The sequence below is a fragment of the Rousettus aegyptiacus genome, unplaced genomic scaffold (assembly GCF_014176215.1).
Source record: "Rousettus aegyptiacus isolate mRouAeg1 unplaced genomic scaffold, mRouAeg1.p scaffold_m13_p_20, whole genome shotgun sequence".
Classification (NCBI taxonomy): Eukaryota; Metazoa; Chordata; class Mammalia; order Chiroptera; family Pteropodidae; genus Rousettus; species Rousettus aegyptiacus.
The window spans coordinates 888,388-956,179 of record NW_023416296.1 but is presented as its reverse complement, the minus strand read 5'-3'; the positions used below and the strand labels follow the sequence as shown (position 1 = coordinate 956,179).

General features: G+C 64.8%; 3 protein-coding genes and 1 pseudogene across 3 annotated transcripts in view; 2 read left to right on the top strand and 2 right to left on the bottom strand.

Moving 5' to 3' along the window:
* The window catches only part of LOC107510211 (PTTG1 interacting protein), a 16,152-nt gene extending 10,459 nt beyond the window's left edge, over window positions 1-5,693 (bottom strand). Inside the window, exon 1 of the mRNA XM_016143527.2 lies at window positions 5,503-5,693. Coding sequence (XP_015999013.1) covers window positions 5,503-5,617 — 115 coding nt within the window. The 5' untranslated portion in view covers window positions 5,618-5,693. The remainder of the gene's footprint in view (window positions 1-5,502) is intronic.
* Window positions 5,694-7,866: 2,173 nt separating this feature from the next.
* On the bottom strand, window positions 7,867-29,483 carry ITGB2 (integrin subunit beta 2). Its single transcript, XM_036238128.1, is given in 18 exon segments — window positions 7,867-8,386; window positions 8,505-8,671; window positions 9,790-10,019; window positions 10,396-10,615; window positions 10,886-11,130; window positions 11,222-11,409; window positions 12,656-12,796; window positions 13,569-13,658; window positions 15,638-15,733; window positions 16,613-16,768; window positions 17,704-17,945; window positions 18,595-18,765; window positions 18,930-19,113; window positions 19,447-19,535; window positions 19,780-19,840; window positions 28,563-28,715; window positions 29,014-29,057; window positions 29,060-29,483. Coding segments are annotated over 18 exon segments (2,949 nt in total). The 5' UTR covers window positions 29,469-29,483; the 3' UTR covers window positions 7,867-8,323.
* Window positions 29,484-37,540: 8,057 nt separating this feature from the next.
* Window positions 37,541-57,643, top strand: FAM207A (family with sequence similarity 207 member A). The gene is made up of 6 exons (XM_016143534.2): window positions 37,541-37,793; window positions 40,926-41,034; window positions 47,310-47,378; window positions 52,683-52,833; window positions 56,259-56,324; window positions 57,395-57,643. Exons 1-6 carry the CDS (start codon window positions 37,656-37,658, stop codon window positions 57,516-57,518), a joined length of 657 nt encoding a protein of 218 aa, XP_015999020.2. The 5' UTR covers window positions 37,541-37,655; the 3' UTR covers window positions 57,519-57,643.
* On the top strand, window positions 52,851-55,881 carry LOC107510213 (annotated as a pseudogene).
* Window positions 57,644-67,792: the final 10,149 nt, after the last annotated feature.

Sequence of the window (67,792 nt, the reverse complement as noted above, 5' to 3'; positions counted from 1 at the left end):
GAACGTCATGACCTCTGGCTCCACGGGCCTTTTTTTAGGCTGGAAGGCCTCGGACCGCGTCCAACGTCACACTAGGATTCCTGTGTTCCATCGTGAGTACAACCTTCCTCAAGAAAGGACGGACGTGGAACTCGAGTCCCCAACACGTCCAGTGAAGTCACGCGACTCTGTCACTCACGTCTGAGGCGGGGGTGGCAGGCCGCAGCTGGGCGCCCGGGCAGACGCCGGGGGCGGGGCGGGCCCCACGCTGCTGTCAGCTCTGCTGGGTTTTCATGATAAAACGCAGGGGGAAAGCTTTAGCTTCAAGGTACGGCTTTCTGGTCACTGTGTGATTAAGAGGGACGTGATCTGAAACAGTTTTGCACAGTCCAGTTCTTCTACATTCCGTTTCTCTAAACAAACCCCGTTTCATTCAGAATGGAGTGAAAGCCCACCCTGTCACATGTCACTCTGCAGCAGTTGTCCCCAGAGAGACGGTTTTAGGCATCTCCAGCGGCGTGCTACCAGGTTTCTGTTGCAGCTTCTTTTCAACCACTGTAAGTCCTCAAAACAACAGATTTAGCCCCAAGAAAGCGAAGAAAACCAACACCCCCAGAAGGCCTCGGTTCCTCCAGCACTAAGGCAGGCAGGGCGGCAGCGCCTGCCCCGTCAGAGGCAACGCTGGAGGCTGACGGGAACCCCTGTGGCGTGGGGTGACGGACTCTGAAAGCCCGACCCTGGCTCTGCCACCGGAGGGCCCAGCGAGGACGACACCGGCAGCAGGGAGGCACGTGTGGTGCCCAGGCCTCGGTTTCCAGACGCTGCTCCCCAAAAAGGCACCCGCGCTCCCTGGAGAAATGGCTGACTCCAGAACTGGGGCAGGGGAAGGACAGAGCCCTGGGCAGCCTGCGGTGCCAGAAGGCGGCACGAGCCGACGGGCACAGGGACCCCCAAGCCCGCTCGGAGAGGGTCCTCTGCGTCACAGCAGGGCAATCGAAACCCAAAGTCAATGACAGTAAGGGACTCTGACCCCTTGAGCAGTCCGTGATCTCCCACTGACTCAAAGTGACTGAGCCCAGGCAAGGCAACTGGCGAAGGGAGACAAGCTTCCACTTTGCGACCGTTACAGTGAACGGGGACGCCCAGACCACGGTGCCCGCTCACAGCGCCACCCACTTCGACCACCACCTCTGACAAGACAATGCCACCTGAGAAGTGATCACAGCGTCACGAGCATAACCTGTGGCCACACGACAAAGTGACAGCGGGTGCCTCCTTGGGGGAGGGGAGAAAGACAGTCACCGAGCGGTGGAGTCGAAATGCATCTGAGGCGGAGGAAACCAGACACGGCCAGGTGGCCGGGCGGAGGGCCTGAGGGGCAGAGACGGTCACTGAGTGCACCCAGAGCGCGGGGCGGGGATGCAGGCGGGACGGGGGCCGGGGGCCCCACCAGGACCCTGGGTAAACCAGACTGTGTGTGCAGACTGCACGTCACATCACGTCCTCGGGCAGCGTGTGTGCCGGTAACCGGCCAGGTTCTGGTCGTCCCAGAGCCATTACGTAACGAGTCCTTGGCCCAGGAGAGACACCCCGCAGAACTGAGGGGTAGACGGCCACATGGCGACTTACTCTCCAACGGTGCGGTTAAAACAAACCAGCAGACACGGCAACGCGCCGCCGCGGCGACAGGGAGGGATTCGGGAGGGCCTCGTTCCGGTCACTCCTCCGGCTTCTTGGCGGCTCCCCCGGTTTCCTAAGTACTGAGTCGGGTGAGGGTGGCTGCCTCACACACCCGGCTGCTAGTCATTTCCGAAAACGTCCAGGGAGGGGTGCACGTCCTCCTTGTCCTTCCCAACGTAGTGGCCACGGGCGGCGGGGCCACGAGCTACATGGAGTTTCTCATGGGAGCTTCCACTCTTAAAGCCTTTTTGATAACTGGTCTTCCGTGAACTGAGAGCACTCGGCTCCAAGGCACACGCGATAAACCTCGTCCAGGGCCTCCGATGACGGGCCAGCATGAGTCACCAGGGAGGCATGGAGGTGAGGTGAAGGCCAAGGGGGTGACCTGGGCGTCTCCCGCACCAGCACGGCCGAACGGGGCGGAGACAGCCAGAGAAGCAGGCTCAGGGCTGGAAGGGCAGTCTGTCCTCCCAAAACACCCGAGCAGGAAGGACAGGGCCTTAACCACCTGCCACTGGTCCAGACGGGAGTGCCCTGTCTGTCAGGTGGCTCTGCCCCCTCGCCACGGGACACAGAACACCAGGTGCTCAGAGCCGCAGAAGGCACAGGACGCCTGGCGAGCAGGCCTAACGCCACGCGAGAATGTCCTGACCCCTGAAGCCTGACGATGTCTCCGACTCAGGTTCTGCTTAACCATTAGACAACGTTAAGCCTCGTTCACTTCAGAAATTAAAAGACAGAGGAAGGGTCTTCTGCGGGAGGCACTGACCCAGGCCCACTTTCGAGTTCCTTCAGAGTTCCTTCCTAGCTTCAAGCGGGTCAACTGGCTAAGCTCAAAAGCTCACACTGGCACGTGGGAAGAGACGTTTTCCACATAAGGAAATGAGTAAGGATGTTGTCCGTGACGCACGTGTCACACAACGGGCCAAGGGCTGCAGTGGCCGAGCCCCTCGGTGGCAGGACAAGCCCATTGGGGCAGGGCGCCCACCGTCCCCTCCACGTGAGAAGCCAGGTGGGCACCCCCTAGCTCCACGAAGAGCAGTGAGAGAGGCGTGGGGCACATAAAGCCGTGGCATAGTCTCCGGAGGACCGACCACCCGTGCCACCGTGGGAAAGCCGGGCTCCTCCGCAGGGGGCAACCCCTCCACCCAGCGCCCACTGCCAGCAGCAGGTGGGACCCCCATGAAGCTCCTCTGGGTCCCTTCAGGCTGAGGTCCCTTGTGGGGTCGTCTTCCCCAAGGTGTGAAGATGGCTCTGGGCCGAGTCCAAAACCAGCCACAACAGAATTGGGTCCAAAAGCCCACGCAGGCCCCTCCAGGGTGACGAAGGTCGCCCTCAAGATCATCAGAGCCGCGGGAGTCCGCAGCACCCCCCCCCCCGCACCAAAGCACACGAGAAGACCCTGGACAGCGCTGGCGTGGCCCCGGTGCGATGCTGCCTTAGAAGGCACACCTGGGACGGCTGACCTGATGTGTCACCTTGACTGGGCGAAGGCCGCCCACGCGGCCAGTAAACACGACTTCCGGGTGTGTGCGTGCGCGTGCTTCAGCAGCCCGGCGTCTGAGCCGGCGGGCAGGGCACCACGGCTTGTACTGCCCTATCCGCTGAGGGCCCAGTGGAGAGGCCGGGCACAGGGGCGGACTCGCTCTCTTCTGGTGAGCAGGACGGCCCCCTCCTCCAGCCCTGGGCCACCGGCTCCCTGGTTCTACGCCACCCGCCCTCCACTAACTGTCCCCAGCCCCCAGCTTGCACATGGCAGGTCATGGGACTTCTTGGACTCTGTAATCACGTAAGCCAGTCCATCGTAATTTTTTTTGGGAGCAGCAGCAGTAAAGAGAAACTTGGTTATAAGGGAAAGCACACTTCCGACGTGGAGCGGGCCTGAGCAAGAGAAGCGTGGCTCAGAAGGCCCCTCAGGACTCCGCATAGCTCTGCCGGTTCCGCTTCTCTGCAGAACCCTGGCTAAGAGCCTTACAAGGAGGGCACGACGTCTCAAACGGCGTAGTCACATCCCCGCAGGATGACAACCCGTAAAAACTCACACTGAGCCCGTGCTCTGCGGGAAGGGGGGACCTCACTGCCCCCACTCGTTAAAGGTGAATGTGGACCCCGAGGGCACCTGGGCAGCAACCGCCATCACAGCCTGATGCCAATCCTGCCATCTGAAAGTGTTGCTGACGAGAACAACAGCCCAGCCACCACCCACCCAGGACTGGGGCTGCCACCAGGAGACAAAGAGAAGCGTCGCTCTGAGCCAAAGCGAGCGAGAGCAGCTTCCAACTGGAAGGGAGTGCTGCCTTGTGGCCGCGGAGCTGCCTTCCACGGGACACTGGGATGGCGGCTCGGTTCCAGCCCCGGCCCGGGAAGGGCACGCCCGGGCATGGCACACGGGCTTGGCAGCCGCAGCGGTCCAGGGCAGCGTGAAAGGCAGAGCGGCCAAACCACTCCAGGGCACTTCCTGACATGCTCTCATGCCACGACCACACACCCCGCAGCCACCGAGAGAGTCCCGGGGCACACAGCTGTGCTGCTTGGGAAGGAGTACTCCCCCCGCCCCCACCACGTCTGCTCAGAATTTGATTTAGACTGAAAGTTCCCTTTACAGTGTAGCTGCTTTGTTAACAAACAGCATAAGCACATCCAGGTGAGTACACCTGGAAGTGGATGGAAAGACACACGCAGTCCTGCACTGGGAAGAACACGCAGCAAGCGCACGGGGAAGGCGCTCGGCTGCGCGCACCGGCCGGCTGAGCCAGGGCGGGCGCCCGGGCTGGCCCGGGGCCGCTCTACCTGGAAAGGCATGAAATTGAGATTAAGTGGCCTGCCCTGGCTCTACTTCCCACAGCGAGGGGTCACAGGGGACCTCCACTCACATCATGAAACATTTGAGAACCAGAACCACAGCCACTGCAGCCCCCAGCTCGAACCCTTCTCCGCTTTCTGCCAGGCGGTGAGGCTGTGTCTCCCCCCATGAACCCATCCTCCAGCAAGAGAGTACTTGGGGGTTTCGGCCATCCTCTGGCCCTCAGGTCGCGCAGTCACCCCCGCCCCAGCACCGCCCTCGCCCACCCACCCGGCACTAGGACTGCTGGTTCCCTGGTCAGCCCCACCGGAACTCAGCTCCTCAGGGACAGACAGGAATTCTGTCTGCCAGCCACCACCGCGGTCCCAGCACAGGCGGTTAATCAGTCCAGGTAGAATAAGCGGATGAAAAACGCCCATGGCAGGTCTGGAGTGGAGGAACTGAATCGGCCTGCGTCGGAGTGGCAGGTGCCACGGCACTGTGCTTTCTTGCCTCGACCCGAGGCGCCAAACTCCGGGTACCCCTCCTCGAGAGCAGTGGCCGGGGACACTGGCTCCGGGTTTCCGGACCCTCGAGGGCCTGGCACCGGGGCCTGGCACAGGCCACCGACCAGTGCTGGACTCGAGCAGGTCCTTAAGCTCTACTTCCCGACTCTGCATCTAAGCCGGAGAGCTGTCTTCGAGAGGGTCGAGGATCGCGCTGAGGGCCCAGCGAGGGCAGTGTGCTAAGCCAGGCCCACCCCGCGGGGCCCGCGGGCCTGGACCACCTCCCACAGCCGCGCTGCGCGGCCGCAGAGGCCAGGCCAAGACAAAGGGCCGGCCTGGCCCTCCAGGGGCCCCCGCTGCGGCCGGACCGCGGGACGGACACCCGGGTAACCCCGCTGGCCGCCCCGCAGACCGTGGCCCGGGGCGGGCTGGGGCGGCGACCCCGCGTAGTGACGACCTCGCGACGCGGCGCCCCGTCCCCCGCCTCGCCCCACCGCGGCCTCCGCGCCCCCCCCCCCGCCTCCTCAGGGCCCGAGCGCCCGCCGCGGTCCTCACCCGCTCCGGGCGACTGCTGCGCCGTGGCTGCCGGCAGGAGCAGCAGGAGCAGCGCTGCGCCACTAAGGGACAGTCCCTTGCGCATCGTCGGCCCGCGAGCCCCGCCGGACCCCATGATGGGTGCGGCCCAGCTGGTCGGCCGGTCGGTCAGTGCTGGGCCAGGCAGCCTCTGCCCGGAAAAGCCGCCCGCCGGAAGTGGGCGGGGCGGACGGCGCTGGCCAGTGCGCAGCCGCGGGCCCCGGCGCCCCGCCCGCAGCCCCGCCCCCTGCGGCGCGCGGCTCAGCGCGCCTGCGCGGCTGGAAGCCCGACCGAAGTGGGGCTCCTGCCTGCCGCTTAGGACGCCGGCACGACCGCGAGGGCTGTTCGGAGGGCTCGCGTGTGCCATGGCCTTACCCCTGGGCAGGCTGCCGTGGGCAGTCACGCCCCAGGCCCGGAACTTCTGTAGGCTAAGGCTTACCTTTGCTGCCTGCATCAAAGCTAACACTTTGAAACGCCAGAGTAACCCTCTTTGGAGGCCCCTCGGAGGCGAGCGCCCGCCAAAGGAGCTCATGATCTCGTTACCTATCCTATAATTGCATCGGAGATGCCCCCGCCTGGCTTTCTCCCACCTTCATGTGAACGTCTTTACATTCCTTCCTTAATTCCAAATGTGTAAGAGGAACAGCAAAACTGCCATTCGGCAGAGCGTTTCAGATCTTGCTTCCCTGGCAAGTCGTCAGTTAGGCTCAAATAATCTCAATAAAGAAATCCTCTACAGGTTTGGACGTTCCTACATTAACACCTGGTAAAACCCTTACCCCTCCGAGGGGATCCAGAGGAAGGAGAGCAGTTTGGGGAAAGACGCCGAAGTCCCCTGGATGCGCCTGTGCCACGCCGGGTGGGGGCACCTGCACGGGGTTGGCATCAGTCCAGGGCGGGCCCGGCAACGTGCAGCCCACGTGGCAGGACAGGCTCCCCTGCGAGGGGGTGACCACGGGAAGGGTTTCGACCGGATGGTAGAGCCACCAGCATTTCAGGGGGGCCTGGCCCTGTCTGAAAGCGACCACGTCATGTTCAGTTGAGTCGGAACAATTTAGGTGTGGAAAATAAAGCCCGATTGTCCCCCGGCCGTGGGACTGTGTGGTGCCGCTGATACGGGACAGGGTCAGTCTTTGGCTAGTCCGTTTCAAATACGCTTGTTTATGAGGAGGGCCAATCCCCAGAGTGGGGCACGAGTGATGCCGGGTGACAGCTAGAATGATGGGGACCGAGGTGGGAGCATGGGCACGGCCCTTGTCACCCTGTGGAGGGAGAGGTGTGAGGCCCGGGAGGGCTGAGGAAACACGCCCAGCCCCTTGAGACCCCAGGAGGCAGGAGAGGATGTGGAAGTCAGAGCTCTGAGCTGGGCAGGTGGGAGCTCCACACAGCCGGTCGGCCCAGGTGGAAACGAGGGAGCTTCCTCTGTGGAAGGGGGAGGTCAGCAGGACAGCCGGCGGTGAGAGTCACGAGCAGTTCAGTGGGCCAGGGGCTTAGTTCCACGTCTCTCGGTCTCGCTCTAGTCCCTGTCATGTGCTATCCGGCACGTGTCATTTGCAACTTTATGCTGGCTGTGTGGATCCACGTGCCTCCAGGACACAGGATGTAGCCGTGTTTGCCGGGCTCTGTTAGTGTGTTTAGAATGAATGGACGTTTTTAAATGGAGAGTTATGCCGAGCATGTAATAAGAACTGAATATTTCCAGGGGAAAAGGTCAAGGCTTACATCGTTCGAACCCGTGCTGTGCACAAGAACGTAGACTCACCACGTGCACCTCACAGCCACACCCCTCGTGCGTCCGTGCAGCAAAGAGACGGGAGACAGCAAGCACCACCGCGGGGCGGAGGGCGGCAAAGTCTTGCGCTCCGGCCATTTCCCGGGGGATCCTAGGACGCCCCCACCCTGACGGGCTCTCATGGGCCACACTCAGACCCTGGCTCCGCGAAGCCTGCTAACATGGTACCGGTGTCACTGGGTCAGCCATGGCGCCCAAGCCCCCCCATGAGACGGCCCGTGAGAAACAACTCACTATACATTAAGGGCTTGGCTCCCACTGCCCATTCCTCAGGAGCAGGTGTGCAGCCAGGCACGGGGTGGCAGACACCGTTTCCCGCCTCGCTCTGCCCTCATCAGGAGCCCAGGGACCCCCTTTGGCAGGGCTGTCCCCGGCCCTCTGCAAGCTGCTTACATGTGGGGCAGGGCCTGGGACCCACAGGGGCCTCGCGTGCACAGCCAACAGGTGAGGGAGGAGACGAACAACAGAGCCCCGCACAGACCAGAGTCCGCCCGGCCCCTCTACCCCCCGAGTGTGGTCCGGGCAGGGGTGGGGGGTGCAGGAGGACACAGCGTGCAGAGCCCGGCCTCCATGGACAGCCGCGACGGAATTTATTCACCTTTCCACACACATGGCCGGGGACCAGTGTAATCAGTGGGTGTGACATCTACCATGATTAGGGTGCAGGAACAAACATGGGTTCACCGCCCCGAACAAACGCCCGTTCTCGTCTCTACACGGGAAGGCGTGCACCTAACCTCGTCAGGCCCAGAGAGCCCTTCTTCTTCTCTAAGGTCAGGGGCGGGGGGGCCGCTTCTCCTGGTGAGTCTGTGGAGTCACCCGGCCATAGCTGTCACTTTGAGGGCAGAAGAAACTGGATTTTTGGTTAATGGATGAAATGGTCAGGCGTCGGGAGCTGCGTGCATGGGAGCTGCGTGCATGGGCGAGGTCGTGGTCCGCCTGGCGGAGGAGATGTGGTCGGGGGTGCTTCCTTCTGGTCGGTTCAGATGGCCTCGTCTTCGCCAAGCGCCCCTAACTCTCAGCAAACTTAGGGTTCATGACCGTCGTGGTGGCGCTCTTAAAAAGGGGGTTTTCCTGTGTGGAAAAGCAGAGGGGGCTTGTGGGTGCCGCCGGGGCAGGGGCGGGGGCAGGTGGGCGTCCACGCGTGGGGGTCACGCCGGGGCACCCTGTCCCCCCGGGGACAGCCACTCACGTTGTTCCACTGAGACTTGAGCTTCTCCTTCTCGAAGCGCTTGTACTCCCTGAGGTCACTCAGGTGCGTCAGCGCTTTCCAGATGACCAGCAGGAGGACCCCGATCAGCACGACTCCCGCCACGGTGCCCCCCACAATGGCAGCAACGTTGGGGCCCTCTGGACACTCTAAGGTGAGGAGGAAGCACGTGCACCCCCAGCATCAGCATCCCCTCTGGCTAGGGGCCCAGGGTGTGCCCGGGCCCCAGGTCGCTGCACAGTGCTCAGGTGGACAGCTCTCAGCCACCGGTAGGTGGGAAACCGCCCAGCCAGGCCCCTAGCCAGGGAGGGGGCAGGGCCACGGACAAGGCCCCGCCCCGCAGTTCCAAGTGAAGCTGCAGAGCCTCTCGTTCACAGAGGAGGGGGCCCAAGTTGCCCACTAACCAGGGTGGCGCCCCCTGGCCCCTCGCAGTCTACGTCTACCCAGGCCCTCAGCGGTCTGTGTCTGGATTTTGAAAGTACTTCCGGTGTGCCACCTGCTCTCCTGGGACCCTGCCAAGGCCTCCCGCTATGTGTGCAGAGACACCCATCTGCTCCCCAGATTCACAGGGCCCCGGGCGACCAGTGCCCGGCGCCTCCGACCGCATGCCCCCTGTCCCCTCTGTCTGGAGCGTCATCCTCTGGTCTCAGCTCTCCTCGTCGTCCTCCTCCTCCTTCCGGCCTCTGACCTCAGAAAGCACCCCCGACATGGTCTTTGCATCCTGTGTCCCCAGCTGCAGCCCCCTGCCCTCTCGGCTGGTGTCCTGACACGTTGGCAGAGGGGGTCCCACACCGCTTCACGTGGCTCCGTGAAGACCGGGTTGGTGTCTCCACATCCTCAACGAAAGCTGGGCCGGCAGGGACCCGGAGCCGCACGCGCAGACAGCCCGCAGGTCTTGGGAAAGGCGGAGCGGGGCTCCCGGGCCCCTGGCTCCCCCAGGGCCAAGCTCTGAGTACGTGAATTGCCCGCAGCCCACGCAGCTGTCCCTGGGCCAGCATGGGGCGTGTGGCTCTGGGACACGGGGCTTCAGGCCCTGTTGGCCTTTGTGGGCAATTACCAGCCCAGGCTGTGTGGTCAGCCCGGTCAGCTTCTGTCCCCTTGAGCAAGGGGACAGGCTGTCCACTGGTTGTCACGCACTTCGAGGTGACGTCAGAGATAGCGCGGAGGGGCCAGGTGGCAGGACCACGGTGCTGGACGCTCGCCCGACCCCGCCAGGCCCCCCTCCCGCCAGGGCAGGGCCCCCCCGCCCCGGGCCGCCGGGCCTCACCTCGCTGCTCGTCCACCAGCATGCTGTACTTGTCCATGCCGTCCTGCTGCCACAGGGTGTAGTTCAGCCAGCAGCCCTCCGAGTCCCGCTCCCTGCACCGCCGCGTCAGCCCCGGGTGGGCGAGCCGCCCAGGCTCGGGCGCGCTGCTCAGCAGCGTCAGGTTCGCGCAGGCCCGGCTGCAGTTCTTCTCCAAGGGGCCCTTGTCGAACTTCAGGCATTCGGCACAGGAGCTGCGGGCGAGCGACAGTGTGAGCGCGTGTGCGAGGGAGCGCGCCGGCGCGACAGGGCTGGAGGGTGCGAGGGTGCGTGGGGGGGCGGCAGGGAATGTGCAAGGTCAGGAGGGGGCGCCCGTATCGGGGAACGGGGCAGCTCGGTGGCAGGTCCCGGGGGCTCTGGGTGCCTGTGAGGCCGAGGTCGGAGGGGGTGGTCCTGGGGAGCGGGGCGGGCGTGCCCGCTGGGACCGGGAAGGTGGACCTGTGCCGCCCGTAGCTGGAGGCGGGCAGCCCGCAGGGGCCCCCTGTCCCCTCCCGGGGCCTCAGCCAGGCGAAGGGCGTGTGCGTGGGCTCGTAGAGACACCAGGCCCGGCCCCGCGGAGGGGACACTCACACGAGCTTGCCGCAGGGCGAGTGGCAGCCAGGGCAGTCCTCGCAGAAGGGCAGCTGGTAGCCCGTGTTGCACATGCACGCATTGCACAGGCACTGGCCGCGGCCGCTGCACACGGCGCCCCGCACGTTCCGGCAGCCGTGGCTGGACTTCTCGCACTGGCAGGCCGAGCCCCCGAACCCCTCTTTGCAGAGGCACTTGCCGCAGGAGCACTCCCCGCGACCTGGGTGACAGCGGGGCCAGCGCAGAGTCACAGCTGCTCAACGCCAGACCCACCGGCCTGGCCCCTGCTCCCCAGAGCCCAGGCCAGGCCCTGCTTTTCCTTCAGGTCTGTCCGCCTGTCTGTGCTCAGTGTCCGCACGCCCCCGCCACCCGGTCCGCCCGCCGGCCCCGCCGGCCCCGCCTGCTCCGCCGGCCCCGCCTGCACGCACCGGTCCGCATGCCCCCGCCACCCGGTCCGCCCGCCGGCCCCGCCGGCCCCGCCTGCACGCACCGGGGCCGCCGCACACGTGGCCGCCGTAGCGCTCACAGTTGAAGTTGTCGCACTCGCAGAACTGCCCGAAGACCTTCCTGCCGGGCACGTCGCTCGCGTGGCACACGCACTGCCCGCAGATGCAGTCCCCCAGCCCCGAGCAGATGACGGACACGTTGTCCTTGCGGCAGTTGCCCTCCAGCTCCTGGCTGCTGCGGCCCTGCGTCTGGCACTCGCAGTTCTTGCCGGTGTAGCCGGCGTCGCACCTGGGCGAGAGGGCCGGGTCAGGCCTCCTCCAGGCCCCCGGCCCTGGGGTCACCGTGCGCAGCCGCCGCGGGGGGGGGGGGGGCGCCTCACCTGCAGATGCCGCACTCCACAGAGCCCTTGTTGAGGCACAGGCCGCGGTCCCGGCCCACGTCGCGGCAGTGGCATGCGCACTGGGGAAGGGCCTGCACGGTCACCGTGTCCGAGAAGCCCAGCGCCCGGATGACGAACGACGTCTCCGGGATGCACTCCGCGGCCGTGACCTTCACCTGGAAGGTGACCTGCGGGGCACGGCAGGGCTCAGGTGAGGCTGGGACAGCGCGGCCGCGAGGCCGCCCCCAGGTGTGTGTGGGGGTGCCGGCCCCTCAGGGGTCCTGGGAAGGGCGCCCAGCAGTGGGCGGAGGGCAAGAACGTGGGACACTCTGGGTTTCTCTGGAATTTGGGTCTTGAGATGGGAGAAGAGAGAAGGAGGAGCCGGCCCGGCGGTGGCAGGTGCGCAACACCACGACCCGCCACCTCTGGCTTGGGCTTAGCTCGCGGGATGGTCTTTGGAACACTTTCTGCTGCACGTGCGTTAGCGAGGATTGACAGGGGACTTTGCAGAGAACGTATTCTTTGTCCCCCATCCCCAAACATCGAAGCGCCCAAACCCCACAGGAGGTCGGTCCTCCATGCCGACGGCACAGCTCTGTTCTGACCTGAATGAGCAGTCAAGGCCGTGGGACAGAGCACAGACCCCGCTGGCCACCCGCACACCAGGAGGGGGCATCAGCGCTGAGCCTTGGCCAGTTTAAATGCAGCCGCTGCCACAGCAGAGTGAGGCTGGGAAAGGTGGGGGGGGGGGAAGCCATCGCCAGTCGCGAGACTGAATGATCCCCGGGGGCTCACCCAGTGCGAGGAGAGCATTCGGTAAAAATGCATGGGCAACACTGAGTCTGAAGAAATGCCATGTTTGAAGAAATGCCAATGTCATATTTAAAAATGACCTAACAGCAAGTATTTCATAGCCAGGAAAAAGAAAAACGTAATTGTCATGGTTGCCAGGAGCTTGAAACAGGACAGTAACTCAGCGTTTACCTCTGAGCATCTGCTCGGCCTGTGCGTTAATGTCTTTGTCCATAAACAGCAGAAGCAGGACCGTCAGGAAAACCGCCCCGCCCCAGACCAGCAGCGAGGGGAAGGGCGCCCCGCCCTCCTTCGCCAGACGCCCTGTTCCAGCGTCCGCGCCCAGGGGGCGCTGTCACCCGTGCGGTCATGCCGGCTGCCCCCGGCGTCCTCGGTGCTGGGCAGGCTGCCCCGTGCCAGTGCGAAGTGCACCCCCTGCTGCTCTCCGTCCACCTGAGCTGGACAGTCCCAGGAGGGTCGTCTGGCCTCAGAGGATTTGAAGGACCAGGACCTGCCTGCTGCTGCTGGACCTTGGCTCCTGCCCCTCCCTGACTTGTTTCTGAGTGGAACCTTTTCCCCAGGGGCACTTCCTCTAGCTGTCGCTGGGACAGAACCTTCCAGAACGCTGGGATGGAGGCTCACCGGGTTGTTGATCTGGACGCCGTCACAGTCCCCTCTGGGCTGGTTCACCTGCGATACTCCGTTACTGCAGAAGGAGTCGTAGGTGACTTTCAGGGTGTCGGGGAGGGTGTTGTGCTCCAGAAAGACGCGGGAGGACAGTTTCTGTGGGAGAAGAGTGGCCCCTTTCACGGAGGGTCGTCCCGCGGGCCCCGGCCTCTCCGGGGCATGGCCCTTGCACGCCTCCCTGTTCCTCGTCCCCCACCCTCTCCCCAGAGGCCCGCGGAGACCTGGGTAGGTGCCTGGTCTGCGTCCCGGGGGGGTGAGGGCTGCTTCCCAACACCGGGGCCCTGCCGTCCCATTCACCACTGAGCCCCCGGCGCCTTGCACAGGCAGGAGCCAGAGGCTGTTTAAGTGAATGAGAGACACAGAGAGAGGACAGAGAGAGAGACAGACAGACAGAGACAGACAGAGACAGAGATGGCGACAGAGAGCAGGAGGGAGGGGGCCAGAGATCCGCGGCACCGTCCTTGTGAAGACAGGATGCCACCCGCAGCGGGGGCTCGAGGAGGGCCCAGTTTGGGGTCTAGGCCTCCAAGTAAGTACAAGACGCCCTCAGAATCGCCCCGTTAGGGCTCTAACTTAATCTAGGGGCACCAGCGTCTATCGGGTGCTCCCGGGGAGCTGTGCCGGGTGAGGCCACGGGGACCGCGGGCCAGAAGAGGCCCTGACTCGTGTTTCAGAGAGGGCATGGGTGAGGCCCTGGCGTGGCACTGACCACACCATCAACGAGAGAGGACACGGCGGCCCCATGGGAAGTCCAGGGCCAGCTTGCCCGGAGGGCCGAGGGTGGCCCACGCGAGACAGGCCTCGGCTGTCCAGCCTGCCCTCCTGACGGCCGCGGCGGTGGCGTCTGCACCGGGCACCGGGCACTCACGTTGTAGGCATTCTTGATGAGCTGGACCACGTTGCTGGAGTCCTCGGACAGCTCCCCGACCGCCGACTTGGGGATGATCTCGGTGAGCTTCTGTCAGGCAAGGAGGGCAGGCGGGTCACAGGGGCACCCTGGGGGCCACAGGACCCCACGTCCAAGAGTCCTAAGACCCAGAGGGCCCCTTCTGTGTTGCTGAGTGGTGCAGACACCCTCCTCCCAATTTTGCAGAGTATTTAGTTGGCAGCTCGAGGTTGGGGAGCGCTGGCCAACGGCCCACCACATGCTCTCCAGGAAAAGCCCCGAAGCGTCCCATCTGCCAACTCTGCTGGTGTGAACACCCCACCCCCGGGCCGACTTGCACTGGGGAGCAATGCGCCTCGCCACAGGCCAAGTTTCACACAGGCACCGATGGCCAGGCGTGGGGAGTCGAAAACTGAGCATTTCTGGGGGTTAACATCATCGAATCTTAACAACGACCCTGCTAAGAAAACCTGACAGCCGGCTCTGGCAGGCCAGGTTCAGCTGGTCCAGCAGCACCCTGGGGTCGCAGGCCCAAGCACTTGCGATGCAGACAGGTCTGGTGCCCCCCGCCCGCCCCCGCACCCCCTGCCCACACCTGCCTTGGCTCAGCTCAGGGCTCGCACCATCTTTCACAGAACATGGCACCACTTTATCCTACAGACGTGACCACTGGGTCATTCTCCTGCCTCGGAGCCTTCCATGACTCCCCAGAATGCACAAGCCCCCTCTGCCTCCAGCGCCTGCCCCCTCCCGCCCTGGCGGTGGGGCTCCACTGTGGCCTCTCCCTCCCGCGCATGGGGACTGGGGCCGCAGATGAGCCAGCGCACGCTGTCCGTACAGGCCAGGGGGCGTCTGGACGCCCATTCGTCAGAAGCATGGTGAATGGGAACACTGCCCAGCGCCTTGTCTATGCTGTCGGGGGCAGCGTTTGGGGCTCATGTCTCCCCCTAGCTTCTGCCCCATCACCGCTCCTGCTCCTGCTGCTCATAGCAGTACTGGGGCCAGGTCCGACCTGCCGAGAAGGGGCCGCCACCTCCCGTAACACAGTCAAGGTCTCGACCCGCCGGCGCTGGGGCCGCTGATGCGGGCAGTCTTTGGACCTGCCGCTTCCGGCCATCAGCCCTGCAGGGAGTTAAGCCAGTGCCCCTGTGGCTTGGCCAGCACCCACCACCTGCCCCCTCCGCCTTCCTTGTGTCCCTGGAGAGGTCCCGTCCTTGCTCCAGAGTCTGGGAGGAGTGACGGCAGCAACTGCTGGTCTCGCCGCTGGCCACGGGCAAGTGCCCTGCGCCCCACAGGCCGAGGCCACAGCAGGCCGTCGGCAGCAGCGGAGGGTCGAGCCGAGTGGAGGGACGGTGAGGGCCCAGGAGAGCAAGGCCATCTGTGCGAGGGCGTACCCCGCCCAACTGCGGCAAGCCGAAGCGCAGCAAACACAACGGTGACACGAGAGGGAGGCGAGGAAGGACAGGGAAGCCGGTCCAGGGACAGGAGACCAGCCGCGCGAGCGCCTCCCGCAACGGAAGACTGTGGGAGGCACAGTGATTCGGGGTAGGGCCAGGAGGAAGTGATCTCAGGATGCGGATGGTTTCTGCGGGCGGGGCCCAGGCAGGGGTGAGGGGTTATGTGCCAAAGCCCGCTGGCAGGCCCAGGTTGGTGAACTTTCCTGTTGTATCTTACACTTCTGGAAATTGCCCACATTCAGGTGAATGTGGATACAAAACAGGAGAGCTTTCCCTGCAGATTCCAACACTTGCTACATTGTTGCAAAAGCAGAAACCTCGTGACTAACACCAACCCGAGGCCAATGTGCTGAATGTTGCAGACCGGGAAATACCCCTCTTTCATCCCCACGGAAATGTCACGTGACCGAAAGAGGCCTCCGGCTCCCCGGCAGCAGTGATCACATCCCCCCAACCGTGGTCCCAGCGAGGCCGCCTTCCCACGCGCCCGGCCCGCGGAAGCAGAACAAGACCTGTGGTGACACTGGACTTTGTCATTGTTCTGCTGACATGGCCGCGTCCCACCCTGTTGCTCAAGACCTCGAGCCCACGTACCTCGTAGGTTTTCACCATCCTCTTGGTCACGGCGAAGATGGGCTGGATGTTGCTCTCGGCCAGTTTGTGCGCCAGCTGGCCGACCGACGGGTAGTCCTGGATGGGAGACGCCCGGTCACTCTGGCCCCAGGCTGGAACCAGCCGTCCTGCCCGCCCGTGTGCAGCACCCGGTGCCAGGAGCGACCATCCAGGGCCCAGAGGCTGAGCCCTTCCATGCGCCACCGCCAGGGCCCTTCTGACTGACGTTGACAAGTAACAGGATTATCAGGGAGACTGACGATACTGCCCCTGCCCCGCGGCCTGGGACGTGCTTGTGATCCGGGCACTAATGAAACTGACAGTCGCAGCCCAGGCATTCAGAGCGGAGACGGGAGTAGGCATAATGCTGAGGTGCCCACGCTGTGGGGTGCCAGGGGACTCCTCTGCTGTCTGCTGGGCAGGTCTCGGACACCGCCCCCAGCACGGGGCCTTAACCTTCACAGTTGAAGGACAGGCTCAGTTTCAGGCAGAGGCGCCCCAGAGCCTCAGCTGTCATGCTGGTCCTGTCCGAGTTGTGGGCCCCTGAAAGCGACCGGCAGCATCCACCCAGGAGGGCGTAGGCTCCAGGCAGGTGCCCTGACTCACAGCATCCCTCATTCCTTTCAACATCCAGCGCCGGTTTTGGGGTGCAGATGTCACTGCGCGGCAGGCCATGCGGACGCCCACGAGGGGCGGTGGGGCGGGCCCTGGCTGCGTCCGCAGAGCAGAGGATGTGCGATCTCTCCTGGCCGTTGACGCTCCCCCACCTGGCCCTCCTCCCCGTCCCTTCCTGCCCCGCTGGTCCCAGCCGTGCACTCTCGGTGGGCCTGGGGTGACCCTGGCCTCCGGTCCCCCAGGCTGCGCCACGGATGCCTCTGGCCCAGTGCTCCCTCCCCTGTCGCTGTGCTGTGTACCCCCCCCCGCCCCCCGCCCAGCACCCCGGGAGGGGACACTCACAAACTCATTGCTTCTCTTGTACATATTGTCCTCCAAGTGGCAGCGGCCGTCATTGGGGGTCAGGATGGCGCCCAGTTTCCCGTCCCCCGCAATGTGGAAGCCGTCGTCCGTGGCAAACACCAGCAGGCGCGTGACGTTGCGCCAGCCAATTTCCTTCTGAGAACCAGACGGCAAGAGCGCCGGCCTCAGTCTCCGCCTGCGGGCCCTCGCAGACGAGAGGGAACCAGGCGCTGTGCCCGCCCCCGAAAACCCGGGGGGGGGGGCATCCACAGACAGGACCCAGGCCGTGCCCCCGCGTCTTGACTCAAGGAGCCGTGTCTGGTCCAGATTCTAGCACCCGGGGGGTGGGGATCAGGCTGAGCACCTTCTGTAGGGGGACAACTTCCCAGTGCCCGGGTACACGCGGCGGACCCGAGGCACCGACATGTGTGTTTACGGTAAGCTACATGCGTCCCCCGAGGCCCAACTAGTGCGGACCTGGGACCACAGCCCGCGGAACAGCCCCAGCGGAGAAGAGACGCCACCGTGGACATGACGGCGAGACTGTAAACACGCGGCCGACGCCGCAGGGAGGGGCCGAGGGGCCCCGCGATGGGCGGAGGCGGCGGCCCGCGCCTGCGCCCTGAGCGCCGCGTGTCTGAGGTGCGGTTCCCGCGGGGCAGCCGCAGGGGTGCAGGCCGGTGCGTGAGGGGTCAGGGCTGCACCGGTCCAGACACCCGGCTGGGGGCTCTGAGCCAGGGCAGGGCAGGGCCACTGCGCGGGGGTCTGGCCAGCACGGCCGACCACGCCACGTGACCCGGGCGGCTTGGCCAGGACGCCCCCTTCCCGAGGGGCCCGGGGTCGGGGCGGCCCTGCTCCAGGGACCACCGGGATCGGCCCCTTGGCGGCGTCACTTGCCGAGGTGGCTTGCTCAAATCGAGGCTTCGAGGATTTGCCCCGCGTCCCAAGCGGACAGCGACACCTGTGGGTGGCCGACGGCGCCCGGGGGGGAGGCACCCAGAGCACCTGTAGCCGGCGAAGTCGGCCCGTGTCTGCGGGACCGGAGCCCCACACTAGAGCCACCTGGAGCCGAAGCCGCGACAGGGCCTCACCGGGCACGCGGCCACCTGCATCATGGCGTCCAGCCCGCCCTCGGGGGCGTCCAGGTTCCCGGAGATCAGCTGCTTGCCGACCTCCGTCTGGAACTGGTTGGAGTTGTCGGTGAGCTTCAGCACGTGCCGGAAGGCGAACGGGGGCTGGCACTGCTTCTCCTTGTTGGGGCACGGGTTCTTCAGCTTCTCGGGGTGCGTGTTGACGAAGGGGAGCACCGTCTTGTCCACGAAGGACCCGAAGCCTGGGGTGGGGCGTGCGTGGGGAGGCGAAGGCGACGCTAAGCCGTGAGACGGCAGGACCACAAGCCCTCGGTCCCCCCACCTGGCACAGGGCGGCGGAGAAAGCAAGACTGTGCGGGGCGTGTGAGTGCACAGGGGTGTCAAGTGTGTGCGCACGTGCGATCGTGTACGTGTGCGAGCGTGCGTGTCCCGCGCACCGAGACAGCGCTTGGAGGCGGCAGGCGCGGGGGTGGCACCTCCTCCTCTGCCCCGCGCGCTCTGCGCCCGCGGCTGCGCACTGCGAGCGAGCGAGTCCCTGCCCGTCCGGCTCAGTTAGGGCCGCGCCGCTGGCGCGGTTATTCCGCAGTCCACGTGCTTTCGGGGTCTTTAATTTTCCCCGTAACTAGCACCGTGGGATTATTCTCCTCCAATGTAACCAAGAACAAAAACGAGGAGACAGGAGGGGAGGAGGGGGCTGGGCGGTGTCGCAAGTGCCAGGGTAGCAGGCACAGGGGAGTCCTCGGGGAGACGCCCCGGGGCCCTGTGCGGGTGCCCCCAACGCCGTGCCCTCCCACCCCTGCATGGGTGCGGGGGAGGGGGTCGCAGGGTGGGAGTGAGGGGCGGGATGGGGGTGGGGGGTGGAGTTGGGGGTGGGCGGGGCTCGGGGCTCACCGATGCGGCCAGACTCCGTGATCTCGTTGAGGGCCTGGAGCAGGTCGCCCCCCAGCTTTTTGACGTTGATGAGGTCGTCCAGCATGGAGTAGGAGAGGTCCATCAGGTAGTACAGGTCGATGGGGTAGCCCTTAGCGCGGCGGAAGGTCACATTGAATACCGCCGCCTGGCCTGCGCGGAGATGGGGGGCACGTGGGGCGTCAGAGCCTGGCTCTGCCCGGGGCGCCCGGCCTTCTGAGAGGGCCATGGCGCAGAATGAGCTCCCTTTTACAAAGAACACAGAACACGGGGCTGGAAGAGACCCGGGCCCCTGGCACAGCGCGGGGCAAGCCCACCTGGTCTCAGGTAGACCCTCACTCTCTGTGGGGACAGCTGCTGCTTCCTGCCCCTGTCCTCGTCCTTCTGGGGCTGGGCCAGGCTCCTGGGGTCCATGATATCGTCAGCGGCACAGCCCTTAGACAGCAGCTGCTCCCGTGTGTCACAGCGAACGGAGTCGGGCTCGCTGGGTCCTGTGAAATTCTGGTGCGGGGAGAGAGTCAGTAGTTAGGAACGGGGACGAGAAAACACGGGGAGCTGTGCGGGCTGCACCCCGCGTCATGTGAGGCGGCCGGCCTCCCTCATTTCCCCCAGGTCTGATAGTGCCCCGTGGCATGGGGACACGGCGAGGGGCTGGACAGCCCCCAGGGCGACACCCGCCCCCAGACGGCCTCTCCATGAGTCGGCCTCCAGGCTGCCCTAGGGCCGGCGGGGTCTGTCTGTCAGACGCCCCTGCGTCCTGTCTGCTGCTGCCCCGCGAGCGAAGGGCCAGGTGATGGCCCTGGGCACCCGGCCGGGCGGGGGGAGGGCTCTTACCAGCTTCTGACACCAGGCGCAGCCGGGCCCCGACTGGATGCAGTCCTGGCAGGTGCCGACCTTGTACTTGGGGCACTCCTGGGAGAGCACTGTGGGCGAGATGAGACAGGCCCCGTGAGCGGAGAGCCGGCAGCCACGGGGGCCTGCAGCGGTGCGTGGTGGCGGGCAGGCGACCAGGCCACGCGCGGGGGTGGGCGGGGAGGGGCGGTCAGCGGGAGGACCCGGATGGTGGGATGAACCAGAGGCGTGTGTGCCAGGCCCCAGGGAGGGGGTCTCCAGGGGGCGTTAGGGTGGGCCCATCCTTCCTGACCCGGAATGTTCTGCAGGACTCACCAGACCCGAGGGACAGCAGACCCGCCAGGGCCAGCAGCGGGAAGCGTTGACACGGCATGTCCTGTGGAGGGAAGGGTCTTGGCGACAGCGCCCGGGCCCCCAGGCTGGGTGACCCCGTGCAGCCCTCCACCCCAGCCGGCGGAGGAGGAGCCCGGAGACGCGCCCCTGCTGCGGGGGGCCTGGAGCACGGGGCGAGGCCGAGCCCCGCCAGGCTCCCTGGCCGCCCTGCGGGGCTGCACGCCAGGGGACCGCGGCCTGGCGGGCCGTGGCGGCCGCACCGATGGGTGCCGGGAGGCCTGCCAGTGACACACGTGAACAGACTGCACACGCACAAGCACACGTGTGCACGCACGTCATGCACACGTGCACACATACGCTGCCACACCCCGAGCCCACTGGACCTCTCAGGATGAGCAGAGGGGGACTCCCGCCAGCAGCACATACGGCCACACGAACACCCACAGACTCACGTCGCACATGGCACACACATGCACATGTGCACACAGCACACATGCACACACGTACACCCACGTACCCTCACACCTTGCACACGTGCACACACCACGCATAAACAGATGCGTACCCTGTCCACACACACACACACGCCCACACACACACAGTGCTGCCCCTTCTGGGTCAGGGCCATGGGCGGCCTCCACACACCCTGAGCCCTCAGCGAATTGAATGCTGAGCCCAGAGCAGAGACTCGGGCGCCCGGAGCCCTGGCGGGTGGCAGAACAGCCTCCCCTGACGCCTGGACCGCCCGGACCGCGCCCGCCGCCTGCTGGGCACCAGCACACGGCGTGCCGAGCTGTGCAGAGCCACCGCTGCCCGCCCGAGGCCCCAGCCGTGGGGCACGGTGGATTTGTCCTCCGTCCGCACGGCCATCCTTACCCAGGGCCGGGGACACGACACAGACACGGCATCTGGCCAAGCGGCTCATCCGGGCGCCCGGCTGCTGGCGCCCCCTGAGGCTCCCTCAGGGGCACCGTGTTGGAAGCCCGGCGTTCTGGTCTCGGTTCCCGGAGGCAGAGGAAGGACCTCTAACCCCTGCCCATGCGGCGGGGCCGGCGGCGGCGGCGTGGTGCAGGCCCGGGCTGGGCACAGAGCAGCTGCGCCCCTCTAGCAGGCCGGGGAGGGTGGCAGGCCTTCCGGGGGCACGGGGGGGCCCCAAGGTCTGAGCAGTCTAGCTGGCTGGGGCCTTTTATCTGACACCAAGAAAGCAGAGGTGCTGAGAAGCCCGCAGCCGGGAGCTCGTGGGCAGGAAGGGGCTGCGCTTTATCAGCAACGGCGATCGGCAGGACGCCCCGGAAGGTCAGGCAGGTGCCAGCTGCTCTGCCGAGCACCGGGGGGCCCCGCGTCGGGGCACGTCTGTCCCAGTGGGCAGAGGCCCCGGCCGGGACCGCCCGCCCGCGAACTGCGTGGTCCCGCCGTGGGCTCTGGGTGTGCCCGTCGGGGGCTCCTGCCTTCTCCTCTGCTCTCCTGCCCAGCCCCAAGTTCCTGCCTCTGTGGAGGTGACCCTGTCCCTGCTCCCCACACGATTATACCCAGGACCCAGAAGTGTCAAAACAGAACCTTCGGTCCTTCCCACTCGGGCGGGAAGCAGGGCTCCTGCCTGCGCTGGCCTCCTGGGCCGCGGCGGCGGGCAGCGAGGGGGCAGTTTGGGTTCCCTCCAGGTCAGAGTTCCCTTGTCTCCCCACCGTGGGGTCACGGGCCTCCATTCAAGGCCGCCTCAGCTCGCCATCTGGGTCAAAGTTCAGCAGCTGGACTGGTGCCCCAAGTGTACCCAGCGAACCCTCAGCTGACCAGCAATGCCCTGGGGCACAAGGTCCAGTCGGCCTCAGGGTAGCACCCCCATCTTTGAGGCTGGAGCTGCTCCAAGCAGAGGGCAGGGAGCCCCATCCCCAAGCACCCCAACCATGCTTGTGGTCTGAGCAGGTGAGCAGGTCCCCCTTTCCTGGGGAAGGACCCACAAGTAGAGCTGGCCCTCTCTCCCGCGGCCGCAGACCAGACCCCTGGAACAGTGGTGACAAGCAGCTTGTAAACAACTCGGTCCTCGCAGGGGGAAACTGAGGTGTGAGCAGCAGCGGGGTGTGGGCCTGGGGACGGTGACCCTGGTGCACTTCCTCCCACAGATAAGGGAGTGCACCTTGGTCAGGGCAAGACCCACAGGCGGCAAGGCCCTGACCCTGACCACAGGAAGCCAGGCGGGGAAGGGGCGGAGCTGCTGCTTCCCCGACTGTTACTTCACTTCACGGGTTCCACCCTCTGGCCACTGTGGAAGCCCCCCCGCCCCTGGCTGAGTGGGGGCCGGACACCTGGACACCTGGGGGCTCAGAAGTGGACCAAGGGAAGGAGGCGGAGTGCGGATCCTGCCAGTCAGCCCTCCCCTCCGCCTGGGTCCTGCAGGATAGGGGCAGGAAGCTCCTCACTGGGCCCAGGGTGGGGTCCACAGTGGGCGTGCCCGGCAGCCAGGCTGGCCCCCGGGGTGCGGGGGGCCCAGGGCTTGAATGTAGTCCCACACCCTCTGGGCGGGATCCCGGTGGTCACTGGGTCAGCCCTTGGCAGTGCCCGAGCCTAGGAGGAGGCCCACCTCAGCGGCTCACTCTGCCTCAGTTTTCCTGTGTGGCCGGGGCTTGCTAGGCCCGCCCCCTGCCCTGGGGAGGACAGCCTTGCATGGCAGCTGTGTGTGGAGTGACCTGAGTACCTGGCGCTCACACTCGTGGTCCCTGCACTCTGTAAGGACGGCGGGCACGAGAGCACGCAGGCAGCCGGGAGGCCCTGGGCTGAGCGGAGGAGAGAGGCGAGGGCAGGAGGGGAAGGCCGTGGGCACGCGCCAGGCCGCCTGGGCCCTGCCCTGCGAGCTCCGGCCAGAGGCTGCCCCGACGGCCCCCCGCCCCCCGCCGCCCCCAGCGCTGGGTACCCTCCCCGCCAGCTAGGCCACCATCTCCCCGGAACTGAGACACCCCGCTCGTCAAGACGCAAGATGCAAAACCCTAAGCCAGGCAGCTGGAGAAAGGCCAGGCCCCAGGGACCTGCGAGAACCCCGGCCCCGCCCAGTGGGGGAGGGATGGTGCAACCCAGGGCAACTGGGGGAGCAGCCCCCCAAGTCCCCTGCACCGGCCCCCTTCCCGAGACCCTCAACAAACGCCGCCAGGGAGGGCCCACCGCACCGCGGACGAAGCGCTAAGACCTCAGGTTCCAGACGCCGAAGGAAAATGGAAGATGTCTCAGATCACATCCTCTCTCGAAAATGTCCCCATTTGGCAAAAGACGAGAAAGGGGAACCGTTGGTGGAGAAACAGGACTTCGAGTGAGAAGCGGAGGAGGCGCAGCATCTGGGGGGGGCGGGGAGGAGGCTGGGGTTGGACCAGGCTCCCACCGAGGCGCAGACCCCCAGAGGAGGCCACTCGGCGTCTGTGGCCTCACTGCCCCTCGGCCCTCCCCTCGGGGGAGCCCGCCCTTGACCGCCCATCAGGGCCAGAGAATTAACCCGGCTGGGCGGCTCGTGAGAGGCACCGGATCGCGTGATGGACGGAGAGCGGGGAGCGCAGGTGAGGGGTGTTCTCCTGAGAAGCGCAGAGGAAGGGAAGGCAGGGGCCCCTCCTCCTCCTGGAGTGGACGTGCCAAGGCTGCTTCACGGAGAGAGGAGTGAATGCGAACTACGGACTCCACAGAGGCCCTGGCCTTTTCAGGCCAGACGTGGCGTCAGCGCGTGATCTTTCTCCGCGAGGGGCCCCGGGAGGACGCAGCCTCCCGCTCTCCAGCCCTCCAGCCCCGCAGAGGCTCCAAGTGCCTGTGGACAGAGTCGCAGCTGTGAACTTCACCGTCGCTGAACCCCGAGAACAGAAATTTGACTAAATGGAATAAAGCGAGACCTCCGGCCATACGCACGTGAATTAGAAATTTTAAAAGGCTGCCGAATATCTCTTAAAGAGGAAATCAAACTCACGCTCACAGACATTTTGGAAAAGAGGGTGACGCAAACGTCCTCCGAGCAGCGCGGTGGGACCTCTGTCCCCTCGGGGCTGTGAAGCCGGTGCCCTAGATGCTTCCCCGCCCGGCGGAAGGACAGTGCGCTCGGCGGGGTCCGGAGTGAGGGCGGCGGCGGCAGAACTTCCCCGAGGGAGGCGGGAGACACACGGATTGGGGCAGAAGTCGGCGAATCAGAAAACCAACGAAAAAGCCAAAATCGGTAAGGGCATCGACACCCATTTCCTGGGAAAAAGCAATTAAATGGATCGCCTGGAAGAGGAAATGCGTGAGGATCGGTGGGGAGCCTGGAGAGGAGGGCGCAGGGTCGCGAGCGCCCTCGGAAGCTTCGGGCCCACAGCCCAGTCTGGTCGGAGGCCCAGCCAGCGGGCGCGAGCGGGTTCGACGCCGACCGCGGCGGGCGCACCTCGCTCAGCCCAGCGCCGGGTGGCGGTCAGGGACACGCCGGCTCAGTGCCCGTTCGAGCCACGGCCACGTAAACTCGGTTTCAGGCGGTAACGTGATGAAAGGCGTAGACGAGTGTCCACAGGAAGGACGCCCTCGGCGTGAACCCTCGGGGCACAGGAGGCCCAGCGGACAGACGGCGCTGAAGCAGCGGTCGGTCCACGAACACCGAGTTACGGCGCTGCCGAAGGAGAGCGGCGATCTGCAGCCCCAGGGGTCGGCAGGAAGGCCAACGCCGCCCGGAGGCCCGGCCGGAGCAGATGCCGCCGCCGAGCCAGCGTCTGCGAAAGTCCCCGGGCGCGCGGTCAGCGGTGACGACGGAAGCAGCTAGGGTTCTCGCTGTCCGGGGCGAACGTCCTGAAGGCGTAGAATGTGCCCCCCCCCACCCCCGGGGCCTGCACGGGCCGAGCCGGCCACCCGGTTTCGGGGTGGGGAGTGACTGGGGAGGCCGGTAAAAGCGGAGTCGCCCGGCGCGTCCGGCGTCTCTGCGTGGGGCCGGCGTAAGTTTTTCATACTTTCTTCGCTATTTTTGTCTGTATTTTCCAAATGTTCTACAATAACCATATAGACTTGTTTGGTTTTTTTTTAATTCATACATCTAAAAAAATCTGGGCCGCGTGATGGGCGACAACGAACGGCCCTGAAGGGTGTCCTCCCGGCTCCGGACGCGGTCGGCGTTCTGCTCCCGCTGCCAACACCTCTGGGGACCTCGCTGTCCCGTGGAGGGAGGGGCAGGGGATGGCTGCGCGTGGTCCATTCACTCGTCACCCACCACTCCAGGTGCCCGTCTCCCGGATGCTGCGGTCCAGGAGGCACCGCCCCCAGGGGACCCCTAAAGCTGCCAGTGAGTGGAGTCATGCTGCGTGGCCACAGAGGACTCTGCACCTCAGACCCTCAGACCGGCTTGATCTCGGCACCCAAGACGCCCGGCCTCCACCGCAGCCCCGCACCTCCCGCCAAGGAGAAGGAGGCCGGCCGCCTTCTGCCGGGCGGAGGCACTGGCTGTGGGGTTCCGGGGTGCGGGGTGGGGCCCCATCATGGCAGACATGGCCAATCTCCATAGGGAGCTTCCACCAGCGGGCCGTGGTCCTTGCCTGGATGGCCACTCAGGGCTGGCCCCATAGGAACCGGACTGCGCACTGCCCACAGCGCCCACCCTGCTGGGCACCTGTGCCCCCGGCCTTACCCCAGCCGCACCCACCGGGGGATGCGGGGCCTGCTCCCCATTCCACCAACGGCTTCGAGAGATTCAGTGCCTTCCCCAAGCCACACAGCCAGGACAGGCGCCACGGCAGGAGCCCCATCGGCCTGACCGCGGGGCTGGCACTCCTGAAGCTATGCCCAGCAGCTGGGCGGCTGCAAACAGGCCATCACGGCCCTCTGAGCCTCAGTTTCCTCTCCTGTCCCAGAGCGCCAAGGATGGCAGGACAGTGAAGGGCATGCGCCAGCTTGGCCAGCACCATAGGCCACGGCGGCCGGCTCCGTGTGCACACACTGGTCCAGACGGCGCTGAGAGGGGATTTCCTAGGCGGCGGGAAGGTTAACTAGGAAGGCCTGTGAGCGCAGCGTGGGTGGGCCTTGCCCGATCAGTCGAAGGCCTTAAGAGCAAAGACTGCGGTCCCCTGAGGCGGAAGGCAGGTCCACGTCCACACAGCTGTCCAGCTCCAGTTGCAGCTCCAACGCCTCCCTGGGTCTCAGGCCTGCCCTGCAGAGTTCGGAGCTGCCGGCTCCTCCCCTCCCCTGCAATCGCGTGAGGCAGCCAGCTAGGCAAAATGAATCCGTCTCCGCATGCACATGCACACACACACACGTGCACACATGCACACAGACTCGCACATGCACACACACGTGCACACATGCACACACTCGCACATGCACACACATGTGCACGCAGACACATGCACACATGCACGCAGACATGTGCATACGCGCACACAGACACGCACATGCACACACACATGTACACACGTGCACACATGCATGCAGACATGCACATGCACACATGCACGCACATGTACACGCAGACACGTGCACACATGCATGCAGACACGCACATGCACACACACATGCACACATACACACATGCATGCGCACACGCACACTCAGGCACACACATGTGTGCACACATGCATGCACATATGTACACAGACGTGTGCACATAAACACACGTACATGCACACACACACACACACACACTCACACTCACTCACACCACGTGTCCTGTCTGTCTGTTTCTCGGGAGGACCCTGACTGCCCGGAGCCAGGCTCGGGCTCGGGGAAACTGGCTGGAGGTGTTTGCCACGGACTGGGAGAGGAGGGGGTGGCCGCACCGCAGCTTCCTGCTCGTGGCTCCAGAGGCCGTGAGGGCGATGCCGCACGCCCCCCGCCCCCGTGAGAGCCCCGGGTGGTGGCATCACACCTTCCCCAGAACCCGGACGACCCGCGCGACACCCTTCTCAGACATGGGCTGTGTGCATCTTGTGCTGAGTGGGGACCCGTGTGAGGGGAGCGTTCAGAAGCTGGGCTCTGCCGCCTGCTCCCCGACGCCCCCCAGCTCTGCCACTGGGCTGCTGGGAGGGGCAGGGGCCTAAACATCCTCGGCTTTCACAGGAGGGGGTCCTGGGCCAAGGCAGAAAGGCCGGCCCAGGGCGCAGGGGGGCAGGTCCAGGTGTTGGCTGTGCCTGCCAAGCCCGTGCCACGTCAACAAGATGCCCACTTGCCAGTGGTGGGGGCGACTGGAAACCACCAGCCTGGTCAAGGGCTGCTGCTCCGCCCGTAGCCCACCCCGCCCAGGAGAAAAGGGCTGGAGGGCTCTCTGCTGCCCCTGGGGGCACCCAGCGGCACCCCTCGCCCTTCCGCCGGCCGCCCGTGGGGCTCCGAGTGAGGCAGACGCCCAGCTTGGTGGGAAGCTCACGTCCAGGGCGAGGCCCAGGGCCAGTGGCCAGGGCAGTCACCGGTGGCCCACTTTGTCTGGGAAAGATGGGGTCTCAAGACCACAGGGCGCACTGAGACGTGGGGCCCCCGCCCCACCCCCCTTGGCAAGGCGGGGTTCAGCAGACGCCCTCTACCAGGACCCAGCCCACAGGCACAGGTAGGCCCAAGGTATGACAACGACAAATCCAACACCTCGTGTTACGTGCAGCTTGTGCAAAAAAAGCGGTGGGCGTCCTGACTGGGCCCAGCTGGGCAGGCGTCACCTGGACATCGCCAAGACTCTGACGGCCGCCCTGGAGCCGGGGGTTCTCAGCAGGGCCAGACCCTGTCCTCTGGAGGCTCACGAGTGTTGCGAACCCCTTGCAGGCAGTGTCCTCCTCTGTGAAACGGGGAGCGCCACCCCGTGACCGTGCCCCAGGCGGACGCTCACCAAGTGACAGCTGTGCACCGAGGCGAGCCCCCTGGACTCGCATCGCGGAGCCGGCCCCGCCAGCTCCACACGGCTGCGGGCTTGTCACCACCCCGCCCACGTCCAGACGGATCTGCTGGGGGAGGTGGGCTGGACGAGGGGGTAGCCATGCGTGGGCAGCCTCGGCGGCCCCCAGGCTCCAATGCCCCTGCTCCCAGGAGACCGTGAGACAGGCCTGGCCGTGAGAGGTTCAGGTCACACACCTAATGCTTGTCACCCTGATTCTCAGCCGTCACCCAGTGCCTTCATAGCCTCAGGCCTGAGCTCGCCAACCTTCGAGAATCCAGGAGAAGCAACAGATATCATCAGGAAAATACACCGTGTACACACGCACACCTCACACATATTTACACACACACCACACACTCACACGTCCCTCACGCATACACACTCACACTCAGAGACGCACACACACGCAGACTCTGCCGGGGCAGAGCAGCCCGGGCCGCTCCGGAGGCGTGAGGAGAGGAGGGTGCACTCGGCAGAAAGAGGAAGGCGCAGTGGCCAAGCCCCGCAACGCCCGTCACGGCCCGGCCTCACACAGCCTGGCCCGGGGCCCACCAGCTGTGGGGAGGGCTTGCTGACCTCTGCCGGGCCTGGCAGCCACGTGCCAGGGGCTCAGCGGGTGTTTGTGGGAGGCCCTAGAACTGGCAGCGGAGGCCCGGGGTCTGTGCCCTGTCCTCTACCACACCAGGACCCGGTCCCCTGGGTTCGGACACTCCTACCATGCCACCCAGATCCACCCGTGGTGGGCACAGCGCTCCCCTCGCTGGACCTCAGGAGAACGGCCCTGGAGCAGATGGCCCCAGGCTGGGGAAGCGGACCAGGGCCACCAGGGCCACCAGGGCCCTTGAGAAGGAGGCAGCCACTCCCCAGGGAAGAGCCACAGGAACTTGTCCCCATTAGAAAGGCCAGCCTGGGCACAGGAGCCCCGGGCACTCACCGCGCTTGACAGCCTGAGGCCGCGGCAGGGGCGTCCGACTCGCTGGCAGGGGCCTCTGGGCTTCTGCCCACTCTGCAGCCGGCTGGGTCTGTGGCACGGCTGGGACGACGCCGGCCAGCCGAGCCCCTGATGGTGAAGACGCGATGCTTCCTGCTGTGAGGCGCATGGTGAGGCGCCGGGAGGAAGTAGTTACGTGTGGGCGATTGCGGCACATGTGGCCCGTCAGCCCCGGCCCCCTGCTCTGCACCGGCTCCCGCGCGGGCTGTCGGGGGGGACACCGGGACCCCCCAGGTGGGGCCCCACCATCCGCTGTGTGCGCCATGGCGAGATGCAGAGCCGAGAGAAAGCAGGCATGACCGCCGGGAAGGGGGGCCTGTGGGGTCCCCGAGGGACTCGCCACATGCCAAGGAGGTGGCTGTGCAAGGGAACAACGGGGACTCCAGGGACTCACGGAGGGAGTGCCCGAGAGACGGGACCGGCCCGCAGCCTGAGCGCCCACGGTGGCGCGCACCCTTCCCAGGAGCGGCGAACAGGGGTCCTAGGGGCCCATACTCGGTCACAGAGATGGCGAGGAGCAGGGGGGCCGCGGCTGGAGAGTGGGGGCAGGGAGCTGGCAGAGCTGCGGGTGCCCTGTGACCAGCCCTGTGCCCGCGGGAGGCCGGAGGGAGGAGGGCAGCCGGCAGAGGACACAGGCCACGGACGTGCCAGACCCCGGGGAGGACCCGGCTGGAGCTCCCGTGTGCCCTCGGGAAGCGGCGGGCCTGCAGCGAGGTTCCTCCTGTCCTGTCGCCGCACAGACAAGGCAGCGAGGACAGAGGGAGAGGCACGGAGAGGGGGCGAGGGGGACAGGGGGACACTGCGCAGGTCACAGGTTAAGAGACTCAAGAGCCTCTCCACCGACCACATCGCGGACCACGCAATAACGCTGTTACTCTTCTCCGTGTGACAAAGGTTTTCCGATTAGGTTTAAGAGGCCCAACCTTTAGTTACCTGCGGAGACACTGCAGTTGGCGCAGTGTAACCTTTCTGGTTTGCGCCCAAGGACTGGCGGGGGGCGGGGGGCGGGGGACGAGCAGGGCTGTGAATGAAACCGATCGGCCTTGAGCCGATCGTCACCGAAGCCGACGTAGGGGTGTTCAGACCGACCGAACTGTGCTGTGCAGTTTTCTACACACGCAAAATTTTCTGTAGTGAAAAAAAAAATGTGTTTAACTTTGAAAAGAAGTATCAAGCTGTCTAATGGATATAGAGTTTCAGATTTGCAAGATGAGAAAGTTCTAGAGACTGGTCGCACAACAATGTGAGTATCCTTGATACGGAACTGTACACTTAAAATAGTAAGGATGGTTAATTCATTTTATGTGTACTTCATCACAACTCAAGAAAAAAGAAGTTTAAAAGCGCTGTCTATCGGATGGCCTGTTGGGGAGACACTGCGGGCTGGGGGCAGGTGCGTGTGCGTGTGTGCGTGCGTGTGTGCGCGTGTGTGTGCGCGCACGTGTGAGGGACGGGAGGACTGAGGCCAGAAACCAGCGCGAGGCTCGGGGCAGGACTCCGGGAATAACCTTCCCCACTTCAGCCAGGAAGCTCCATCTGCCGCCCCGCAGAGTCCTTCGGCGCCGTGACTGCACCCTCGCCCCGCTTGACGCTGAGGGGCCTGCCCAGGGGCCTCCGGAACATGACGGCTGCCCAGCCAGAACGAGAGGCCTCCCCCAGAGCGTCACCCAGGTGTGGGGGTGCGGGGGCAGCCGGGTGCAAGCAGAGGGCAGGAGGAGGTGTGAGGGGTGGCCGCCGCCTTCTCCTTGCCGTCCTGACGCTGGCCGGGCACCCCCAGCCCCACCCCCCACCCCGCCATGTCCCCAGGACAGGCAGCCCGAGACCCCGGAAGGGGCTCCTGTGCGATGGTCTGAAGGGGTGTCTTCGCGATAGGGAATGTGAGGCGAGGGGACCCAGACGCCCTTGACGGAGACTCCGGGGCAGGGGCGGCAGAGGTCACTGAGGCCGGGGCGCCTGTCAGGGCCCTGGCCCTGCAGCCCAGAATGCCGTGTGGGTGAGCTGAGCTAGGGGTCCCCCATCACTGGAAGGGCCTGGGGTCCAGCTCCCAACGGGGGCATTCGGAGAAGGCACTGCCCATCACCTGTCACCCAAAAGGAGAAAGCAGTCTCACCCCAGGTGACTCAAGGGCCTCCAGGTGGAGGCGAGGCTGTCCTCTGCTCCCTGCTCCCGGCTCTTCCCTGGCTCCCAACTTCCCCCTCTCACCCCTCCCCCGGCCTCTGCCAACGCCCCCAGCAGCCCTACCCAAGCTCTTCTCCTCGGCCTCCCCCGTCTTTGCTTTTTTTTTTGGTGTTTTAAAATTTCTTCCTCCTCTAACTTCCGTGTGCAGTGTTAACTCAGCTGTTGCCCCTCTGGGGGAGGCAGGGTAGGAGGAGCTGTCAAAGGCAGCTGTGGGGGAGCAGGGGGAGCAGGGGGAGGCAGGCGGCTCTGCTGGGGGTGGGGAACCGAGCAGAGGTGCCCCAAACAGCACTTTCTCAGCCATCTCCTGCAAAGGCACAAGATAGGCAGAAAGCCACCAGCGCCTGGGCGGCCGAGGTCCCTGAGTGTGACCTCGGGGGGCAGCCAGGTGACCTGGAAAGGAGGGAGCAGCTGCCAAAGGCCTGGGAGTTTCCAGCCGCCCGGGCGCGAGGCCACAGCTCCCGCCAGCCGCCAGCCACACTTCACGCAGCTTCTCCTTTGCCTTCCTCTTTCTGCTTCCTCCCTCCGTGGATGGAGCTGAAGGGGGTGCCTTCTCGCCTCCCTGACCCGCCCAAAGGAAGGCGTCAGGCACCCCGGGAGACCGGGAGTGGGCGGCTGGCCTTGGACCTGAGCAGGGGTCCCTGGCCCTCATCAAAACAGGCTCGACCACGTGGAAGGTCACACTGAAAAGCCTCTTACAGACCTGTCAGCGGGAGGAAGGCGGCCTTTAAGTCCAAAGGAGATTACAGAGCAAAAGTCAACTCCAGGAAGCTGTGGAGAGGATACAATGTCCACGCACCGCACCTCGAAGGCCAGGCCGGCTCGCGGGGCCCGCCTGGCCCCACCCAGCCTCCTCCGGGCCACTCCTCCCGGCACTTATCCAAGGGGCACTTCCCGCTGGATTCCTGGTCACGCCAGTGCTGGATGTCGAGGGGCCCTGGGGGATGGCTGCCCACCGAGGTCTGAGCCCCGTCTGTCAGGGCGGGCGTGCGCCTCCCGACCCGGGTTGCAGGGCGCGGTTTCCACGGGTGCTTCCTAAGCCCCTCCTGCCCCAGGGGCCCGGCTGGGGGACAGAAGGCCGAGGCGAGGACGGAGCTCACCAGCAGCGGGGGCGCCCTGACAACTCCGGGGCCCTTTCCTTCCCTGGGCCCCAGTTTCCCTCCTCCCCACCCCCGTCTTGTGAGGAAAAACGAGGACATGTGAAAGGACCCTGCCAAGCAGGTGTCAGAAACGCAGACGTGTAAATAAAAAGGACCACACACGGCCACAGATCGCGGCGCCGGCATCAAGTCACGGGCTTTCTCCTTCCCTCTTTCCCTCTCCCTGCCCCGCCCCACTCTCTCTCTGTCCTTCCTTCCTTCCTCCTTCCCTTCCTTTTCAGGGGAGGGTCTATGTCGGGGCTCACAGAGAAATTTCTTCTCATTGAATGTTCTGCTTCTACCTTTTAACTTTCAAACCTGGAGGAGTGACTTAGTTTTCCCGCATCGGGTTCTTCCTGAGTCAGAGTCGGATTCCGCCCCCACTTCCTCCCACAAACGCGGCGCGGCCGAGACCCCGGCCTTCTCTGAGCGCTGAGAGCCTGAGAGCGAGAGGCGGGAGGGCGGGGCGAGGCCTGGGCGCCAAGGCCTCCCAGGGGCAGCCCGGGCCCTGCCCACCGCAGCGGCAGGTGGCTCTCGAGCAGCCTGGGGGTGCGGAGGAGCCTGACAGGTGCTCCCCGCTTTACTCCCCACGTCCGCCCTGGCGGGGTGCACAGGGAGCCCACCCTTCAACCTGCCTGCCTCGCCTCATCCCTGAACACACCTGTGTTGTCCCACCCAACAGGCGACTCTGAAGCCCTTCCAGCCACCCCCTGCTTTCCCCTCCTGGAGGGTCCCGCCCCAATGCTGTGTCCCTGGGGCCAGGCAGGTGGATGGAGCTGAGGCCCCAGCTGTGTGCCGCGTGGTCACCAGGAAGACAGAACCCCTTCCACGCCTCCACGACAATGAGTATCCCACGCTACACGGGCTGCCTGACAGGGACAGAGAAAATGTGGTCGCTGGCAAGGACTGGCTCTACACACCGCGTGCCCCCCCCCCCCCGCCACACACACACACACACACTGCCCAGACCCGGTGCACTGCGGGCATCTCTGAGCATGAGCAATGGGATCAAAGGAGTTTTAATATTTAAAATAGTTTTCTGTATTTTCTGAATCGTTTACTACAGCCACGGATGAGTTCTACAATTACAAAGGATGTTGCAATAAATCAAGTTAATCAAACACAAAACCAAACCAAATGGACCCAAACCCCCAGAATCCCGCCCAGTAAGGAGCTGGGAGAACGAGAGGAAAGAAACGCAGCCCAAGGGTGGGCGTGGGGCTCTGGGGCGGGCCCTGGAGGGCGACAGGGCCAGGCCACCCGTGGAGACAGCCCCGGAGGGCCACGGCCACGCCCCTGCCTTCTGTGGTGCGGGCCTTGGGCAATGTCCTCCCGAGGCCTCGGCCCCACCCAGCCCACTTCCCCCGGATCTCCCCACGACGTCCCCACCATCGGGAGTCTGACCCATCGTTTTACCGCAACAGTTTGCTAATTCGGGGACTCCACACCCCCAGATAGTTTGCGGCTGCGCAGAGATGTGCAGGTTGCGGCCGTGCGGCGCTGTCCCGCAGGAAGCAACGTCTGTGCCGGATTTGAGGAGACCTGCAGGCGCCGAAAGGCCCCGTAGAGACTCAACCAACCACTGTAAACCGCGGATGTCCCTAAACCAGTCAAAGGGCGAGGTCTTGGGGGCGGAGGCGGCCACCGTCCCAGCGGGCCAGGTCCCTGCTGCCAGCGCCCAGGGTGGCCGGTCCCAAGTCTCCTCCATTGAGCAGTGCAACTGAAGCACATGCGTCCAGGTGCCCATGCGCGCAGGAGGCGCCTGCGACCCGCATCCTGCGCGAGCAGCCCCACCGGGTTTGGAGGAGGCGCGGGGGCGCCGGGGGCAGGCCGGCGGGGCTAGGCGCCTGCCTCTGTCTCAATACCGGTGCGGGGGGGGGGGGGATGGAGCCCACTGGGCGCTGAGGCTCCAGCCTGTCTCGGTGCGCCCTGAAGTAGGCGCCTCCTTCCCATGGTTGCTTTTTCTGGAAGCGCTGGAGGGGCCCCAAGAAGAGGAGTGGGAGCCGCCGCCCTTCCCCATGGCTCCCCGGAACTGGGTGCGGGCAGGAAGGGCTGGGACAGACTCAGGACTTGGTTGGTGCCTGCCGGACCCAGGCACCCTAAGCCCAGGGCTCCGAGCCTCTGCCCGCCAGGGGCACACTGCGCGGTGCCCACGCCCGGACCCAGGCACCCTAAGCCCAGGGCTCCGAGCCTCCGCCCGCCGGGGGCGCACTGCGCGGTGCCCACGCCCTCATCGCAGCACCCAACCGGGATACCCGAGCCGTCCACGCCGCCCCTATGTACCCCGGGGCCCTGGACTCTCCTGAGTGCGCGCTACCAGGCGTCCCTGGTGCTTCCCCTGTGAGCCCTCAAAGACCCCGAGGTGACCCCATTGTAGGTGAGGAGACTGAAGAGCCCGCCTTGCCCAAGTCACCTCCAAGGCTAGCCACCTGCCTGGGGACTGTGATCAGGGCCTCCCACCCAGAAATGAAGCTGGACTCAGGCGGGGCAGGGGCTGGGAGGAGAGGGGACTGTGGGGAGAGGGCTGACAGGGCAGGTTCCCCGGGCTGAGGGAGGCTCAGTGGGGCAACGGGGGTGTGGGGGTGGGGCCGGCAGCTGACCTCCATGACCAGTCTAGGAAAGAAGGCCTGCCACCGGGCACACGGATGCCTGCGGGATTAGGGCGTTGCACTGGGGCCAGGCAGGGCTGGGATGCGGTGGGCCCTGGAGCTCCAGGTGCAGGGACTGTCACTGGAGGCGCTGGGAGGAGCCCCTACCCACTGCTCACAGGTCGCCATCTGCTCTAATGCACATCCGGGGCATTGGGTACTCAGAGCGCAAAGCCCGGCGCTTCGCTAGTAAGCGCTGTTGGAGGGCCCCAGGATGGGGTGCAGGCGACCTGCGGCGGGGGTGTTGGCTCATCCCGGAAGCCATCCTTCCCCCACTGTGCCAGAACCGAGAACCCGGGCGCCGAGGCCTTCCTGTGGCTCCCATGTGGGCTGAGTCGAGCGATGGCTGGAGATACTGGGGTTCCAGAAGGACCGACGCCGGGATCCTCCTGCAGCCTGCGTCTGCCCGGTCCCCAGCCGGGCGGAGCAGCCTCGAGCGCCCTCGCTGTCCGTGAGCGCCCTCCAGCGACAAAAGATTGAGTCAGAGGGAAAACGAAGAACTGTCTTTAGCAGCCTGAACCAGGTGTGGACGCCAGAGACCCCCAGGCAGAGAGGTCTGGCGGGGAGTCAGAGTGAGCAGCGGACAGGCCGCGATGCGGTAAAGCGCCTTGCAGGCCGAGGGGCTAAGGGAGGAGGACCAGGGAGGTCAAAGCCAGGGGGGCATTTTCAGGGAGACCATGGCCTGCGGGGCCCTTCAGAGAGGCAGGGTGCTGTAAGTAGGGGGGGGGGGTTAAAGGGAGGGGAGGGGGGCAAGGGTGTCCCTTCTGGCTGAGGACGGAGCCAGAGGCAGGGAGAAAGGGAGACCAGGGCGGGAGCCCAGTGGGTTGTGGGATTTGGGGGAGCAGAATGGGGCTGTTGGGGTGGATGTGACAGGGAACTAGGGAAGATGGCGCCTTGATTTTGGGTCAGGGCAGCTACGAGGGGGACGGGGCCATTTCTCCTGAAGGGGACTATCTCACTGGAACACCGGGGCAGATGGGAACAAGATTCCTTTCTGGGATCCCGAGAAACTCTGGTGGAGAAGGCAAGAGACGGGGTGACGAAAGAGTCAGTAGCGGGGTGTGGTTTGGACGCGAGGCCGCCGAGAAGAGGGCCGCAGAGAGGGGGCCCCAGGCTTCCATGACGTTGAGACAGACCCGCTTTGAGGTAGTTGCACAGTCTTTTCCTTTTATTGAGACAGCGCTGACCGCACAGAGAAGCAAAAATAAACCCTGAAAAGGAGGCTGTCCTGCGGGCCGCTGGAGCTGCCGAGGTGCCGACATCACTGGCCGGGTCAGGCAGGGGACCCTGTGTCCCCCCACCACTGCCAGGAGCCAAGCCGGGCTCCCTGCCACGGACGACTCAGGAAAGGACGCCGAGGACACAGTGTGTTAAAGATCAGGTCTGCGACGCCGGGCCAGGGCTGCTGCTTCTGGAATGCTCCCGCGTGTTTCTGCGTGGGCTGCGGGGGGACGTCCTCGGTGCCGGCTGCGCTTTGTCTCTGCGCCTGCGCGCTGTGCCACAGCTCGCCCCTGCGCTGGTACCTGCAGGAATCACCTCTGCAGTCTCATTCTGTCCCCACGTGCTGTTTCCTCTGACCACTCGTTGGAACCAGGCTTCTCTCACTTCTGTTGACACCACCTTAAAGAAGTCATAGGTGCCACCGGATGGGTGGGGTAACGACTGGGGAGCGGGTGCAGCATTCTCCATATTCCAGAAAGGCCACCTGCTAGGCCGACTTCCTCTCTGCCCAGAGGTTCCACCAGTCCAGCTCCCAGCCTGGCCAGAGGTCCGCCGAAGGAGGCTGAGCTCTCCTTCAGGGGACTGACTGCGGGTGGCTGCTCTGGAGTGGGGTGTCCCACCTGGGAGCTAGCTTCTGAAGTTCTTCCAGGAACAGTTTTCTCTGGCCTCAGCCTGGATCCGCACTGTGACTTGGCCCCCCCTACATTCTGGCCTGTTGTCTAGGGTCCTACGTCGTCTACAAACGTCCATGTTTGATATTCTAGAACTGGACAGGCCAGCTTCTGCAACCCTGAAATGACCTGTAACAATCAGAGTAGGGTATCGACTCGCCATAGTGGCGGTCCACCCTCCAGGCCGAGCACCTGTTCATCCTTCCTGAGAAGTGGCACCCAGCTCTTTGCGGGGCCGTCTATTCCTGTCCGAAGCTCATGTCCTGTGGGTAGGTTTCCACGGGGCTCCCGGACAGGGCTGAGTCCTGAGTGCTGGCCCTCAGGGCCTCTCCGCTGTCCTGGCTGAGCCTGGACTCCTACATGGCTCCTTGGGGAATGCTGTCACACGCAGCTAGCTTTTTTTCCCCCAAATGTGCCTTTTGGGGCTGGTTGCCCAGGGAGCCTGGAGGCAAACTGCGGAGATCAGAAGGGCAGAGCTTGCTTGGGTCCTGGTCCTGCAGCTTCCCAGCATGCAACTTACACCCAGGCCAGTGAACCCAATTTCAAGGGGCCAGTGAACCCAATTTCAAGGTGTTGTTTTGAAGAGTTAAGTGAAATACTGTAAAACAAACAAACAAACAAACAAACAAAAAACATGGACACAAAGTAAAGGTTCGAGCACAGTTACTAAAACAAATGAACTTGCTCAGCCAAGGGTTGTTGGGCCTCCCCTTAGGCTCAACACGTTCAGCCATTGCAGACAGGACGCCGCTTCTCATAGCGGGTAGGCCCACTGTCCCAGTTCTCCAATCTTTCTCTCCCCCAGAGCTTGTATGAAAGGCACATGTGTGGTGTGGCGAGTACAATCGTGTGTTTTCACCAAACTTGGCCTCATTCAGCACCATATTCATCCTCCAAATCTTCGAGGGGCTGGCTGCCTGGATTCCAGCAAGCAGCCCGCACCTTCTCGAGAGGCGGGGCCAGGAGCGCGGCCCCGCCCCGTTGCCACGGCGTTCTCTGTGGCCCCGCCCCTTCGCTGGAACTGCCCGCCCCTCCCGCGCGCCTGCGCAGTCGTGGCCCGGAGGTTCGTGGAACCCGGTCGCTTGAGTCGCAGTTTCCACCCGGCCCTCGGAGCGCGGGGCCCGCTTCCGGCAGGCCCCTTCCGTGCGCCCCGCGGGCTGGCCCTGGGTCTCCAGCCGGGACATGGGAAAAGTGAGGGGCCTGCGGGCCCGCGTGCACCAGGCTGCGGTGAGGCTCACCGGGCAGGCCGCGCCCGTTCCCGCGCCTCCGGCCCGCGAGGCGGCCCCGCTGCAGGCCTTGTCCGGCGGAGTTGGGGAGAAGGTGAGTGGGGTGCGCGGGCGGCCGGGGTGCGGCGCCACCTCGGGGCTCCCGGTGGGCTCGGCCCTGCTCCGGCTCTTGCCGAGCTCCCAGGAACGGAAGTTCCCCAAGCTGCAGAAAAAGTGAAGAGCGAACTGGAAAGGGACCCTGCGTCAAGTGGCAGTCACCCGTGCTTCATCTTCCCCACCTCTCAGCGGCCACTGTCCTACTTGCTGCCTGTAGTCTGGATGTTTCACGGTCGGAGTCATGTCGTTGTGGTCTTTGCGTTGGGTCGCTTGGACTTCTCATGACGTCTTTGATGTTCATCCAGGTTATGTCCTATGTGAGCACCTCGTTGTTTTTTATGGCAGAATAGTGCTCTACGGCGCGGACTAGCCACGTTTTGTGGATCGAGGACCAGGCCCTTGAGCTGCCCTGGAGGCATTTAGTGGCGTGTGTAACCAGGGGGCTAGCACGGAGCAGCAGCCAAGGCCTAGTCGGTCCATGGGACCCTGCCTTTGGTTCAGCGATGCTAGTGAGAACAGCCATGTTTATTGAGCGCTTGCTATGTGCCAGGCACTTGACATCTTCCCAACAGCCCTAACCTTTATGGTACAGGTGAAAAAGCTGAGCGTTTAAATAAATTACCCAGGACACACAGCTGCTGATGGAGGAGCCAGTGTTTGAACACAGGATTTGGCACAGCGTTCTGGCTTTTATACAAATGATTGAGACATAATTAACATGCCCTAAACTTCACCCATATAATGCGTAACATTCAGTGGGTATTTTTTTTTTTTTAGTATATTCACAGAGTTGTGCAGCTATTACTACAAATACGAGAACATTTTCATCATCCCTAAAAGAAATGCCATACTTACCATCAATCATTCAGGCAAACACGTACCTGATAGATTTGCCTGTTCTGGACATTTTTAGAAATGGAGTCATTCGACATGCAGCTTTTATGTCTGGGTTCTTTTACTTTGCATGTTTTTGAGGTTCCTCCTTATAGCATTGTTTTTGTTGCATCATTTCTTTGTTTTCATGTTTGTGGTGGAAGAACATTCCATTGTGTGGGAATACCACAGCACACCACATTTTGTGTATCCATTCTTAGGTCGATGGGCAGTGAGGCTGTTTCTCTTGGAGGAGAGCCCTGTACAGCTTTTCCTGTTGGGGCTGTGACTGACAGCTCTTGCCTGTGGAGGGTTCTTCTGCGGGGGCCTTCCTGACCAATTTTCTGGTGCTTGCTGTCAGGTGGGCACTGGTCGCTCCATTTCAGTGAAGTTTCCCTTTATTACTTTTCACGTCTGCAAGGTTGTTCTGTAAGCTTTATTCTGTTCATTTTCCTGTCATGCTCTATTCTATTTCTTCTGCAATCAGCATCCTCTCTATCGGTCTTTCTTTAACTTGCTGATTGTTTTCTCTGCCAGCTCAAATCTAGTTCTGAACCTCTCAAGTGAAATTATTCATTTCGATCACAGCACTTTTTGACCCCAGAATCTTATTTTGTTTTAATAGTTTCTCTCTCCCGATTCTCCGTTCGATGCGCCATCATCACACCTTCCAGCGGCTCTGTAGACATGGCGCCTTTTCATTCTGGGGCCATATTGAAACTGGCTGCCTCGAAGTCTCACGAAGTCCAACGTGTGGGCCCCTCAAAAGCAGCTACTGCTGCCTAAGTCACACGTTCCTGTTTCTCTGCATGTGTCACACTCTCATCGTGGGACATTGCACGTTGTGGGCTGTGCGTTGTGGCACCCGGGGCTGCTGCTGGTTTCCCAGGGCATTTTCCTGGTGTGCTGGGCTGGCAGTGAACTTACCACGTGAAATCGATGCTACTCGCCCGCCAGCGTGCAGCCTCCCATCTCCTTGCTCGTGTCTGCCACTGTGCCCTTGCTGACATGGTGTGACCGGGTTCCCCCACGGCCCCAGCCTTCAGTCCCCGTTCTGGCCAGGCCAGGCGGGATTTCCACAGCAGCTAAAATCCTGCTCGAGTCAAGACTGCAGGTAAACGTACAAGCAGACAACCCACATTGCATGGGAGTCAGCAGAAAGAATAAACATCACAATTAGACTGCTGCAAAGTCAGAAAATAAAATTATTAGAGACTATAAAGTAAGTGTGCCTAAAATACGAAAGACATGAAGGGATCAAATGGGAGAAAGGAACAAAAGATGAGGCAGATTTGGAGGAAAAGAAGCAATAAATATTCTTTGGTTTAAAAGAATAATCATTGAACTTTAACGCAGAACAGACGAGTAAACGGAACTCTAATTTCTAGTCACGTAATGACATTGTACTTTGTAGAAGACGTTGGATGTGACATCACCTCTTATATTAAGCTGTACAGTGCAAAGTGACGTGGTGAAGGAGCACTGCGCAGAACGTCCGAGACGGGAAAGGAGCAGAGGCCCAGTGCGCAGGGACTCCCCCGCGTGCCCTGCGCTTCCCCGGCCGGGAGGTCTCGGCTGAGGTGGCCTTCCCGCCCAGCCCGCCGCCCTTAGACTCCCGCACTGCTCCTGTGTGAGCTCTCTGAGGCCTCTTGTTTACTGACCACCTGTCCCCGGAGGTCCCCGAGAGCCAGGGCTTCTCTGCCAGGCGCTCCGGGCGGTACACTGGGCCTGGCACCTTTCTGGCGCCCAGGCCAGTTTCTGCATCACCCGCGTCCTGTCCGTGTGTGACTCCTCTGGGGGTGGGTCCTGCAGTCCCTCCCTCCTGAGGCCCCTGCTCTGGAGCCGCTCGGCCTGGGGGGCAGGTTCTGGGTGAGCATGGTAGGCGGCGGGGGAGGCAGAGTGACTCCAACGGGTGTGGAGACCTTGACGTGGGGATGGGTGTGAGCTGGGAAGGATCTGGGAGAGACAGGGCCGAGGCGGCAGAGGGGTGTGTGGCAGGAGAGTGAGCGCCTTAGGGGTAAGCAGAGGCAGGCTTGGGGGGCCCTGAATCAGGTCTCAGAGGGCCCTTCAGCCAGAGCCACCCGCCTGCCGATTGGCGGCTAGCGGGAGGGTGCCGCCTTGGAGCCCTGGGGTTTTGGGGAGCGAGGGTGGCTTCCCCAGACCATGGCAGGCCAGGCCTCCCTGCCGAGTGACGGGCCCCGCAGTTCGCGCTGAAGCTGTGGACGAGTCCTCAGGACCCTGTCTTTCCCATCCCTAGGAGGGGGCTTTCCTGAGCGCCGACCTCTTCGCCAGGACCAAGATCGAGCCCGGCGCCCTGGTGCAGACGCTGGACCTGGACTCCACGAGTGCGCCGTCCGCAGGGAAAGGTGAGTGCGCACGCGGCGGCCTCGGGCCTGCGGGTCACAGCGCTGGTGCAGCTGGCCCGAGCCTTCGTGCGCCTGGGCCGGAGCAGGGCTCAGTGGCCCTGCACGCTTTTGGAAGTTCGTTATTCATGGAAAAAGTCAGATTTACTCAAGTGGAAATAAGGCCGTGAAGAAATCCCACGTGCCCCGCAGCTGCCGGCACACGGCATTCCCTCGCGAACACCACCGGTCATTTCCATGGCGTTCAGCGGAAAAGCCGTCCCCACGCCAAACACAAGCGGCCGTCAGCCGCCAAACACAGTGCGCACTGCCTGCCCGCCGCCTTGCGCTGCGTCCCGGCCCCTCCGCCCCTCCCCGGGGCTCTGGCGGGGAGGGCACTGTCTGGCCGCCTCCTCCTGGCGTCTTCGTCTAGTTCTGCGATCCCGCCCAGCCCTTGGCCAGAGCTCCCGGCCAGCTGGCTCCCCCAAGCCGGGGCGCCCCAGCACGCTGTCTGCAGACGGGCCTCAGTGCTGGTCCTGCGAGCCAGCGCTGGGGTGGCGGGCAGGCCGTGTGTCCTCGTTAAGGCGCTCGGGCCTCTGGCGGGGCCATCGGCGCGGGTCCCGTGCGACCGTGTCTCGTCCGCACGCTTGCGTCCGCAGCTTTAATGCTCGTGCACGTGTCCGTCTTAACCCCGCAAGCAGCTGTCCCGGCGCCTCAGCGCTCTGTCTCTGGTCCCGCGGTTCTCCGGCGACTGGACCTGCAGACTTTTCTTAATTATCTTGTTGGATAATGAAGCAGCGTCCGCAATTTTAGGATCACTTTCCAGGTTTCCACCCCCAGTGTGTACACAGCTCCTGGAGCTGTAAGTGCGGTCATCTGACGGCTGCGACCTTCCGCGCGCGCCTTCTGTGCTCGCCGGCTTCCGTGTCCGCTGTGGCTCATCATTAGGTCACTGCGGGGGACTCTGCGGCTCCCGGCCACTGCGCGTGCGTGGAAAGCGCAGGGAGCAGACACGTCTCCCTGCCCTCCTAGGTGCCTGGCGAGGGCGCTGCGAACAGAGAAAAGCAGTTTATTAACGTGTGCGGTGCCGGCCACCCGGAGAAACTGCAGCCATGAGACGCTCCGAAGGCCGTGGGAACCCGGTCTCTGCAGTCTTAGCCCAGAGCAGTGCGCCTGGCGGCTCCAGGGCGCCACCTGGCGGCCGGCGGGTGGAGGACAGTGTCCGCGCAGGCGCATCCCACACTGCCCGTCCCACAGCGGCCCCCGCACTGGCCCCCCACGCCGGCCCCCCACGCCGGCCCCCGACGCCAGCTTCCCCGGCCTTCACTGGACCGGGGACTCCTGGCCGTGCTCCTTCCTCAGAAGTTTCTTTGGCAATCAATATGATCAAAGGCTTTCCGTGTTTGGAGCTGTTCTGATCACCTTAACCTCAGACGGGTGCTTTACGGGTAATAGATGTTAGTTCTTTGACGTGTTGTGCAAAAGTCCTCAGATGTTTTCAGTGTGCTGGGTGAGCTACGCCCCAGAGAGCCGACGAAGGCTGTCTCCCGTCGGCTTGCCTGCCTGCCAGCCCGGGGCCTCCTTCCCACTGCCCCTGCTGGTTGTGGAGCTGAGTTTGCCTTTGGCCCTGGGACAGGCTCGGCCCTGTCGCTCCAGGTTGGCATGCTGCCCTGCCTCCTGGCGGTGCGTCCACCAGGAAGGAGAAGCCACCTGTGTTGCAGCAGGTGTCCCGAGCAGTTTGGGGAGCGGAGGGGACAGAGCGTTAGTCTGCAGTCACAGGACCCATGTTGGAGCCCCAGTGCTGTGCTTTGTTGGCTGCTGGATTTGGGGCATCTGTGTCACTTTCCAGGCCTGTCAGTTCCTCGTCCATTAGTGAGCCTGCCATCTGCTGGGCAGGTGTGCCACCTGGATCTGCCTCGCGCCCTCCTGGGCTCCTTCAGCCGTGCTGGCCAGCGGCACTCTCCTGTCAGGGAGGAGCTCGCCCACTTCTTCCCCTTCCACAGACAAGGACGTGGTGCATCGTAGGGTCTGGCCCCTCCCTTCGCTGAGCTCAGGCCTGCAAGGCCCCTTCCTGGGCCTCCCTCTGGCACCCCTGGGTGGTTCCCTGTGGGACAGCGTCACAGCGTCCCCCTTTCATGCAAGCCGCACAGAGAGGCTGAGGCTGTGCCCCACCGCAGGGTGGGCCCGTCTCAGACCTGCTGGGTCCGTCTTCACCCACCCAGGGATCTCAGCTGTGGGCATCATCTGCTCTCGTCTCTGTGCACAGTGTGGAGCCCACGCTGGCCCCGGCTTCTGAGCTGTGCTCCGCCAGGCCTTCCTGGTCTCCGGATCCAGCCCCGGGGTGCTGCAGCTGCTGCAGGCACCCCCCTGCACTCCTGGGGAGCTGGTGTCTGCGTTGTGGCCTCTCCTCGCCCCTCCCCTCGCCTCCCCAAGCAGCTTCTGCTTAGGCCTGCAGCCTGCCTCCCGACTGGCCAGTGCCTGGATCCCGCAGGAGGACAGTGGGCCTTGTGGTCCCCAGACCTGAGCTGGGGCTGTGGCCCGGGGCAGGTGCAGGTCATGCGGAAAGTGGCATCTGATGGATGACTCAGCCGCGCTCAGCGACTTGCTGGGCCGTGAAGGCGAGGGCGTCCGTCTGCCTGGATTAGCACAGACACATCCGTCCTTCCGAGTCCTCACCCTAGGCTGAGTCACAAATAGAACTGCCCCCCACGTCTCTGCCACTGTGCTGCCCGCCTGGGAGCGGGGCCCAGCCGTGGGGTGTCCCCACGGGCTCATGGGCACTGCCCTTCCCCACTCACTCCCGTGTTGCCAGCACAAGCAGGGGGCAGCCTGCATGACCCTGCATGGCTGTGCCGCGGCCTCTTTCCTGGGCTTCTGCACAGAGCTTTTGGAGCCCTGAGGCTCAGGGCCCAGTCTGCCCCCTGCGTTCCTCAGGCCCACCTGATTCTAGGCAGGCGCCGAGCTGCCCCGGGGGGCCCCACTGGGCTCTGCCTGATAGGCTGAGGTACAGCGCTAGAGACCCCCACCGCCACCTACCCTGACCCCCCCGTCCCCTTTGCAGATGACCCCCACCCTCCCTGCTCCCCCTGCAGACGACCCCCACCCGCCCTGCCCCCCTGCAGACGACCCCCACCCGCCCTGCCCCCCTGCAGACGACCCCCACCCGCCTTGCTCCTGCTACAGAGGACCGGCTACTGTGTTTCCCTCAGAAAGGCATCCTGAGCAGAGCAGGTGCGGGGCCTCCCAGCAGAGGGCGGCAAAGCTGTGTCCCCTTCCAACGGCGCCCAGATGGGAGAGGAAGTCCCGAGAGGAAGGCCGCTCTCCCCTGTTGAGGGGTTTTCCATGAAGCCCACTCAGGGACGCTTCCCGCCTGTCCTCCAGCCCTGAGTCGGTCATAGGACAGACTCCTCTGCACCACTTCCCTCTCTCGCCTCCACCCCGTCCCCCAGCTGTGAGAGGGAGACCAAGGAAGAGGTGGGGGGCATGGGAAGGGTGTTACTGCTCTGGGGAGTGGGCCCCAAACGGACTGTTGTGGTGCGTTCAAATCTAAGACCCACAGAGTCAATTGAGATGAATTATGAGCCTTTATTAGCTGTCTGGCGACTGACTCTCCACCACGCGGGGTCAGAGAATCAGCCCCGAGCTTCCAGAAGAGGCAGCATACAAAGCCTGAAACCACATCAAACAAGCAAGCAGGTTACAGAAGCAGAAGTCGGCCATTTGAAAATCTCCCACCCTTAACAGGACCACCTGGTGATGTCCGCAGCCACGTTGGGTCCCCTGAGGACGGGGTGGGCGGCGTTCCCGATGTGAGCCATGTGGTGGAGTGGTCGCCAGCTGCTGGCCGAGAGCTCCTGGCATGTCTCCTGGGGGTCTGCCGCGGGGAGCGGGTCCTCGGGGGAGTGCCTCCGCCAGGCCCGGGGAGGGGCGCCCATGGCCTCCGGGGCCCTCAGGCCACGGGGCCTGAAATCCCCCGTGGTTGGCCAAGTGCAGGACGGGAGGTGTCTGGCAGCTGGGGTGCTGCTGAGTCCCATGCAGTGGCTCTGGCCCTGCGTCACACGGGGGACCCGCAGGGGGCCTGTTCTTGCCGGGTCTGTGTGGAGCCTGGTCTCTAACGCACAGGCTGGGAAGGGCAAGGTCAAGGAGGCAGCCTGGGAGGACCCTGCTGGGCCTTTGAGAGGGAAGGGGCTGGGCCCGCCCCCCCCCCCATCGCTCAGGGTGGGGCTAGGTTGTGGGTCCCGCCCCACCTGGCTGGGGAGTGGCCTGTGTCCCACCCTGCCTGCTCTGGGCGGCAGCACGGGCGCACCTTGTGCAGTGCGTGAATTCCGTCCTCATTTCAGGACTGGACGAGCTGCAGCTGCTCCGTTCCAGCCCGTCCTTCCTGGCTCTGGACGGTGGTATGTGGCCCGTGGGCGCGTGTGGGGACACGTGTGCACGCACTGTGCTGGGAGAGAGGCCGTGTGGCCTGCCTATGCCCAGGAGCCGGTGTTCATAGCGCCTCCGGAATGGTCCACAGGTGCCTGGCTCCTGTCCCTTCGGTGGTAGCGCTGGGAGCTGGCAGGAGTCGCCCCCCATGGTGCGGGGGCGGGGCCCCAGGCAGCGGCAGGACCGCCTGCCGAGGGGCGGAGCCTGGAGGCCCCGCCCTGCGACCCCAGCGGGCCCCGCCCTCCCCTCTGGCTGTGGGAGCCGCTCCGCCCCTCCTCCACCCCCTCATCGGTTGCTGGGGCGGGTGGGGCCGCCCTGCTTCGGGGTGCAGCTCTGGGGAGAGCACCTTGGGGCGCAGAACAGAAACCGCAGCCGCCCCCAGCGCCAAGGGCAGACCGTGGTGCGTCTGTCCGCGGCCGGCGGGCCCTGAGGTTCGGACCGCATCCTCGGGCCACGCTCAGCGCCGTGGAGCGTGTCCCAGTGCGTCATGGGGAGGCCTTTCGTTGACAGGGGGCAGCTTGGGCACCCGAGCCTGGTGGCGTGCTCTGGAGCCATGCCCTTCCCAGGTGACCCTCTGTTTCCGGAAGCCGGGCCCATGGCGCCCAAGGCGGCCTCCTGTGTTCTAGCTGCTTCTCTAGCTGCCTGGGGCTGGGCCGTCCCCTTCCCCTGGGGTGTCCCCATGCAGATCACTGGCCTCGGCTCCTAGGGCACCCCGCACCCCTTGAGCTGATCCCCAGCACTGCCTTCTCGTGGGTGTTGGGCAGAAGAGGGTCACGTGCGGCCGGTTTACAGGGAGGCGAGGCTCAGGCCCGGCGGGCGGCGGGGAGCACAGTGCTCTGTCATTCGGGAGACTGTGGGTGTGTTGGTCAGCTCGACAGCCGTGACAACGCGGCAGATTGGGGGCTTGAGCCACTGACGCCCCCCCCCCCCCCATTTCTGGAGGCTGGTGTCGAGGTCACGGTGTGGCCAGGTCGTCCCTCCCGAGGCCTCTCTCCTTGGGGTGCAGATGCTGGCTTCACCCCCTGTCTCCCCGAGGCCGTCCCTCTGCGTTCGTGTCCCGGTCTCCCCCTCACAAGGGCGCTTGTTGGATTAGGGCCACCCTGACACCCTCATTTCAACTTAGTTACCTCGTGAAAGACCCCCACCTCTGTGCTTGCCACTTTGCGAGGTGCTGGGATTAGGGCTTCAGCACCCGAATCTGGGGTGCAGAGGTTAGCTGGGCACAGTGGAGGTATGCTGACAGGCCATGGGGTGAGGACAGGCTCACGAGGGAGGGGAGGCCTCAGACCTGGGCCAGGTGGACTCACCGTGACCACCCAGTGCAGGGGAATGGGGCAGGAGCTGACAGGGACGGAGGTGTCTTAGGGAAGTGTCGTGCACCAAGTCTTGGTGCGGGCAGGTGCTGGCCGCAGGCACCCTGGGAGCGAGCGGGCGTTCCCGGTGCCTGGCGGGTGCGGGGCCGCGGGCCGGGCTGCCCTGGCCGACACTGGGCTGGCTGAGCCCGCGGCTGGCACGCCGCGCGGGGCTTCAGGGTGGAGCCCGTGGGCCTCGGCCCCGGCGTGCCAGGCCCCGCCCGCGAGCGTCCTCCGTGAGCCGTGTGGCTCTCTCCCCAGCGGCTATGCAGCCGCCTCCTGCTGGTCACCCTGGGCCGGGCCGGGCGGGGCGGGCGCGTCGGAGGCCGGCCTGGGCAGCCCTGGGAAGTGCCGGGCTGTGGCCTCAGGGGGCTGCCGCAGGAGCCCACGGCTCCATCTTCACCTGGGGGCCGAGGGGCCGGGCCGGCCTCGCACTGCGGCGCAGCCCGAAGGTGGCGGTGGGTGGGGGCTGCAGGCTTTCGCTCCACTCACTGCGGTGCCTGTCGTGTGCTCTGTCCTCAGGTGCGCAGGCGAAGGCTGTTTTGCCCAAGAAGGAGAAGCGGAGGCTGCGACGTGAGCGGTGGCTGCACAGTGAGTCCGCCCCGCGGCCCCCCGGCGTGAGAGGCGGCTGCGCAGTGAGTCCGCCCCGCGGCCCCCGGCGGCGGCGGCTGTCCGGCCTCTGTGCGACCCCTACGATCAGTGTTTTGGTTTCTGTCCCTCCTTGGCTCTTTTGAAGGGGACAATTCGCTCGTCATCCCCTTTTTCGCAGCCCGTCTCTGAGGCGCTGTGCGGTGTGTGTGGCGGGGACTCCGAACAGCTGGGCTCCGCTCTTGATCAGGTCTAAACTCGTCCACAGTGCTTGGTCTTTTTTACTACTTGAGTCCATCTTGGCCACTCATATTTTCCCATAAAATCATCTATGCAACTAAATCAACCTTTTTAGCAAAGGGTTGTTGGTTTCCCATTATTAGATATTCTGTTTATTATTCTTTACTTTTATCCAGTCTTAATTTCTGATTAGTTTGTTTTGTCTCTTTCATTCCAAGAATTCATTCTTGTATTTGCTTGTTAATTCTACTGCTTTGTTTTTTAAAATTGTCAGTTTCTGTTTTTTAACACCGTGTTCTTGCTTGAGGTCTGTTTGAGTCCCTCATTTATTTTCTGTTTTAGCGAGGCTTGAAGGGCTATAAATCACCCCCTGAATGTTGCTTTGGCTCCCATCTCCCAAACTGATTTTACTTAATTTTTTAGCATGAAAAATTTCATACGGAAAAGTGAGAACACCCACTCACCGTCACCTGGATTTGACAGTGGGCCCTTTGTCACATATCTTGATACCTGTCCCTTCCTGTCGGCCCACCCACCCCACCTCTGTTTTATCTACGCATTCCAAGCCTTCTCCCAAATAGTTCTGCTGGAGTCTTTTTTGTTTTTATTTTGAAGTAAAATTTACATACAGTGAAATGCAAATCTTGAGTGTGCCATGCAGTGATTTATAACAAATGCACACACTCGTGCAACCGAAGTCCCTTTCATGATACAGAAGCTCACCGTCCTAGGCACCCCGAGTGCCCAGAGGTAGGCGCTGTCGGGTCGGTGCGGGTCCCAGTGTGGGTTCGCTCCTGCTGGGCAGGTGTCAGTCACGGAGGGCGTGTGCTTTCTGGGTTTCTCGACCCTCCCCGTGCTCCTGTGGCCGTGCCCTTCTGTTGCTGAGAAGCGTTTCTTTATATGGACATGGTGCTTGGTGCCCAGTTCCCTGCTGACGGACACCTGGTCTTTTTTCTCTTTGGCCACTATGACTAAGGCCGCTCCGAGCGTTCCTTACCAGTCTTTTTGTGGACATGTGTTTTCATTTCTCTTGGGCAAATACTTGGGAATGGAATGCGGGGTCATAGGGTGCTTGTATGTTTAGTTTTACAAGCGGCTACCAGACGTTTCTGCACAGTGATGTGTTTCCACGCCCACCGACGCCGGCGGGGGCTCGCGGCCGTGCGCTAGGCCGGTGCGCGGTGGTGGCTGTCCGCCGAGTGCCAGGTGGTGGCTCGTGGAATGCGGCTCGCGGCCCTGTCGTGCGTCCCGCGGCCGAGCGTCTGGTGCCGAGCTCTGAGTTCTTGTGCCCGCCACGCCAGTCCTTGTCAGCGTGTGTTTTACAAGTGCTTTTCTCTCAGACAGTGACTGGCCTGTTCGTTTCCTTATTTATTTATTTTTTGATGAATAGAAGTTAAATTTTGAGGAGGCTAATTCACCTTTTTTCTCTTACCCGGTCAGCGTGTGTGTGTTTTGTTGGAGAAAACTTTGTCTCGCCCCAGGTCACCAAGGTGCCGTCTGCTCCTCCAGAGCCCTAGTTTGGCTTCTGTACCTGGGCCTCTGCTCCGCCTCGAGTGGCCGTCTGTGGTGGGAGGCGTCGGTCGAGGTTCTTTCTGTTGTTTACTCTGGCCGTTCAGTTGTCCCGGCACTGTTGGCTGTGAAGAGCGTGTGACAGGTCAGATGGCCGCTGCGGCCGGTCGCGCCTCAGCCGGGCAGCCTGGACGCTGCAGCGTCCGAGTGGGCCCGGGGCGCGGGGCGGGGTCCTGCCCTCGGAGCTTCGCCCCTGGACCGTGTGGGCAGTGCGGGCCCCTGGCGTGTGCGCGCAAGCGGTCCCATCGGCCGGCCAGTGGCACCCTCACCCCCACCGGCGCCAGGAGCCCGGCCGGCCCGGTGCTCGGGGGCTCGAGGCCTGTGGGCCGGCGTTGGAGAATCGCCGCCTCAGGAGCAGCGACTGTCCCGCGTGCACGGGCGTGGCGCGTGCGTTCTCCAGTTCCTGTCGTCGGCGTCGCGCGGGTAGAGGTCTCGCGTGGCTGTGTTTTCTTTAAATAAGCTTAACTGTTTTATAGTTTTTGAAGCTGTTATGATGGAATTTGCAAGAGCCGCACCTTCCAGTTTTCTGCTAGTACATAGAAGTGTTTTTGTTTCACTGTAAACCGTGTGTCCTGTGGCCTTGCCGGGTCGTGCATCGGTCCCGGTGGTTACTCTGTAGCTTCCTTAGTGTTCTCTGCGTTACTACTCACGCCACTTCAGTCGGAGACGTTTTCTGTCTCCCTTCCAAACCTGGGTCTTCACGTCTTACCACCTCACCGCAGTGGCTCCAGCCTTCAGCCTTGGCCGTGGTGTCAACAGGAGGTGTGAGGATTGTTCCCGGCCTGGGGGCCAGCGGTCAGGGCCAGGCCCGTGCCCCACGAGCCTGCTTTGCGCAGGAGGCGGACCCCAGGCCTGCGTGCGGCGTGGAGCGCTCGAGCTCATGCGTTCCGTGCCAGCCCGTCTGTGAGGGGCTTCCCTTCACTTTTTTGTCTGTTGGTGAACGTGGGCCGGGTCGTAGGGAGCGGGTGACAGGGATGCTTCTTGTTGCCTGTCTTCGGACTTCGGTGCTGGGACCTGGGCGGGCTGTAAGGCAGCTGGCGCCAGCCTTCTTGGCTCTGGATAGCAAGGCAGGTTTCAGCCCGAAAACATGTCCGAGGCCCTATTTGCATATTAAGTGCTTTCCTAATTGCAGACTCCAGCGAGTGTTCAGCTGGACCCTTGGGGTGAAGGGGCCCCAGTCCGCGTGGGCCTTCCCGAGCCCCGGCCAGGCCCCCGGTCAGTGCTTCGGAACCCTCCGCTCGAGACCCCGAAGTCGGCAGAAGGGACTTTGCTTGTCCCCTTTGCTCACTCGTGGGCTGGCCATGAAAACCCGCTCCTCTTGGGACAGATGTCAGCCTGTGGGTCAGTCCAGCCCCGGCTCCCGTCCGGGCCACGGGGTTTCCTGGGGGGAAGGCACGGGTAAGGCACGGAGGTGCGGAGGGGCCTGCGGGGCGTTGGCCTCCCCGGAAGAGGGCCTGGGCCTCAGGACACGTCCAGGAGTCGGGGGAGCAGCGCCTGCCCCAGCCCCCCCCACCGCTGTCTCAGTGGGCACAGGGTGGGGGCGGGGGGGTGTCAGTGGAGGGCGCTGAGAAGGCACTGAGAAAGCCCTGAGCTGAGCCCACGGGCGTGGAACGGACACCCCTTAAACACGCTCCCCCACGCTGGCAGTGCGCCCCAGGCCGGGGCGGAAGGACATCCAAGCACAGTGATGTTCGAATTGAGAGTAGCTACGCGGTGGAGCCGTTTGCGTGGCGCGGCGTTCAGGGCCGGCGCGCGTGTGGCTGCCCGCTCGGGGGGGCGTGGGGCCGCGCCCCGCCTCCCGCCCCTGCACGCACGCGGCTGCTGCCCGGGGCCCACGCCCGCCCGGCCGCCCCCGCCCTCTCCGCCTTCGTCGCCGTCTGCAGCGTGAGTGGGCAGCCGGCTCTGTCCTATTCTGGGCATGTCTCCTGGCGACTGGCAGCCGCTGCCGTCGACCCCCAGCAGGTGTCCCCGCGTGAACCATGCTCGTGAGCCTTGACACTCCTGGATTGGACGCCACACGTCACTTCAGAACGCTCGGCTCTGATTCATCCGGCGTTGGCGTGGCCCTGCTCCCCTGTCCCGGGTCTGCAGCCCAGCGTGTGACAGCGGTGGCTTTGGGGCCCCCACCCCGGCCGCCCCAGCCTCCTGGTCCCCGCTGGGCGAGGCACCTGGCTGGTGAGGTGCTGAGTAAACAGGTCACCCTCGTCCTGACAGGACAGAACGTCCCATGTCATCACCCTGAAACCCAGTCACCCTGGGCTTGGAGAGGCGGCCTGGGGCTCAGGGCGCAAGGCCCCGGGACGGGGGGTGGACTGTGCCCCGGTCTCAGCCCTTTGGTGCAGGGGAAGCTCACTGCGCCGGGCCCTCGGGGACACTCCTAGCTGGGGGCCGCGCTCGGGACCAAGTGTGTGTCCCTGGCTTGGGCCCAGTCAGGAGGGGCCTTTCTGAGCCGGCTCTGGGCTGCCCGACGGGGAGCTGCGGGAAGCAGGCCCTGCGGGCGGTGGTCAATGGGCCGGCTTCCCACCCGCGGCCCGGTTCCTCCCGCCTCCCCCATGGGGTGACAGGGCCGCAGGCTCTGCATGCGGCTCGAGGGAGCAGCCCCCGTGGGGCCCGTGTGGCCACGGGCTGCCCGCTCCGGGGAGGCTCCGAGCCCTGGCCGTGTGTCGGGAAGGTGGCCTCTCAGTCCCCTTCCGGCGTGACTCAGAGCCCGCACCCTCACTCCCAGTGCAGCAGACTGGCCGTGGGGCGTGTGCGGGTCTCGGCCACCCCCGGCACCGCCCTGCTTCCCGCGTTGTCAGCAGCGGAGCCTGTTCACGTGTAGAAGACCCCGGGGCAGAGCAGGGAGCGGGGCGGCCGCACCGGGGACGCCGCGATGGCCGCCTGTCTCCCTGGGGGCGGGGGGCGCTCTGTCCAAGGTGCGCACACAAACCGGCGAGCCGCGCTGGGAGCCACGTGTCCGAGGACGTGTTTTATTAGCAGTTTTGAAATAAACGTACTTTTAAGTGGAAATCAAAGCGCGGGTCTGTGCCCCGTCCAGCCTCTGCCCGAACCCCTTCTGCAGGGCACTGGCCACAGCCTCATCTTGCCACCTCTCCCCTGTCCCCGCCCCTTCCCGGTGGCCGTGTGGAGGGAGGCCTTCTCCAAGGCCCACCCCCCAGCTCCCGTCCTGTCCCCTCTGACCAGGTCAGTGTGAGGGATCCGGGCTGTCCCCTCCTCCCATGGGGACTCTGTGTGCATCCGCAGGAGGCGCCCGGCAGGCGGAGGAGGATGGCGTGCCCGCCGCCCGTGTGCGCCGGGCCCCCACGCGCCCGAGGCCTCAGCGCCCGCAGCGCCAGCCCCGCCGCCAGCCCTGTCATCAGCGGAGTGGCGAGGGCGGAGAATAGCGCGGAGACCTCCCCCGCCCCCTCCCCATTTCCAGGGCGGCTTGGAGGGGCCAGTAGGACAGACCTGAGGGCCGCGGCCTTCGCCTCCCCCCAACCCCCTGTCCCCCTTCCTCAGAAATCGAAGCCATAAAGCTGGCCGAGCAGAAGCGCCAGGCGGAGCGGAGGCGGCGGGCCACCGTGGTGGTGGGGGACCTGCAGCCCCTGCGGGACGCGCTCCCTGAGCTGCTGCAGCTGGAGGCCGGCTCCCGGCGGCCGCACCCCAGCAGGTGAGTGTCCCCTGCGACGCCAGGACGGGGCCGGCTCCCTGTGCTGCAGTCGCGGCCCTGGCCAGGGCGGAGGAGGCGGCGGGGCCGGGGCCAGCGGGCGCTGTGGCCGGTCCTCACACAAAGCCCTGGCTCTCGCGGCCTGAGCCACCAGGAGAGCAGGCGGTGGCCCTCGAGATGACGAGGACCGGGCTCCCCGGCGAGCGGCCCCTGCCGCCCCTGCAGCCTGTCCCAGGAGCCCGTGTCCTTCCAGGGCTCGCTCTGCCCCGCGTGACGCGGGTGCCGTGGGACGCCCGGACCTGGCCTCGGGGAGGCCGGGCGGCGGTGGCGGGCCTCTGCTGTCCTCCGTCCTTCAGCGCGCACGGGCTCGTCTCCGACCCGCCTTTTAAAATGGCCTCCCGCTGCCGCTCCCTCTGAGGAGGAAGGGTCCCCCCCTGCCACTCTCACAGTGAGCGTGGCGGGGATGCGCAGAGCCATCCGGGCCGGCTCCCAGGGCGGAAGTGCCCCAGACATTCAGGCCGGATGAGGGGGCCGCCGGAGCCGAGCCCGAGGTGCGGGTTCCATCCTGGTTCTTGGGGGAGGAAGGCGGGCCACGCGGCCTCCCCTGCTTCCGGCTTCTCATCGGAGAGTGGGCCGGCCCCAGGGGGCTGGGGGCTGGCCAAGGGTCTCTGGCGCGGGGTAGCTCCCGGGGAGGCCCCTTGGCCGGGGGTCACCATCCGCCCTCACGTGCATCTTGGCGCTGGGGAGCTGTCCGCACGAATGTTCCTTTAGGACAGTCGCAGTTTTACAGAACAGCGGCAGAGACAGCGCCGTGAGCCCCTGCGTCTCCCTGTTGGAAGCAGCCGCGTCCCGGCGCGCGCGTCCCCGGCTCGGACGCGGCACGACACGCGACGCCGGCCGTGAGAGGGTGGCGGCCGACGCCCACCCCGCTCGGGGCGCCGCAGGTGCGGCTTGGCCTTCTCTGTCCCGGGTCCCGTGCAGGGCACCACACGGCATCGCCCTTCCCCCCCCGGGGTCTCCCCTGGGCTGTGACGGTTCCCCAGACTCTTCGCCATGACGGTCTTGAGGAAGCTGCCCAGGCGCGCTGCGGGAAGCCCTCACCTGGGATTAGCGCGGAGACCCCTCCTGCCTGGACGCTGGACGGGGACGGGCTGTTGGGGGAGACCAGAGGGCCAGCGCCCTGCTCCTCACGCCCTGTGCAGGCCCCTGGCGGAGGCGTGTCCGTCAGGCTCCTCCGGCCCACGTCACCCTTCACCCCACACCGTCCTGTGCGAGGAGGTCGCGGGGCACAGCCCGCACCTGAGGAGTGCGGCGCGCTCCCCGCCTGAGGACGGGCGCCCTGGAAGCCACCGCACCGTCTGCACGGGACACTGGCTGCTCCCCCGCAGCTGGCCGCTCACTCAGGTCCGCGTCACCGGGGACGTTTAGACGTGGGCTGTCGCCTGGCGCACTTTGTTCTCACGCTGGCCTTGCCCCAACTCTGGCCACTGGGAGCTTTCCCTGGCCCTGGGGCCCCGACACAGCCCGCGGTGTGGGTGCCGCCTCCGGGGCGGGCACGTCCTGCCCGCTGGCACCCCCGGGCCCACCGAGGGCCCTTCCCGGACGCCCGGACCGTTTCCCCAGGGAGGCCGGGTGTCTGTCGCTGGGAGCAGTGTCCGGAACCACAGCGTGGACGCTGGAGCGCGGCACGGGGGGCCGGGGCAGCCCCCGCCCCGAGGTCCGGGAGACACGTGCCCGCGCACCCTGTGCTCTCCCGCCCGGTCAGGGGGCAGCGCACAGGGCCACCCTCGCTCCTGACACCAGCTGCGACCTGGGGTCCCCCGCGTACTCTTCGGGCGACCATGCCTAGGACTCACAGAGGCCATCACACTCAGGACTGAGGTCTGTCGCGGCCGAAGGGGACAGACTAACATCGCAGGGCAGACGCACGGGGCAGGGCCCAGGAGAGTGCCGGACTGCGAGCTGCCAGCCGCCCCCTCCCCGTGGGGTCAGGACAGTGGTACGCAGGGGTGCTGCCAGCCAGGCCCCCCAGGGTGCCCGGCCCCTTCACCCCATCCCTGTGCCCTCTGAGCCTCCTGCCTGGCTGGTGCCCAGGGGACCCCTGCCCCCTTTCACAAGCTGGGGGTTTCCGCCGTCACCCTCGGTCGCAGCTGGAGCAGGCCCAGCCCTGCGTTTTTCTCACAGGACGTGTTTGGCCCTTGTCCCGGGCAGCGCTTCCTGGAGCCAGGGAGAAAGTCATGGCATTCAGGGGGTTCACACCGAGGGGGGCTCGTACACGTGGACGGGACGAGTGCGACTGCTCTCTGCTGGCTCTGTCACCACTGCCCCTCCAGGGGGTCCTAAAGCCACCGTTGGACGTGGTGTGGGGGCAGTTTGTGATCTCGGGCACCCAGACCCCGAGTGCCAGGCCGCGGTCCCCAGTGACCACTGGGACACCCCGACCATGGCTGTGGGCCACACGAGCTGGCTGCAGGTCTAGGATGAGGCTTCGTGTGGCGGGGGTGGGGGGGCCCTCGGCGCCGGCCCTGCACCTGGCCGACTGGGCACCCCGCGGGGCCGGCGAGATGGCCACGCTGCCAGGCCTGCCCGGACAGCGGGGGCGGCTGGGGTGGGGGTACCGCGTGGGAAAGCCCAGCCCCTGTGCCTCAGCTGAAGGGGGTTTGCCTGGCTTGGCTGTGAGTGCAGTGTCCTTGACTTGGGGAAGACCCATTGGGGAGGACGTCATGCTTCCCAGGGGAGCCGCTGACCGGGCCTGGGCAAGGCTCTGCCCTGCGAGGACGGCTCAGCCACTCAGCTCCGTGGGCACTGAGGGGCCCCTCGGATGCGTCTTGGGGCCAGAGGGGCCATGGGAGGTGGCAACCAACCTGCTACTCTGTCTTTTAGTCTGGGGTAGAGGACCATGGCCCGAGGCCCTGGCCATCGGGTGTGCTGGACCTGTTCTGACCTCCCAGCATGTGGCTGCTGTCTGGGGACAGTGGCTGGAGAGGGGGGTTCGAGCCCCGGTTCTGCCGGCATGCACTCCGTGGGACCTGTGGGGGCAGGGGCGGGGGCAGGGGCAGGGGCACGGGCGAGAGGAGTGGACGGAGTCGGGACCGAGTCCAGAGTCAGGCTGTGCCCGGCGAAGGGAGGGAGGCGCACGCACCGTCCTGAGCGTCCGTCCCGGACGTGCCTTCGTTAGTATTTCTGAAGGACGTGAATTAAAGATGAGGCCTGGCCTGGGGGCCGAAGTAAGGAGCTGGCCAGGGCCAGGCAGCTTTTCCCCTCCGGCCCCGGGTGCCCCAGCCCGCGTTCTCCCAGAGTCGTGCTCAGTGACAAAGAGAGCTGGCCGCAGCGTGGCCTGGAAGCCCTGTGGTCACGACCTTAGAGCCACACTTCCAGGCCGGTCCAGGTGAAGTGGGTAGCACTGACCAGCTTCCCTGTCCCCGCAGGGCAGGCACCAGGCCCCGGCCGGCCGAGCTGAGCAAGATGAGCGCGGCTCAGAGGCTGCAGCTGCTGTGAGTACCACCCACCCCCGGGACTGTCCCTGGTGGCCAGGGGCCCCAACCCAGCTAGTTCCCTTGGGCGCCGGGGCCAGCTCTGGGGCACAGCCAAGTTGGCGGGAAGCAGCCTATTTCCAGTGGGGCTGGGAAGCCCCTTCCCCTGGGGTGGTGAGGGGGCCGCTGCGGCTGGCTCTTGGAGGCTGCCACTGGGCTCAGGTCCTTGTCGGGACCCCCGCTGTCCCAGGCTGCTCGAGTGTGTCACCTGGCTGCGACAGTGCGGTGGGGTTACTCCGCAGGAGCCCCTAGCCAGTGACCAGCAGCTGCAGCTGGGCCTCGGGGCCCACAGAGCTTGAGCTGTCCCCAGCGTTTCCAGAGGCGGCAGACGGCTGGCTTTAGGGACAGAGGCACAGAGAGCAGCAGCCACCGCTGTGGCCTGGGGGGAGGGTGTCCCTCCTGTCCTCTCTGGGGGCCACGGCACCCCTCAGTGAGCAGAGCGGGCCTGGGCTGTGGGGTGCCGAGCTCTGGCCCCCTGGCCCTGCACTGTCGAGTTGGCTTGGGCCGCATGGAGGGCGGCTGCCTCTTACGTAAGGGCACACGTGTGCCGGGTGCGTGCAGGCTGCCGCCTCCAGCATTGGCGCCTGTCTCCTTTAACAGCAGCTCCCCGTCAAGGTCAGGGCAGGGGCCTAGAACGCCCTCCCTGGGTACCAGCACTCCCCAATCTCCCGGGCGGGCGCAGTGGCTCCAGGGTCCCTGGGACCATGAGGCAGCCCCAGGGCAGTCTCGCCCCTCCTGCCCGAAGCCCTGCTCAGCCCTCAGAGTGCCTCAGACCCCCAGCAAGGCCGCCCACCCCGGGAGCTCGGGGCAGTCTCACAGGCCGGGCTGTCTTCTCCCTCCCTGCCCTACATCCAGCCGCCGCCAGGGCCCCTGCCTGTGCTGACGGCGGCCCGCCCTGTCCACTCCAGGGTCCAGCCTTCCCTGAGGGCCAGGGGGTGGAGGGGCTCAGCCACGGTGGGTCCTAGGTGCTGAATGCTCCTGTGACCCCCTGGGGTATGGGGCCTGCTGACCTCTGACCTTGATTCTTTCAGCGAGGAAGAAAGGACCCGCTTTCGGGAGCTGCTGGCCAGTCCGGCCTACAGAGCCAGCCCCCTGCTGGCCATCGGGCAGCAGCTGGCGCGGCAGGTGCAGCTGGGTGGCGGCGGGCTGCTCTGACCGGGCGGGGCGTGGCGAGGGCCCGCTCCTCACCGTCGTGCACGCGGCCCCCCCGGCCCGCTCGCTGGTCTGGAGGTGGGGGGCTGAGCCCCGGGGCGTCAGTAAACACCCTGTGAACTCTCTGAGGCTCGGCGCTTCCCTCCGCACCCCAACGCCGTGGAGCAGGCCGGTCGTCAGCAGCGCCGGCCGGAAGGGCGGGCCGCCGGCGGGGACTGAGCTCATGCAAGGGTGCGGCTGCCGCTCCCGGGTCATGGACGGGAGTGGGGTCCGTCGGGGACGTGCGGCTCAGAGGCCACGGCTGCCACCAGCAGCGGCTCTGAGCTGGGGCGGGCTCTGCAGGGTGACCACTCGGTCACTCGCGGGACGGCCGGGAGAGCCAGCACTTTGCCCTGGGCCACGAGGCGTGGGGGGCGGGCAGCAGCGTGGGCCATGGCATCGGCACGTCCACGGGCCTCCTGGCTGCAGTGCCGTCCAGGACGGGCGGGGGCGGGGAGCAGAGGCGGAGCCTGCGCCCCGGCCCCTCTCCTGGCGGAGACGACGCGCTGGGCACACACGGCTGGGCGCGTCACAGGAACCGGGCACGGAGGGGCGGAGCCTGGGGGCTGCAGTGGGAGCCCCAGCCCCCACGGCCGGAGGCCGGCACGGTGGCCCCAGCAGGCAGAGCCAGCCCCCAAGTGACACAAACCGCTGTCCTCAACACAGATGGCATCCTGAGAGAGAAGCAGCTTACAGAGCGTCCCTCGTGACAGCCCCGTTTCTGTAACTAGGTGAGCGCAGGGAAGGCCGGGGTGGGCCGGGGCACAGAGCTGGCTGCCGCAGCGCGGCGCCGGCCCCTCGGCCTGTCTTCGCCAAGCTTTTCCGTGCCGTGAGCCTGTCGTGATGGCTGCGCGTTTACTGTGTCTCTTTAGAGGAAAACCTCTCTTCTTGGCTTCCCGCCCCTCCAAGCCTGACCATGGCTGTGGCTGGGGCAGCTCGGGGCCCCCTGGCCTCACTGCCCAGAGCCAGGACCATCCCTCGGGGCCTGTGGTCACCATGCTCTGAGCTGTGAGGTGGCCCAGTGGGCCTGTCGCGAGAGGGCAAGGTACAAGCACCGCCGGCCCACCAAGGGGGACGTGGGAGCCTGCCCCAGGACGTGGCCCGAGAAGCCGCAGACGCGGGGACGTCGCCCCAGACCAGAGGACTCGGGCCCCGGTGGCAGCCGATGCGCAGACAGGCTGGGGCTCCCGTGGGCGGTGACTGAGGCTGTCCCGGCTGCTCGTGGGGTATCCTCTGGGTGGGGCTCCCCGCGGTGCACCCCAAACCCCAGCCCCGAGTGGGGGCGGGGAGCGTCCAGCCAGCCCTGCCATTGCGTGCGTCCTGGTCTGGAACGAGTGTGGCTTCCCCATTGGTGAGTCACACGCCTTAGCCCTGGCGCCCTAGGTGGGCGGCGCATGAGCAGGTGAAGGCCCCGGCCACGGGTCAGGTAGTGGCAGGAGCCCCGGAGGAGTGAGGGCCCCCTCGCGCTGGACTGGACCGGAGCCTGCCCTGCCCCGCCCCACCTGCGTGTGTCCTGGTAGGGGGGCCGAGGGACCGCAGCTTCCCCAGCTCCTGGTCGGTTTCCCCAGTCGCCTCTTGGGGTCTGGCGGCCCTGCCTGGATCCGCCCTCCCCCTGGACTGCCCCTCCCGCGCTGGGCCCCTGGGCGCTCTGTCCACAGCCCACTCCTGCTGGCTCCACTGCGAGTGCCGCTGTCCTTCGCCTGCGTCCAGCTCGAGGGCCCTGAGCAGAACCGCGGCCGGGGCGAAGGTTGTCTGGACGGCACCGGCACCGGCTCGGGGATGCGGCCCCTGCAAGCAGAGCTGCGCCTCGGCACGTGTCGGTTCTGCCCGCGCCGCGCGCACCTGGGAGACGTGAGTGCGCCTCGGCCCTGCGCGGCGTCACACCCCACGAGCCCCGTGGGTGCGCCCGCTGTCACCCGAGTCACGGCTCTCACACCCCACGAGCCCCATGGGTGCGCCCGCTGTCACCCGGGTCACGGCTCTGGGCTCCGCGGCCCCGAGGCGGCTGCGGCGTCGCCGCTCGCCATGTAGACCATCACGGACGTGACCTCGTGGGACCCTCCCGGCCCCCACGGGGGGGGCCGGTACTGCCCCGTGTTACAGAACAGACCGAGGCCCAGGTCACCAGCTCACAAGAGCCGCCTCTGACTCCCGGCTGCCCCACAGGGCACAGCCCCGTGCACACAGCAACGACACAGGCCTCGGAGATCGCCAGGCGGGTCCTGCCTGAGCCCGGTGGCCCTGCTCCTGGCCTGTGTCCCCAAGGCCGTGGACTGTGGGGCAGGGGGCGGGGCGTGTGGAGGCAGCTGGGGCGCGTATGTAGCGGGTCAGGACGGGGCCGCCTGCCGATGGCTCCTGCGCATCATAAACGATTCCCATCTGACTTCTGTCTGTGAGACTTCATCAGGGTTCACGCGTCTGTCCAGCTGTTAGCGTTTACCCGATGCGGAGCGCATCGTGGTGCCAAGACGGGCTCTCGTGTGTGTGCCTGTGTGGCCTGCACACGTGTGTGTATGCGTCCACGTGGTGCGTGTGTGTCCATGAGTGTGCATCTGTGTGTATAGATCCATGCAGGTGCGTTGTGTGTGCCTGTGTGGCCTGCACACGTGTGTATGCGTCCACGTGGTGCGTTGTGTGCCTGTGCGTGTACACACATGTGTGTACGTCCATGTGCCGTGTTGTGTGTGCCGTGTGCACGTGGACACTCTTCTGAACTCGCGTTCCTGGACCCTAGACACCCATCTGCCGGAGGGCGCTGAGCTGCGGAGTGAGTGTCTGTGGCGGGGGGCTGGCGGAGGCCGGCGTGTCCTCGCTGAGAGGGGACCCCTGTTCCTCCCTCCCTGCTTAGAGCCAGGCCTCGGCCTCTCCTCTCTGCCTCAGCCCCGGGGCGCCCGGGGCCTCTGACTGGCAAGCAGGGGCACAGCCTGACTAATCAGATGGCGTTTCCAGGAGCCAAACAACAAACATGCTTACCGGAAGCCGCGGGAACAGCCCGTCTCCCAGGAGAGGAAGGAAAACAGGAAGCTGCCGGCGGCCACACTGGGGACAGCTGTAGGCCACCCGGGTGACGAGGGCCCGGGCTTGGCGGTGGGCACGTGGAAGGGCAGCTCTGCCCGTGCAAAGGCCCTGCAGCCTGCAGTCGTGGGCTCGCAAAGCACCAGGAGGACCTGGGGACACAGTCAAGCTCTTCGGAGGGGACTCTGCCTCCGTGGTCCCTCCCAGCCCAGGCTGTGGGCTCTGCCCTGGGCCCCGCCCGTGGGGATGCGATGTCCGGAGGCGGTGGGGGTCTGGGGCCGAGCCCTGTCAGGTCTCACCTGCGCATTCTTGAGAAGAGCCTGCGTTTCCCTTCTAGCCCTTGACCCTGCTGAGGGCTCCAGGAGGCTTGATGCCCATGCCACTGGGCCTGGGTTTGCACACAAGCCACTGGTCTGACAAGCTGGCCGGCTTGGCTCAGCCATGTCTGTCTGCTGAGGTCGCAGCCCTTGGCAGCCGGAAGCCAGCTGTGGACCCAGAGCCCGGCCCAGCTCGGAGACCTCCTGTGCGGACCCAGGTGGCCGTGATGGGGGAGGCGTGCGAGGGGCCGCCCTGCCTGGCATGTGGACACCAGCTGCAGCCCAGCCCCGTGCGCTCCTGGCCCTCAGGCCCCCATGCATGGGGAAGGGGGCCGTAGGCCCGGCCTCTGCTGGGCCCGGCTCCCAGCCGCAGGCCGTGGGCTCGGTCCTGATGTCCGGGTCCCCTGGGGCGGGGGTGGGGATGGGTACCCAGGTGGGAGCCCCTGCCCTGCTGAGTCTCCCGTGCAGTTACGTTTGAGATCCCTCAGTCAGTTTTCGGGGAGGGAGCCCAGGGCCCCTGTCGGCTCGGCGCCCCTTGCTGCCCGGGAGCCGCTGCGCTGGGGGCGTCTCCGCGAGCATGGCGCCGGCCCCTCCTTAGAGCCTTTCACGTTTAGTCTGTGTCTCCAGCTTCGCTGGCGGGCGGAGGGCGCATGAGGCTCTGAGCTGCCACCGCACACGCACGTCGTGCCCCCTCGGCTGGAGTGCCCCTCCCGCCCTCCTCCGCACGGCCCAGCCCCCGCCCCCGGGGCCTCTGGGGCCAGCTGCTCCCCGAGGACATGCCTGGGGGCAGAGGGCCCGTGAGTGGCCCCTGCGTGAGCTGGTGGTGGGGACAGTGGTTTGACAGCAACCAGGCAGACCCCTCTCGTGTGGGGACTGGGCCCTAAGGGCTGTGCCTCTGTGCAGCCCCTAGCTCAGCAGCTAGCTGCATGCAGGGTCCGCAGGGGCACCCCCACAGGCCCTACCAGCACCCCCATTCTCTGTGCGGGGCTGGGGACCCAGGGAGCTCTGTGGTGGGTCTGCTGGCCTCTGCCCACGGGCACCTCCCTCCTGCCATGCTTCATCCCAGCGCCCCGGGACCGGACCCCGGCCACCCAGCCTGCAGGAGAGGGCCGAGCTGGCCCGGCCCCAGAAGCTGGGGAAGGAGCAGAGGCCCAGGCTGCAGAAGCCGGCTCTCGGGGGGCAGGGCCTCCCCTCGCGGGGACCACTTGGAGAAAGGTCCCTGCTGCTGCTGCTGCTGCTGCGGGCCATGGGGGAGAGGCAGGCCAGGCGCGGAGGCCTCGGGGGCAGGGGCGGGTGAGCAGCTCCAGCAGTTTGGTTCTCAGCTGCACTCGCTCCGACCCTGGGGAGGACAGGAGCTACTGAATGTGACGTGGTCACCCGTGTCGCCCAGCTCATCCCCAACTCCAACCGGCTAAACGGAGCAGGAGGCAGCCCCCTGGGCGTCCTCCCTGTGCGAGGGAACCAGGCCCCTTGGCTCTTCGCGTCTGTCACTTGCCAATTTATGGCCGTCTTAGTTGGCCCAGGCCAAGTAACAAGCGCCACCGCCCAGGGGCGCAGACGGGGATGCACGCAGCGGACCAGGACCAGCAGACTGTCTCCCAGCCCTGGAGGCGGAGTCCAGAGCCGGTGTCTCAGGGCGGCTCCTCCCGAGGCCTCCGTCCTCGGGTGCAGACACCATCTCCCCCCTGTGTCCCCACACGGTTGTCCCAATCTCATTAGGACACCAGTCTCACTGGATTGCCCACCCCAAGGACCTCATTTCACCTCTGTAAAGGCCCCACTTCCAAACGCAGTCCCATTCCACGGTCCTGGGGTCAGGGCTTCAACATGTGAATGTGGGGGACACAGCTCAGCCCAAGAGAGGGGCTTTAGCAGCGGAAGGCTAGGGGGGTTCTGACCGCCCACCCATCTGGCCGCCGGCATCTCTGGGCTCTAGCAACGAGCAGGGGGTCTCACCTGTGCAGAGGCCAAGTGTCCGATTTGAGGAGGATGCGGGGGTCTTGGCCACGGGTCCTGTCCCCACAGGGTCCACCCGGAGCCCCAGGCCTCGTCCTCAGGGCAGCCGCGTCCTCTTGGGGCCAGCCTGGGTGGCCTGCAGAGGAGCGAGGCTTCGCGCGTGGCGGCCGGACCCTGGGCGCAGCCCAGCGGCGGCAGCGCCGGAGCAGCCAGTGCTGCTGTGCTCACAGCTCCGGAGCCGTCGGGGCCAGCCCGGCCAGGCGGGGCCACGCGCCCACCTCCGACAGCTCCGGAGCCGTCGGGGCCAGCCCGGCCAGGCGGGGCCACACGCCCACCTCCGATGGTCTCTCCTCGGCACGTCAGGGCTCCGCGTCGTGGCTGCCAAACCCTCGTCTCCCCAGGAGAAGGGGGGTGGTGTCCTGCCTGGGAGCCCTGAGGACAGGGCTCCTCACAGCCCTTTGCTCAGCAGAAGCCCCTGTCCACCCAGATCCGCCCGACTCACCCTCTGGCTGCTGGACGGCTTCGCCAGGGTCAGGTGTGTGAGCTCCCGGTCAGGATCAGCTAGGAGGTGAGGAGGAGGTTCTTTGTCCAGAACCGTTTGGGAGATGCAGGGTTATGCAAGTTGAAAACTGGCCCTGCAGCAGGACTTATCAGAGCCTAGTGGGCCAACATGAACTCTGAGCCTCCAGAGAGGGTGAATTGTGCTTTTTTGTTTGTTTATTATGAAGCTTCTGGGAACACCTCCTTATGAACACAGTTTGAGAATGCTGCTTTAGAATAGCCAACAACAAAAAATGTAGAATGTGACCGGTAGAGGTTTTTATTCAAAAATAAAAAACCCTACAAACCTTAACTGTTCTTCGCTTTCTCATTATTTAAAACCGAAGGATGTCTTTCACACTCACTTTGATTTCGACAGACTCAAATGCTTTAAGAACCTCAAATGCTTTTTTCTTTTAAGAAGTCAAAGACACGGGACTGTCAGGTTTTAGAACGCGGTGTGTGAGGGTCCCGGGGCGTCTGGCCGCTTTCTCCAGTGGGATGTGGTTGGGGCCTGGGCGTCTGTGTGGGTGCAGACTGCCATGTGACCTCGTTCCTTGCAGAGTGGGCCCTGGTCTCTCTGATTTTAATTGTGTGTGGCTTTCTGGATTCCAGGCTTGGGGTTTCCCTGGCGACCGACACATGGGGTAGCTGTGACGGGCCTTTGCAGGCCAGTGCAGCAGGAGGGGGTGTGGGACGTTGGGTGGCCGCGCTCAAGGAGCTGGTGACAGCCAGGCCCTTTCGGTCCCGTCGCCCTAGGGACGCGGTGCCGGCAGGCGTCAGCCTTGCTGGAGGTGCCGCAGCCTCGTCTCGGGCCGGCACTGACCCTGGAGGCAGTGGGAGGTGAAATGCCAGGCGGAGTGGGACAGCCGGGCCCTCCGGGCCCTGGCGACGTCGCTGCCAGGACTCCGCACTGTGGGCAGTGGGATATGCCTGGGGCTTCCTGGGGACGCCTCAGACCCCTGTGCCCCACAACCCAAGCAGCGGGGGGCAACCACGGTGCCCGGTCGCTGCCGTGTCTGCCACACCCGAAAGGCCTCGTGGCTGCTGTCGCACATGCAGAGCCATGCCCGGTCCCGCCCTCCGCCAGGGGCCCGCCCAGCAGGTGGGTGCGGGGTCCAGTGCAGGCTGCCCCGCAGGCCGGGGGAGGGGTGCCAGAGCACCCTAATTCAGGAATCCTGGGAACTCCCGCGCAGCCGCCCGCTTGGCTGGGCAGCGGTCCCCTCCTGGGTAAGATCCTAGTGAACGGAGAGCGCGTGTCCACAGCCACTTCACAGCCGCCCAGCTCAACAAGGACTCGATGGCTTCGCGGGTGGTTACCGGACCGCACATCCTGAGTAGCCACAGCCGGAGTGGCACGGGTACCTGGAGCCTCTCCACCCAGACGGAACTGAGGTCAGGCTCGCGGGCCGGGGCACGGCGAGTTACCCAGGGCAGGGGGATACCGAGGGCAGGCTCTGGGGTCCCCTGCAGGAACACGCTGGTCTCACTGCGCTGTACATGCACCAGGAGAGGGCTGGACGCGGCTGGACCGCGCTGCCACTGTCGCGAGGTGCCCCGCGCTCCTGGCATGAGCGCCTCCAGGGGAGACCCGCTCTGTGGGCCCCTCTGTGCCCCAGGGGAGGCCCCCCGCGCTGGCTCTCGCCTGGGCGCACAGTTGGCTTGCTTCCCGCCCCCCGCCCAAACCCCGGGGCCCCGCACCCACCCCCGGGAGCACACAGCGCCCTTAACCATGGTCGCCACGTATTTCCATGACCTCTTACAGAATTTTTAACAGTTGGGGTCTAATTTACCTATCGTGAAATTCACCTTGCAGCGTGCGCCTCTGTATCACTTCGTGTCATTTCATCCATTCACACGGTGAGCCATCACCGATGTCCCCTTCCAGAGACTTTTCATTGCCCCAAAAGGAAACCCTGCGGCCCCTGGCACCCCCTCCTCCTGTCAGTTCCTCCAGGCCCCGCCCCGCGCCTCTGCGGGTTCTCGACTCGGGGGACGGAGTCGCATGGCGCGTGAGCTCAGCGTAGCGTCCGGGGCCCGTGCACGTCGCAGCGTGCGTCCGCTCACTCCTGTCCTGGCCCGGCAACGTCCCATCGTACGCGAGGCCACGTTTTGTTCACCCAGCCATCACTCGGGGGTATCGACCATAAACAAACAGATATTTCTCCAGCAAAATGGGGACAATAATTAGTAGCAATTTAGGACCTGAAGCCGAACGGCGATCCACGCCAGGTCCCACGAGCAAAGGAGAGGAACACAGGGAACGGGGGCGTTCCGGGGGCGGCGCTGTCGTAGACGCAGAGACCACTGGAGCAAGCTGGGCGTTTGTCCGAAGGGTCGTGGCTTTTCACAGACCGAGTGGTGGCCATTGAGGAGAGGCTCCTCCTCCCTGCAGGAGGGAAAAGCTTCCTCCGTTTGGGGTGATTGACCCCGGGTGGGCGCTGGGGTGGAGCCTCCCGTGCACCCCCTCCGACTCGCACGGGGGAGGGGGGATCTGATCATTAGGCGTCACAGTGGACGTTTGGGGTGTGTTCGCTTTCCTGCAATCATGACCCACGCACGGGACGCACGCTGCGGGGACCCTCACGCACGGGACGCACGCCGCGGGGGCGCCCACGCACGGGACGGACGCCACGGGGCCCTCACGCACGGGACGCACGCCGCGGGGGCGCCCACGCACGGGACGGACGCCACGGGGCCCTCACGCACGGGACGCACGCCGCGGGGTCCTTCACGCACGGGACGCACGCCGCGGGGCCCTCACGCACGGGACGCACGCCGCGGGGGCGCCCACGCCCAGGTTTGGGCGGCGGCGCGTGGTTCCGTCCCCTTGGGCGTGTGCCGGGAGCGACTCGCCGGGCCGTGTGGTGGCCGCGCACCTGTTCGGGGTCACCGCGGAGCAGCGCGTTAGGACCGTCGCTGCCCCTTGCCCCGGCGGCTTTTCCCAGCGCTCGCCACGGGACTGCAGCCGCCACGGGACTGCAGTCCGTTCGTTTAGGCCCGGAGGCCTCTGCCCGGTATTTCCTGCAGAGCGGGTTCGCTAGTGACGAATTCTCAGATTTTGTTCCTTTTTGTTCACTTTGTTAAAATGTTTATATGTTTGTCTATTTAAATGTAAATACAAATAAAATAATCACTTGTTTCGTTTTGTAACTTGCTCGTTTTTCTCAATCCCCCTTCCGCTTTTGAAGGACAGTTGTGCTGGGCATAGAGCGTCGGCCGCCGCACTGTTTTTCCTCCCCCACTTTCAGCGCGGCGCCCCGCTGCCTTCTGGCCCCCGCGTTTCTGCCGGGAAATCCGCTTGCTATTTTAAGATCTTGCTATTTTAAGATCTCTCTTTGTCTTTGATTTTTCGGTCTGATGATGTGTCCAGGTGTAGATTAATTTGAGTTTGTCCTTAGAATTTGTTGAGCTTCTGCAATGTATAGATGAATATTTTTCATTAAATTTGGGAAGTTCGGGGCCATTATTTTTTCAAATATTCTCTGTGCTCTTCGCTTGCTCTCGCTCGCGTGCTCGGTGCCCTCCCCTTCCCCGCCTCCTCCTGGACCCCGTTTTGTGTGTTTCCGTGTGCTCGGTGGTGTCCCACAGCTCGGCCCACTTTTCCTCGTTCTGTTTTTGTTCTGTTGCTCAGACTGGGTGGGCGGACCTACTTTCAGGTTTGCTAATTCTTCCTTCCCCCTGCTCAGATCTGCTGGTGAGTGCCCAGTGACTTTCTTGGTATCAGTTATTGCACTTTTCAGCTCCAGAATTTCTGTTCGGTTCTTTTTGTGAGTTCTGTCTCTTTGTTGATTGTCCTCATTTGGTGATACATTGTTCTCATACTCTCTTTTAGTTATGCATACAAGGTTTCTTTCAGGTCTTTAAACATATTTAAAATAGCTAATTCAAGTCTTTGGTAAGTTTAAGGTCTCCTGGGCTGCCCGAGGGACAGTTTCTATTGATGCTTTTTTCCCATTGTATAGGGGATACATTTCTTTGTTTGTTTGCATATCTCTATTTTTTAAAGACTAGATACTTTAAATGATATAATGTAGCAACTCTTGGAAATCCGATTCTCTCCACTCCTCAAGGTTTTTGTCTTTGCTACTTTTGTTGTTGCCTGGTTAGTGATTTTATGAACTAGTGCTATAATCATTTGTCGTGTATCCTCTGTCATGTGTGGCCACTGAAGTCTTTCCTCAATTAGCTCAGTGGTCAGCTAATGACTGAACAGAATTGTCCTTACATTCCTGGAACCAGTAGTTCTCTCGGTCTTTGCACCTTCACTACGCAGCCAGCAGTTGACAGCCTGCCCCAGTTTTCAGTTCTAGCCTGCAGCTCGGCCAGAGACCAGGGGCTCGGGGTCTCCCCAGGTCTTTACTGAGCGTGTGCAGTAAGGCGCGTATGTGTGTGGGGAGGTAGGAGGCC

Coding starts and splice junctions, on each gene's coding strand:
- FAM207A (XM_016143534.2), top strand. CDS start 37,656: ATGGGAAAAGTGAGGGGCCTGCGGGCCCGCGTGCACCAGGCTGCGGTG. Junction 37,794..40,925: donor CCGGCGGAGTTGGGGAGAAG/GTGAGTGGGGTG, acceptor TCCCATCCCTAG/GAGGGGGCTTTCCTGAGCGC. Junction 52,834..56,258: donor CGGCGGCCGCACCCCAGCAG/GTGAGTGTCCCC, acceptor CTGTCCCCGCAG/GGCAGGCACCAGGCCCCGGC.